This window comes from Pinus tabuliformis, chromosome 4_2, assembly GCF_031772625.1.
Source record: "Pinus tabuliformis cultivar Carrire ecotype Pingquan chromosome 4_2, CPIR1, whole genome shotgun sequence".
Taxonomy (NCBI): Eukaryota; Viridiplantae; Streptophyta; class Pinopsida; order Pinales; family Pinaceae; genus Pinus; species Pinus tabuliformis.
The window spans coordinates 393,137,379-393,209,467 of record NC_142304.1 but is presented as its reverse complement, the minus strand read 5'-3'; positions in this window follow the sequence as shown (position 1 = coordinate 393,209,467).

Below are 72,089 nucleotides of genomic sequence, written 5' to 3'. Positions count from 1 at the left end.
TTTTAGTGCCAAAAATTCCAAAAATGCAAAAAGTGCCCCAATTTTTTTGAAATTTGGGCTGAGTCTCCTCCATCAATCATTGTGTTGGGCCAAGGAAACCTTAGCCAATATCTGAAGTCTATCATGCTCCTTTCGCCTCCTCGATGCCCTTTTCAACTTTGCTTTCAAGCTCCTGATTCTTGCCTTGCAACTTTTGTTTTTCGCCAAGTAATGGTAGGCCATGTTCCTCAATATGTTTTTCTCCTTGTTGGCCTTCTCCAACAATCTCTCTAAGTGGATTTTGTCTCTCTCAATCCAAAACTCCCAATCGGCATTGATCTCTTGCTCAAGTGACGTGAGCTCCACCCTCCTCCTTTGGGCAGCTTGGTGATTTTCCCGAATATTTTGTAACTCCATGATTGCTCGCTGATATTCAAGTTGCTTATTTATCTGCTCCAGGTATTTTATAATCCACTTAGCCCTATCCAAGTTGAGGGACAAGGCCTTGATGTCCGCCTACTGCTCTTGGAAGGTTTCTTGATGAGAAGTAGGTGAGTTGTGATGTGTTTTGACTTTTGCCACCAAGGGAAAGAGTGATATGTGGGACTGTGGAGGGTGGAAACAATGAGGGATTTAGGGTCTGTTGGGGTAGGGTTTAGTTAAGGGAACAAGGAATTAGAGAACAATTTGGGAATTTTTAGTATAGGACTAGGTTTGGGAATTTGTATTTGGGACTTTGGGAAATGGGAATTGGGATATGGGATTAGTAAATTTAGGGATACATGAGTTTAAGGAATAGGGAAATGAGGGAAAATGGAGCAAGGGAGTAGAAAGGTGGACTTGATGGCTAAACAGTCAATAAAAACCCTAGGCAGCAATTACCTTTGAGGAAAAATTGCAAGGAGGTAGGGTTTGAAAAATTTCTCATTAAATCACCATAAACACCAAGGTAACTCATTCATTGGTCATGGGAGAAATGTTAACTTACTTGAACACAAGAAGATTGAGCAAATTTTGCATTTTGGGAGAGTTTGTGAGTGAAATCAGGCTTACAGCTCTATGCACCGTGCCACAAACCCAATGCGCCACGCCTTCTCTATGCGCCGCGCCAGTTTCCCAATGCATATTTCTTTTTTCAGGAGACCTTTGGAGGCCTTCCTGGTGTTCAAATTGGGCACAGAATAGATCGTTGGAAAGGTATTTGAGTATAATTTCCAACCCAACTCGAATTTTTCAATTTGAAGTTCATTTACCCAGTAAAAAATCAAATCTCCCAAGACTGGTAAAAATGTGCAAAATAAGGTTGCCTAAAGGCAGAGTGTTGTTGCAGTCAACTTCTGAAGGTCTTCCACAACTCCAAATTGAGCTCATGATAGCTCATTGGAAATATATTTGTGTCTAGTTATCAATTGACTCATCAAGAAATTCATTTGGCCAACCAAGCTAGGAGAAAAATTGATTTTCCCAAGGTCACTTCAGAGGTGCATCAATTCTTTCGAGGCAACTGTATTTTTGACATTTCTCTAAAACCATGACACCTCTGTAAAAAGTGAAGGAGGTTTTTCTTCCTTGGCCTATTGTGGAAAAAAACCTCCATAAGTGTTCCCAAATTCATATTTCCTTGCTCAGAAACATCATTTTAGTAAAACCTACCCCAATGTGTGGAATAGGGGATTTGTCGAAATGAAGGGAAATGAAGGAGATAAGGGGCTTCTAAATTCTTGAGAAAATTTTTGGAAGTAGGGAGGGATGTTAGGAGGTAGGGGAAAGTGGAATTTCAAATATTTAGTGAGGGTAAGGGGTCCAAAAGGGCTGAACACAGGCCCAACCTAGAAAATTGTCAAGTTGTAGCAAGAAACTAGGGTTTGTGGAAAAATGAGGAATTTGGGGGATCTCAGTGATGGGAAGTGTTTAATAAGGTACATTAAGGATAGGGGAAGGTGTATGAACATCAGGATACAAGTTTTTCTGATGATTTGACCATCCAAGAGAAATTACCTTCAAAACCCTAGGAGAGGGAAATGAACCTTGCCTAGGCACAACTGAAGCATGAACAAGGTGTAAAATGACCCATTGGAACCTAACATGATGATGAAAACCCTATGAATGATGGTACACTCAGCTGAATAGTGACATGGACCGACATTTGGACAACTTTGGAAGGATTAAAAGCAAACCCTAGACCTAATACCTAGTGACCAAATTTTACTTGAAGACTCACTGAAATGACAAAATTTGACCTTGACACCTTAAAATCACTTTGTAAGAGCATGTTTGATCACTGGAGGAAGGCTGCAAAGACTGACACTAACATAACATATGGCGAAGAAGTTGTATTTGAATGGTATGGGTGCCATATTTGGGGGGAATGGATATGGCAGGAGCCCGCCATATCTGGAGGCTTCGCCATAGTCACTTAAGTTATCTGCCAACAATAACTTTGTTCCGCTATTAAATATTATATTAATACGTGGGTTTGGTGTGGGTTTATACATATTAAATATTATATTAATACGTGACCAAAACTATGTAAAATAAAACAAATGCACTCAACCATTTAGCCACAAGTTCATGTGTTGAACATTGTACAATGCCATTTCCTTTTAACGTGTAGGCAATAGTCTTTTTGTCTTATTTTAGCCATTCAAATACCATTTTGAGCACGAAAAGAGTCGAAATAGGGGTTTTGAGGCATTTTGAATGAATTGGTGCCATTATCTTAATGAGATGGAGCTCATATTTTGATGTACAAGCATTTGAGCATTTAAATAAAGAGGCGTCCCCGCTTAAGACTGAGCTGAGAGAGGTAGGCTTGAAGATAGCCAAACTTTGTTATCAACGTGTTGATGTTTGACTCTTGTGGTTTGTTTATTTTGCTGCATATGTCCTTTCAAGTTTCTTATGATGGTTGATAAGGCTATTTTTAATGGTGGTATTTAATTACATGCAAACACTTTTTAAAAGTTAATAAACCAATATCAATTACGATCAGGATTCAGATCAATTGGTATCAGAGCAAGATATTGATAGCTTGGTTTAAGTGTGCATGATCACCAGGAGAAAATCAAGGCATGGTGAAGGAGAACTTGTTCAAGGAGATCCAGAAGTTGGCTCGAGAAGAAGAACAACTCGAGGAGAAGAGAAGACTGAAGAAGGAAGAGGTGATCATCCTTTCGAATTTGATGCAGGCTTTGTGGGTGATTTGATGACCTTGCGAGCCATGGTTGAGGAGATGTACCATGAGTTCAAAAAGGAAAAAGAGGAAGATAAACCCAAAGATGGGGAAGTCGAGGCATCATGTTCCGAAAAGCCTAAATATGAAGGACCATCTGATTCAGGTAAAAACATAGAAACTGATGATGATTAAAAAGATCCTTTCTCTTCTCTATTTGGTGGTCAACCTAAATCATCTTCTCCAAAACCTTTACTTAAATTGGATGTGAAATTCGATTTACCCATGTATAATGGTGAAATCAATGCCGAGAAACTTGATAACTGGAGTAGACAGACGGAGGTGTATTGTAGTGTGCAACATATTTCTGACGATGTGGTCAAGATTCAATTAACATTGCTTCATCTAGAAGGCACAACACTCATATGGTGGAAAAGTAAGCTATAATATGGGACTCAACAGATTGGTAAGATTTTTCCATCATGGAGTGATTTTGTTTATGCACTTAGAAAGAAATTGTACTTGTTGTGATATAAGGAGAAAGCCTTAATAGAATGGCAAAGCCTTAAAGTTAAGAAAGGAAAATCGGTGCAAGAACATATAGATGAATTTCATAGGAAAGCGTTAATGCTTGATATTCCCTTACATACACAAGAAACCCTAATGACATATATAGGAGGCTTACCTTAAGATATTATTTATATTGTATTCATGTTTAGTCCTACTAACTTAGATGAAGTAGTTGTTCAAGCAATTTACATTGAAACAGGAAAAACTATAGTTGGTGTATCATTGGAATCAGCTACCAGAAAAGAGGGCAAAGGAAAGGGAAAAGCCAAGAGGACGAATTTCATTAAGATGGAAGAAGAGAAGCTCTCTTGCAAGCATTGCAAGAATGAAGGGCATGATGAAGAATATTGCTGGAAACTACACCTCGACAAGCAACCAAAGTGGTTTAAAGGAATACAAGGTAAGAAAAAATTTGCAGCAGCAATAACGCCAACAAATTTGGGTTTAGAATCAGGTGATGAGGCTCAAATTGCAGTAGGTTTGGCAGGTAATTTTGATGATGGTAATGATCCTGATAGTTCATGTGATATAGGAAAATGCAAATTATTTCATATAAGGGTCATAATAAAGCATACTAAGATCGACACTTTGTTAGATAGCGGGTCTCAAGCTAATCTAATTTCTGAGAAAGTGGTCAAGCAGTTGGGATTATAAAATAAAAAGCATCGTAGACCTTACACACTAAATGGGATGATCAAAAACCATAATTTTCCAGTAACTAAGCAATGTATCTTACAATTTGCAATTACATCTCAATTTATGGATACGGTCATATGTGATGTAGTGCCGCTAGATGCATGTGGAATGGTCTTAGAAAGTCCTTATTTATATGATCGAAAGGCAATTTTCTACAGGGAACAAAATCAATATCATTTATTTAAAAGGGGAATTTAATATATTGTGCATTCTCATCCTATAAAGGCAACAAAATATTTTCAAACAGTGGAACAGTTAAAGAGGGCAACTTATGTAAGTAAAACTATGTTTGTACCATCAACGACACCTAAGCATAAAACAAATCAGAAATATGTGCTTAAGGAATCTGAAATTGTAAAACAAGTACCATTGCATGATAAGTTGAGTTGTGTTCCAGTTATGAAGAGTCAACAGGGTACAGTTTCATTTATGTCAGTATGTTTAGTGTTGCTATTCATCTTGCTTATTTTCAACAGTGTGTGGGTTATTACAACATACATGGATGTAGATATGGATGGAAAGTGGATCAGTGTGCTTTGCAATTTTTATGTTGTACTAATGTTTGTGTGGATGAGTAACATGTACAAATTCAAAATAGGTTGGCTCAAAGATATTGGGCAGGTGGAGAGACATTTTCCTCACCTTCAAATAGTATAGACAACCTTTTGGTGGTCCAAAATGTCTTAGTGGGGAGGAATGATCATGAATGATCTAAAATGATCATGGACTGATCTAGAGGATCCCAAATATGATCAAAGTTCTGGAAAATGCTCAAAAATCAAATTTGTAAAATTATTTGGAAACCATCTCCATTGCATGGACTTCATTTTTCTCAATCCAACGCAACTTGAACGGTTGAAATCGTACTTCGTATGAACAAGTTATTCAAGGTCAAAATTCAGGTCTAAGCTAGGAAAAAAGTCAGAGTTCAATGAGTCAAAGTCGACACTCAAGGTTCCATAAGTCAACGGTCAATTTAGGGTTCCACACCCATGATTCCAGCAAACATGTGGCATCTCCAAGTTGCAACAAGTGGCGTAATCAGGTTGGTTTATTTTGGACCAATCTTGAGGCGACACATGGCCCTATTAGAGGGCGACACATGGCCTTGTAGAATGGGTCAAAATTTTGTTTGGTTCAACTAGAGAACCTGATGGGATTTGATCCTGCAGCCTGCTCATCAACAATCATGCAACTTTCCATTGAACCACTAGTGCTACTCACAAATATATAGTGAAGAAGTTGTATTTGAATGGTATGGACGCCATATTTAGGAGGAATGGATATGGCGGGAGCTCACCATATCTTGAGGCTCCGCCATATCCACTTAAGTTATCTGCCAAAAATAACTCTGTTCCACTATTAAATATTATCTTAATATGTGGGTTTTGCGTGGGTTAATACGTATTAAATATTATATTAATATGTGACCAAAACTATTGTAAAATCAATATTTTCCATATATGTAACTTAACTACCCTCATATCACTCATAAAATCATGCTTAATGGGGATTAAAGCATAGACCTGAAACTATATAACAAATGTGCTCAACCATTTAACCACAAGTTCATGTGTTGAACATTGTATTGTGCCATTTCCTTTTAACTTGCAGCTGATAGTGTTTTTGGCTTATATTAGCCATTCAGAGACTATTTTGAGCACAGAAAGAGTCAAAATAGGGGTTTTGAGTCCTTCTGAAAGCACTGGTGTCACTATTTTGATGTAAAATAATTTGAGCATTTAAATAAAGAGGCCTCCCCATTTAACACTAGGCCTGGAGACGTAGGCTTGAAGATAGCCGAACTCTGTTATCAACGTGTTGGTGTTTTTGTCTCTTGCGGTTTGTTTATTTTGCTGCAATTTTACTTTGAAGTTTCTTATGACGGTTGATTAAGCTATTTTTAATGGTGGCATTTAATTACATGCAAACACTTTTTAAAATTTAATAAACCAGTATCAATTTCAATCGAGATTCAGATCAATTGGTATCAGAGCGAGTTATTGATAGTTTGGCTTAAGTGTGGATGATCACTAGGAGAAAATCAAGGTGTGGTGAAGGAGAACTTGTTGAAGGAGATCCAAAAGTTGGCTCGAGAAGAAGGACAACTCAAGGAGAAGAGATGGCTGAAGAAGGAAGAGGTGATCATCCTTTCGGATTTGATGCAACCTTTGTGGATGCTTTCATGACCTTGTGAGCCATGGTTGAGGAGATGTACCATGAGTTCAAAAAGGAAAAAGAGGAAGATAAACCCAAATATGGGGAAGTTGAGGCATCACATTCTAAAAAGCCTAAAGATGAAGGACCATCTGATTCAGGTAAAAAGATAGAAACTGATGATGATAAAAAAGATCCTTTCTCTTCTCTTTTTGGTGGTCAACCTGAATCATCTTCTCCAAAACCTTTGCTTAAATTGGATTTAAAATTCAACTTACCCATGTATAATGGTGAAATCAATGCTGAGAAACTTGATAACTGGATTAGACAGATGGAGGTGTATTGTAGTGTGCATCAAATTTTGATGACGTGTTCAAGATTCGATTAGCGTCGCTTCATCTAGAAGGCACAACACTCATCTAGTGGCAAAGTAAGTTACAACATGTGACTCAGCAGATTGGTAAGATTTTTCCACCAAGGAGTGATTTTGTTTCTGCACTTAGAAATCAATTCTACCCTTTGGGATATCAGGAGAATGCCTCAATAGAATGGAAAAGCCTTAAAGTTAAGAAATAACAATCAGTGCAGGAATACACTGATGAATTTCACAAGAAATCATTAATGCTTGATATTCCCTTACATACACAAGAAACTCTAATGAAATATATAGGAGGATTACTTGAATATATTTGTAATATTGTATTCATGTTTAGTCCTACTAACCTGGATGAAGTAGTTGTTCAAGCAACTTACATTGAAGCAGGAAAAACTAGAGTTGGTGTATCATCAAAATCAATGTCTAGAAAAGAGGGCAAAGGCAAGGGAAAAGCCAAGAGGATGAATTTCATTAAGATGGAAGAAGAGAATCTCTCTTGCAAACATTGCAAGAAGGAAGGGCATGACGAAGAATATTGCTAGCAACTACACCTCGACAAGCAACCAAAGTGGTTTAAAGGAATAAAAGGTAAGCAAAAAGTTGCAGTAGCAATAACGCCAAAAAATTTGGGTTCAGAATCAGGGGATGAGGCTCAAATTGTAGTAGGTTTGGAAGGTAAATTTTATTATGGTAATGATCCTAATAGTTCATGTGATATAGAAAAATGAAAATTATTTCATATAAGGGTCATTATAAAGCATACTAAGATCGACACTTTGTTAGATAGTGGGTCTCAAGCTAAACTAATTTTTGAGAAAGTGGTTAAGTAGTTGGGATTATAAAATAAAAAGCATCGTAGACCTTACACACTAAATAGGATGATCAAAAACCATAAATTTCGAGTAACTAAGCAATGTATCTTACAATTTGCAATTACATATCAATTTATGGATAAGGTCGTCTATGATGTAGTGTCGCTAGATGCATGTGGAATGGTCTTAGGAAGTCCTTATTTATATGATCGAAAGGAAATTTTCTACAGGGAACAAAATCAATATCATTTATTTAAAAGGGTAATTTAATATATTGTGCATTCTCATCCTATATAGGCATCAAAATCTTTTAAAATAATGGAACAGTTAAAGAGGGCAACTTATGCAAGTAAAACTATGTTTGTACCATCAATGACACTTAAGCATAAAACAAATCAGAAAAATGTGCTTAAGGAATCTAAAATTGTACAAGAAGTATCATTACATGATAAGTTGAGTTTTGTTCCAGTTATGAAGAGTCAGTAGGATACAATTTCACTTATGTTAGTATGTTTAGTGTTGTTATTCAACGTGTTTCTTTTCAACAGTGTGAGGGTTATAACAACAAACATGGATGCAGATATGGATGGAAAATGGATCAGCGTGCTAGCAATTTTTATGGTGTACTAATGGTTGTGTGGATGAGTAACATGTATAAATTCAAAATAGGTTGGCCCAAAGATACTGGGCAGGTGGAGAGACATTGTCCTTACCTTCAAACAATATAGATAACCTTTTGGTGGTCCAAAAGGTCTTAGTGGGGAGGAATGATAAGGAATGATATGAATGATCCGAAATGATCATGGAGTGATCCAAAGGATCGAAAATATGCTCAAAGTTCCTAAAAATGGTCAAAAATCAAAGTTTTCAAATGCTTTTGAAACCAGATCCATTGCATATATTTCATTTTTTTTAATCCAACACAACTTGAATGATTGAAATATGACTTCGTATGAAGAAGTTATTCAAGGTCAAAGTTCAGGTCCAAGCTAGGCAAAAAGTCAAAGTCAACGCTCAAGATTCTGGCAGTCCACTGTCAACTCAGGGTTCCAAGCTCATGGTTCTTGCTGACATGTGGCATCTCCAAGTTACGACAAGTGGCATAATCTGGTTGGTTTATTTTGGACCGCTGACACACGACCTCTCAAAGTTGCGATAAGTGGCATAATCTGGTTGGTTTTTTTGGGACCACTGACACATGGCATCTCCAAGTTGTGACAGATGGCGTAATTTGGTTATTGGTTAGTTTGTTTTGGACCAATATTGAGGTGACACGTGGCCCTATAAGAGGGAGACATGTTGCCTTGTAGGAAGGGTCCAAAAATTGTTTTGTTCAACTAGTAAACCTTACGGGATTTGATCCCATAACCAACTCACCAACAATCACATAACTTACCATTAGACCATTGGTGCTATTTGTAATATATGGTGGAAAAGTTGTATTTGAATGGTATGGGCACCATATTTGGGGGGAATGGATATGGCGAGAACTTGCGATATCCACTAACGATAACTTTTTTCCACTATTAAATATTATATTAATACGTGGGTTTGGTGTGGGTTAATACATATTAAATATTATATTAATATGTGACCTTTAATACGTGGGTTTGGTGTGGGTTAATACATATTAAATATTATATTAATATGTGACCAAAACTATTGTAAAATCAATATTTTCCATTTATGTAACTTAACCGCCCTCATATCGCTCATGAAATCACGCTTAATGAGGATTGAAGCGTGGACTTGAAGCTATATAACAAACACACTCAACTATTTACCCACAAGTTCATATATTGAACACTGTATAGTGCCATTTCCTTTTAACTTGTAGACGATAGTGTTTTTGGCTTATTTTATCCATTCAGAAACTGTTTTGAGCACATAAAGAGTCGAAATAGGCGTTTTGAGGCCTTTTGAATGCCGTGGTGCCATTAGTTTGATGAGATGGAGATCATATTTTGATGTACAAGCATTTGATAATTTAAATAAAGAGGCCTGCCCACTTAAGACCAGGCTCAGAGACATAGGCTTGAAGATAACCGAACTTTGTTATCAACGTACTGGTGTTTTTGTCTCTTGTGGTTCGTTAATTTTGTTGTAATTTTCCTTTCGTTTCTTATGATGGTTGATTAAGTTATTTTGAATGGTGGTATTTTATTACATGAAAACACTTTTTAAAACTTAATAAACTAGTATCAATTTCGATTGGGATTCAGATCAAGGAAACCCATTTGGGAACTCTTATTTGCATGGAGAATTTTACCAATGATGCATACAAAGAGGCATGCATAGAATATGGTGACTTTAAAGAGGTGTTTAAACAATTATGGGGTCAAATTCATGTAGAAGAAGGTGATGATAATGATGACTATCATTCTATAGAATAATTTACTCTACCAACTAGATAAGATATGCATTCCTATAGGTGAAAAAATGTATCTTATTAGAGAGGTTCACACCTCTAAGGTTGTAGAGAAATTAGGTGTTAGAATCCAACTTTAAAAATGAATTTATATTGGCTCATAATGCAAGAATATGTAGCTTGGTATTATAGAGAATGCATACTTTATTTTATTAGTGAGCCCAAAAATAGAAAGAAAAGTTTAGACTGTTGGCTTGATGGGCCCTGACCCAGGTTCAACATTAATTAGCCAAGCAAATCCCTACACTACTGGCCCTTTTAGCATCAATCCGCGGAGCGTGGACTGATGTCTCACCTGAGGTAGTATGGGGGGATGCAAGAACCAAGTTCCCGCACCCTAAGATAGTTGTGATGTCGTTTTATACCCTAACGCTTCATTCACGCAAACCTATAAGCCCTTTAGGTCTTATCAATGTACTTCTCTTATTCATCTTTGAAACCACCGCAAAAGTCTCTGATCGTCCTTCGCGGTCCCTAAATAGTCAATTCAGATGCTTACACACCTTTGTAATTATCCTTACTTCTGTGTCTACCCCGATTACCTTAAGTATTGGTGAACTTCAACATGCTTTATGATTATCTTCCCGTAAATAGATATTCTTACTTGTGTTCATATGACAAAGTAAAATACATAGATTCGTGCATCAATATAGCATTAAATCTTAAACCCAGTATTCAACATAACATAATCACAACCATTCATAACATAAGTAAAATAACTCATACACAGATATCTCTAGAATAATTCTCTTTATTGATGGTTCAAATCTCCAGTAGAGAATCTAACTTCCCTGTGCACACAGCTGCAAGGGTCTGCGCACTTAGCTGCGGACTTCTACCCTAGGCCTCTATGCACTCAACTGCAGAGCCTCTTCCTACGCTAAGACTCTTCACTCTTAGCTCTCAATCGCCAATTTTTTTTTACTTAGGACTCAACTAAAACTCTGCCTTAGACTCTTCTAAGACTCCCTTTTTATACATTCCCATGGCCTGCGGACCAAGGGTGGATCTCATCAAGCTGACACAAGCTATCTAAACTAAGGGCGGAAACCCTTTTTGACTATTTACATCTTCACGCTCCGCAACCACAAAATGCAAAGACTTTACATTCTTTATACAAAACATGGGCCTTTAGCCCCAAAACTTGGGCTTTTAACCCCAAAATTGACCCCAGGGGACCCATTCCCACTAGCCCCCCAACACAAATCTAGTGACGCGCCTCGAGTCACTCGCCCGGTGTGGAGATCTTGTCATGAAGACCTCCCAGCTCCACCTGTATGATTGCAACCTCGACGTTACACTGTGTCACCGTGTGCTTAGCCTGCTCGACCAACTGCTTCGTCGTTGGTTCTACACTATCTGCCTATATTTTCTGTTGTGTCACCTGCAGACTAGTCAATTCCCCTTCCATGGGGGCAGTGAGTACATAGGCTTCCTCTAGCCAAGGCCCCAATCTAGCCTTCAGTACTGCCTCCTTGCGCTGAGCTGCATCCACCTGTTCCTTTAGTGCCTTCGCTTCTTGCAACTTTTCCAATCTCTACATTATGGCGACTGTGTGCGTCATCACTTTGACCTCATCGTACCTTTACTGCAGCTCCCATGCCTCAGTTTCTAGTTTTTGCAAGTTGGGATATTCCTTTAGATTGGTCACTACTTCGAGCACCTGCTCGAAGAGTGCAGTGCAATCCTTCAGAGTGGTGTCAATAGCTGCAATGACATCTTTTACAGTGGTCACACGCTGCTCTTTGATGTCTAGTGGAGTCAAAGGCTGGGCCCTCAAATCCAGTTCTGTCATCTTAAGGTTTAGTTCAAACTAAACCTTAGCCAGCTCTGTTCGTGCCTCACACACACTTGCAGTGAGCTTACGGATCCTTGCGTCGACTGGCGCATCTTCAGAGATGTTCAACTCTGGAACAGTTCGTCATGCCTCAACCACCACACTTGTTGTGCGCTCAATTTTTTCTATGATCACACCATCCACACAATCTAGTAGGGCGTGAAGGGCTTCACTTGGAAGCACGACCAAGTTTAACCCAACTTGCTTGATGGCGCTGACAGTTGCCCTGTCAGCCTCTGCTTTTGTGGTCAATGCTCCATCTGGCAGCGCGACAGCCCGAGGATCCATTGTATGGACCATCTCTGCTGCGTCTGAGGTTCTCAGCACCAAACTACTAGACCCTGCATTGCCCCTCCCTACAATGGTCTGCACCTGAGTAGCCTGGCTCTGCAGCTCGCGCAAACCCGTTTGAATGGAAACCAAGGCCTGTTTCTGCTGTTGCTCGAACTGTTGCAACAGTTCCGTGGTCGCGTCCCTCACTGTATCACCGATATTGTTCAAATCACCCCCTTTCATGGTGATTGGGTACAGGGACGATTTGCTAGCCTTGGAATTCTTTCGCGGCCCTACTTTCTCCTACTCCCTTGTGTGCTTAACCCGGAATGGAGTAGTCTCCGGGTTCGCTCCTCCCTGCTCTGAGTGCTGCTCCTCCTCGTCTGTCTGTGGAGAAGGTGACTTCTGACTCCTATTAGAGTCATAGTCAACCTCTCCCTCCTCCCCTTCTGCCTGTGTTTTGGCCACACGCTCTACTTTGGCTTTGTCCTCAACTTCCTTCCTCCGTTTTTCGGCCAACTGCTCCATCTTTAACCTAGCCTCTTCCTTCTTCTGCTTCGTTGCAGACTTACTAGTCCCAACTGATAAGTCTGAGGCCTTACGCCACTCTGCAGGCCAAATCTCTAAAATTGCAACAATTGCATCATCCATCTCCAGGTATGGAAGATCATACCATTTCTATGCAAGGTTTTTATGCACTTTGATGGACACACAATGGAAGTTCGCCTTGAAATCCACATACTCGGATAACTGCTCAAAGAAAGTTGGTGAGATCCATAGCTTGCGGTTGATGCAGCATAGATGCTTCATTCCATGAGAATCCAGAATATCTTGCTTTCCTTGACCCTTTGGGAATCCTTCATGGCCCAGAGTGAAGCCAACTTCACTGCTTCTGGAAGCTCCGGTGCAATAGGAGGAAACTGACTGTCCTCCGGTAAGTCCCACATAACCAGTACAATTGACATTGGCAACCATGCATAGTGGAAAGTCTTTCTTTGATCTTGCGCTTCTCTACAGTTCACGAGGAATTCACTGCAGAGGTAGCGTTCCCAGTTAAACTGTACGCCCTCCGCACACTGGGCTGCTAAAGATACCACCAGTGTTGGTACTTCATCTGTTCGACACTTCCTCATAATTTCCTTACCAAAATCTGAGTGGCTACTTTAACCACATGGTCGATTATGCTGGAGATAGAGTAGCCGCACGGCTTCTTGGAAAGTTTGAACTTGTTCTTCATTCATTCAGCGAGGTCGTACTCGCCCGAATTTTCGCCAAATGCCATGGCCAGATTCAAGCCTGAGTGTGGGATCAAGGTGATCTTGTGGATCAACATGTTAGTGATTGGTATTAGATCTCCTAACCACAGGCACCCATCATGCACCAAGCATAACAGCTGCTTGATTACTATCAACGTTATGGGCATGCGGTTGTAATGTAACACCCATAGTAGGTTCAAAGTCTTGCCTTATCCACCCCTTTTATCCACTTTCTTGGCTCCAGCGTGGTCACACCAGAGTCTTTATAGAAGACGCGTTGCATGAATGTATCAGTCGCCAAGTGGGGAAAGTGCTCTATATCTGCTAAATCCCAGTCCTCCAGCTTCAAAAGGGGGATATGCGCCAAGCGCGGTCCTTCAAATGTGATTTTTTCTGGCAGCAACAGGGTGAAAAGTGTGATTTTGTTCTCGTTGATGTCCTTTGGTACCTTTGCCTTGCCTCAGCGTGGAGGGACATATGGTGGCAACTTAGAGATAGCGTCTGCCCCCTCAATGTCAACGTCTTCTGCCCCCATGTCAACGTCTTCTACACCCACACCGATGTCCTCTATGTCCTGGTCAAGTTCCAGTTCTACTACCTTGGCCTTCTCCTATGCATTAGGCTTTTCTTTCTTTTGGTGTTTCCTTGGTGACTCACGCACTGGCTGTGTTTCCTTTTGCTTATCCTTCTTCATCTTGGGTCCTTCTTTGGGCGGCGTCGACCTTGGCCTGGGTGACCTCGGTGATTTAGGTACTTCTACAAGTACCTCTACACTCGCTACATTGGGGGTAGCTCCCTCAGCTGCCATTGCTTCCCCAACACTTGCAGTCTCCACGGGTGCCGAAATAATGCCAGTTAAAAGCTCCTGAGTTTCCTTCAACAATTTATCAAACACTGAACTCGCTACCAAAGCTTCGAAATAATCAAGGTTCATGCGCGCCTGATAGCTCAACACCTCAATTCTAAAAATGCCAAGTTTTTTTCGTTGGTCGGCCATCTATAATTTATAGGCAATTTTGAATTTGAATCCGATCATTCCCCCCAAAATTGGTTCATAAATGTTAGAGTGGCGGCATATTTTCAAAGATCTTTCTCTTAAATTCCGACTTAATTTCCGCCCCCCCACTCCATTTAGCCATTTTCCCACTGTCAAGTCATGAACAGTGACCATAATGGTCACTTTCCAGCTGCCCTGCATGGTCTCTCATTCAATAGCGCAGCTCCCCTCGTGCTTCTGCTAACACTGTGACAATCCTCCATTCCGTGCAGTACCCCAACCATACAAATCTACAACTCAGGCAGTGTAGTTTATAGTCCCGTGCCTCCTTTCAGCTGCTTGGAGCATTAAGACTGTGCTTCCACCATATAGTCATCTGGCTAGATCCCCAATGTATGGCTTCAATCAGCTACCATTCACCCTCCCTGGGAATGGCTCTCCATTCAACTTTACCAACTGAACTGCTCCACCATTGGTAATCTCCTTGATGACATAGGGCCCCAGCCAATGCATCCGAAATTTTCCTGGAAATTTATCAAACTTGTTGTCATATAATAACACTAAATCATTTACCTTGAAGGTGTGCAGTTTGATGTGTCGATCATGCCATGCCTTTTTGCATTCCTTTTGAACTTGCTGATGGAATCCAGCCAGAAACCTATCTTCTTCTAGTTCTGCCAGCTACGCGAGCCTTTCTTCCATGGCTCCATGATCCACCATTCCTGTGAATGCCGCTATATGCAGACTAGGTACAACGTATTCCATTGGCATCATAGCTTTAATGCCATAAACCAGCCCGAAAGACGTTTATCCAGTCAACTTCGTACAAGTTTTTCTGTAAGCCCACAACACCGCGGGTATGTGCACATCCTAGTCATTTCTTTTTGTATTGCAAACCTTCATCAATGCCTTCTCCAGTACCTTATTAAACTCTTCTACCATACCATTAACCTATGGGTGATATGTGGTGCTCTTTTGATGGTAAACCTGGAATTCCTCTATCATTGCGTTGATCGTCTCATTAAGAAAACGTGTATTGCGATCCATCATTAAATTTTTTTGGACAATCAAACCTTGTCAACACGTACTCAAAGATGAATTTTGCTACTTTTGTGCTTTTATAGTCCTTCATAAGCTGTGCCTCCGCCCATCTAGTTAAATACTCAGTCGCGGTGACGATGTACCGCACACCCGTCTTCTTTCCTGGAGGCTGAATTGGTCCCACAAAGTCAATCGCCCACTACTCGAAGGGCTGTAATGATATCTGCGGATTCAATGGCAACTCATCCCTCTACAATGGTTTGCCAGTCCTTTGTCATGCATCGCATGCCCTATAATACACTTTTGAATCCTTATGCAGTGTCGGCCACCACAACCCAACACATATAATCTTTTGTGCTGTTGCTTAACCCGCATAATGTCCTTTCGTGGTTCCTCCATGAGCCTCAGCGAGGATGCTGTTTCATTCAAATTCTGGCACATAACGTCGTAGTATTTCATCTGATCCAATTTTATACAAGTGTCCTGCAATGACATAAAAGTTTGCCTTGGGCACCACCAATTCCTTCTTTTGTTGACTAGTATATCCTTCTGGAGCCGTTCCCATGGTTAGGAAGTGTATAATATCTTTAAAGTGACTTTCTGCGACACACACCACAAAGAGCTACGAGTCAAGTAGTCCTTCTTCCAAATTAGTAGGCTCCTCTCCTGTTTCAATGCGCGACAGATGATCTGGTCCAACATTCAATTGTCCTCATTTCATAATAACTTCAAAATCATATTCTTGAAACAGAATCAACCATCTACATATTCCCCCCCCAACATAGTTTGTTCACCAAGTACTTCAATGCAGAATGGTTTGTATACAACTTAAAGTGTCCACCTATCAAGTAGTGCCTAAACTTCTGGAGCGCGTATACCATAGCCAGACCTTCACGCTTTGTTGTCGAATAATTCTTCTCAGCTTTAGAGAGATTCCTACTTGTGAATGCTATGGGATGATCCAAGTCTCCCTCACCATCTTGTGTCAGTACTTCTCCCAGTGCAATGCATGACGCGTCCACATGCAAATGAAATTCCTTCTTCCAATCTGGGAAGACTAGGATCGACACAGTGACCATTTTCTCTTTGAGCACATCCAAGCTCTTCTGACATTCCTCATTCCAATAGAATGTAGCATCCTTTTTTAATGGTTTCTCCATTGGCGCGGTGATCTAGGCATAACTTTTAAATGAACTTTCTATATTACCCGGTATGCCCCAACGTTGCACGCAGCTGTTTCACACTTCTTCGTGCCTCCAAATTGATTATAACTGTGATCTTCACAGGGTATACTGTTGGGCCTAAGAATTATCCTTAAAATACATCCACTTTCACTCCATTCAACATCCAATTTCTCTCCATTCACACATTTTCTCACCTCTATTCCACTACCATGTCATCACATTAGCTTCACTTTCATCATTAAATGGGTTATGATTGTGTTTTCCAAAACATTATTAATTCTTAGTATTTTTAAGAGAATTTGTGGTTAAAATTTAGAAAATAATATCCATATACTTATACCTAACAAATAGAATGAGTTTGTTGACATGTGTAGATATAAAGGAAGATTGTAAGGCACCCTTATGTGGCACTCTATGTTCAAATTCGAATTTGAGGAGATCATGGACCTCATGGATAAGATCATGGACCTCATGAAGAAGATCATGGACCTCATGAAGAAGATCATGGAGGATAGGGTTATGTGTCACCATTGGTTTAGAGATATGTGGATTTGAAGAGGGAATAGTGGATAATCATTATGAGTTTGTTATCTCATCTTGTTGTATAAATAGGAGTGTTATCTCCTTCATTTGTAATCTTAACTTTTAGAATTTTAGAACCGAGTCCTTCATTTGTAATCTTAGTATCTTATAGGTTGGTAATGAGAAGTTAGATTTGGAGAATCATTGTAATGGTTGTAATTGAAATTTGCAATTCATGATAAATAAAATGGAGCTTCTTTGATCCTCTACATTTGACTTCTCTTTTGGTGTGCTTGTGAATCCTTGGAAGGATCCCCATTGCCTAGAAAGTACACTTTTTGTTTTGGTAAGCTTTTATTTTATGTTTGTGAATCTCATTAGATTAAATTATTAGGTTCATATGTTTGAAATATTAATGAATGACCTTTCGTAAGAAAGTATTAATGTTTCATTAAATGAATCTGATTTGTTATTTAATGTTTGATTTCATTAGTTTAAATTTCTGATTTATATGCTTGAGATATAAACGAATAGTCTCTTGTAAGAGAGCTTTAATATTTCATGAATCAATCAGAATTATGTTTAAAGAGCTTTAATTTCATTAGTTTAAATAGTTGATTAGAAATATTAATAAACAGTCTCCTGTAAGGGAGCTTTAATATTTATTCACCTAGTTTAGTTTAGTTTATCTTTAAGTCCATATATATTGGATGATCCTCAAAGGTTACTTACCCGGATTGATAGTAAATGAAACTCTAATTTGCATCCACATTTTAGTCCAAACATTTTGGTGTCGTTGTCGGGGACGATGATTTGGAGATAGACTTAGGAAGTTATTTTATTGCAATTTCTTTTTATGGACTAACTTGTGAAACCTCGTGAGAATAGGATCTTCATAAAGGAGTTCAAGTTTGAGCTTTTTTATTTTTCATACTTAGTTTGATTTTAAATTCAGTTTTTTAATCAAACTCTCCATTTCTTGCTAATCCATCTGCGGATGAGAAAATTGAAAATGTTGAACAGGTACTTCTTGGAGAGAAAGAACAATATTGAAGATTGGTTTCAAAAGAACCTTGTGCTAACTCCAAGAATAAGACAGGTTACTCACATGCTTGCAAATAATCAGGTAAAAACTTAAATCTAGATGTGAGCATTTTTTATTTTTGAGTCCGTAGATGGTTTCATTGGAAGCATTCTTTTACCTAGGAAATACAAAAATTTCAAGTTAAAGGTAGAATAGAATAGAAAAAATAAAATGAGATCTCGTAAAGTTTTCTTTTAGCCTTGTTTAAAAAAAATAAAAATTCATAAGCATTTATCGTGAATAAATTCACGTGAGCCACTTCATCCATGATATCCTACAAAAATAAAAGAAAAAAAACAAATCAATAGGTTAGTATGCTCTCTTCCTGCGCTTCAAGCGATCAGGAAGATCAGAAAATCTCTTGATTTATTTTCAAAATTAAATAAAAATCTCTTGCTAGGAATTTGCACAAATAACTAAAACTACAATGTTATAAGAAATTGAAACCTTTTTAAAAAAATCGTTTATTTTCGATTTCAAATTTAAAAATGAAATCGGTAGTTTAGTGATTTGATCAATGTGTTAAAACTTCTCTATGTATCGAGCTATTAAAGTGTTTACCTTAAGGAAGGAAATGGCGAATGTTAGGTTAACAAGAAATGGCTATCTGAATACTCTTACACGGAACCAACCCTCCAAGATTCAAATCCTTTTTTTTAGCCCACTTCAATTGGAATTCTGATAAAAACACAGATGAGAAAAGTGAAATGAATGTCCCAATTTAGTACAGTTAGAATAATTCCCCTTATTTCCAGTTTGCGTATGTGGTGATTATTCTCCTTTTGGATTTGTTGGTTGTATGAAAACTTGTTTCCACAGACTATTTAACATTTCTTTATCTAATCGAGAATTCTATAGTGGAGAAAGGGTCATCCAAATACAATAGAGATTTAGTTCCGATCTCCTCATTTGGATGCATGGGATTTGATCTATTTTGGTTAGATTTGACTTTTTGGCCGTAGCTTTGTTCTCCGAGAGTGTAGTGTAATTCTTGTCGACTCCATTCAAACCTCCTAAATTTGGTATCATGCTCAGATTTGAAAACCCCAAGCTTAGGTGCTCAGGATTCATTTGATACCAAGAGGTAGAAATAGGTCCAATCAACGAATCAAGCCTTGAGATTAAATGATTTTCATCAAACGAAACAAAATGCTCCTAGATCTGCCTAACTATATATAGATATATATACTATTACGGACCACCGAGTCTTCCACATTCATTCTGCTGCTTCGAATGAGAAGGTTCCCAAGCAAATCTATCCTATAGGCAATCCAAACGCAACTTCTGTAAAAACGTCAGTTTTAAAAAGCAGTTTCTAATCGAACCAGGGTGAATTTGAAAAAACTGGGACATGGGTTTTTTCTAGAACAGAATTAATTTAATAATGAAAAAATAGTTTCCTCGGATTCCTAACGGTTTGAAAGGAAATCATGGTTCTTAGGGACCCTGTTTTGGTGACTACGTGAATGAAAATGTAGTCGAGGTATGGTTTTCACTGTAACGAAAGATCAAATCACTGTAACGAACAAACATTTTCAAGATTTGCTTTTAATCTCTAAATTCCTGAATAAATTTCACATCTTGACCACTTGGGTAAACTCCAACAGGTTGAATTGAGGCTTCTGTGATCCATATTAAGTTTAAGAGAAATTCTTCGGCGTAAATCACAAGATAAATCATTTGTCGATGCGTTTCGAACCAACTAGTGTGATTCATCGTCAGGACAAGTTTTCATTTGCATGATAAACATTTGCATTCCTGGCTATCGCATGAAGCCTCAATTTTTGGACACGTCAAAGGTTCACATTCATATCGGCAACATAGTCCACAATGCTAACAGGATTCTTTCTCTTATCGAAAGACACAAGATCTAAGCTCTAACACCTAGGGTTTGATCACTATCACATTTCACATTGAGCTTAAACTCCACTAAACAATAATGGCACTCAGAATCGCCATTACAATTGTCGCAATCAAGGGAGAATCACATTTCCAAGTACCCAAACTTCCTTCTCTGCTCTGCAACAACAAAAAATGTAATAACATCGTGTCAACTACCTCATCTAGAAGGGACAAAAGTGATGGCACGAATCTATCTAACCTACAGCAACAATATTCCAATTTGAGCAAATTGATGATTACATACAAATTTTGTGGCACGATTTGAGCAATTTGATGATTTGATGATTGCATGTAGATATTGTGAACCTATGAATTAGAGAAGATATCGATTCAAACAGGGGGTCGACACAGCAAAGGGGTATCTCTAGAAAGGAATCCGAGGTAAGTGATTTGCTGCGTTGTTAACATTCTGCTGAGAATTATGAGCATGAAGAGTTTTTCCCATAAATGCGAGCCAAGAATTGCAAGGATCGTTTTGCAGGACATTCACCATTTGAGGAGCTCAACCAACATTTCAGTTTGACTATGCTCAAATGATATTGGTATTATCACGTTTCTTCTGCACTATTATTTTTGTCCACCCGTTTCAATGGCTATCCCCGTGGCCTCCATGTTTCTTCATCATTCTTCAACGTTGAACAAACCGCGCTTTTTCACATGCTTCAACATTTCAACATTTGACACATTTTGATTATTTCACACGTTTTGACTTTTCATTTTTAAACATGGCAAAATTCGTTTTTTTTATATTGCATCATGTATGTATTGTTTTGATGTTACATTGTTTTTTTTTTTTAATTTTATGTATTCATATTTTGATGTCAATTTGTTTTAATATCGTTTCTTTTAATGTTTTTATAATATATGTTTTGTTTGTTTGTTTTTTTTAATTGAGTGTTTGATTTTTAATATTATTTGTTTTATTTGTTTATAAATTCTATTTTTTTGTCGTCTGTATGTTTTGTTTTGCTTTTAATGTATATATTTTTGTTATATGTTATAATTATTATTATTATAATTTTTTTGTGTTATGTTTTTTTTAGTATGTATTTTAATGTTATGTTTTTATATATGTTTTAATTTTGATGTTATGTTTTAATGTTATGTTTATGATATGTGTTATGATTAATGTGTTTCATGTTTTCTTTATTTCACTTTTTAATTTTGTAAATATTTTATTAGTTTTATTGTTTTTCAGAAAATTGACATGGAAAATTATTGAAAAAATTGATGTGAAATTTATTGCGTGATTGAAGCAAACTGAAAAAATCTTTATGAAATTTTATGGTTCAAACAAAAAAATGGAGGAAATTGTTTATCTGTGCATATCGTCAGTTCTATCATCCATGTAAAAAATTACAAGCTTGAGAGGTCGAAATTTGTTTACTTTTCTGGGTTTACACTTGGAAGCAAATTAGGAGGATTCATCTACAATGCCAAGCTTTTACATGCACATTCCATGAATCATCGGACACAAACAAGGAGTTGGTTTATTTATTATGGTTATTTTTTTATACTAAACATAGATTGTTATTAGCATCATGAATTGGACTAAAATTATGCTTTTGATATTCCATAATCTGTTTCATTTTGGCATATAATTTTTGCGTAAGAATCAGGAAGGGAATGACCATATCTTCTTGAACAAACTTATGTTCTTTATGCCAAGATTTTTTTAGCAAGTTTCAGATGATCAATTGATCAATAAGGAGATTAAATTGTGTTGGGTTGTGTTATATTCTTTCCACGACTAGCCCACGTAGTTAACCGGGGGGTTAGAGGAGGGGGCAGAGTCCCCCTTCATTGCGCTGATTGTGTAGCGGGGGGGGTCACAGGGGGTTTGAGGCATACCTGTAACTCGACTTTATGGGGTCTGGGGTAGCGCCCCAGAAAATTTTGGTTTTGGACCCTATGTTAGGTTGGGCAGACCCACCTATGGTTTTGTGCATGATTTTCGCGCATGTTTTTTGGACGCAATGGTTTTTCGGTCCATGGTATTGGATGCGATGGTTTTCGGTCCATGGTATTGGACACGATGGTTTTCGGTCCATGGTATTGGATGCTTCGGCATGTATAAATATGTATTATAACATTGAAAGGAACATAATGAAAAATCAAGCTAGCAGTCCCGGTTTTGGGATCCAGGGGAAAATCTCTATGTATATGTGTTTTATGTGTTATGCTCTCACATTATTCATTTTATGTGTTTTAGAATTTGTATGCAGGTAATTTCTGTATGGGGTTAAAACCTACATTTGTTAGCAGAGCTGTTTTGGCTTCAAGGGGGATGCCTTTGTTGCTCAGGGGTTTCGCTCGGGCCTGTGGTAGACCCTGTTCAGTGGGAGATCTGTGAGATCGATTTTGGTGGTGAAAGAAAATGGTGAGCAGTGGAAAGATAGAGATCGAGAAATTTAATGGTCAGAGTTTTGAGTTGTGGAAACTCAAGATGGAGGATTTGTTGGTGGATAAAGATCAGTGGATCACATTTGAATGCATTTAATACTGTATTAAGCCAGTTAGCATTTGTTGATATTAAAATTTCAAATGAAGATAAGTGCATTAGTTTGTTGTGTTCTCTACCTGATTCGTGGGATAGTCTGGTTATTGCAATAGGTAGCAATGCAACTGCCTTGCAATTTGATGAAATAGTCTCATCCTTGCTGATGGAGGAGATGAGACAAAAAAGTATGGATAGCCAGAATGGTGATGCCTTGTTTGTACGAGGATGGTCCCGGAACAGAAACAAAAATAAGTCATCGAGTGGGAGATATAAATCTAGAGGGAGATCTAAATCTCCAGGAAAACCTATAAAGGTGGTGTGTTGGAAATGCGGAAAGGAAGGGTAGTACAAAAGGGATTGTAAATCTAAAGCTCCTGACAAAGGAAAGGAATCTGATGATGCTCCTTCTGTAGAGGTGAAAACCACCTCAGATGAAGGTGGGGATGTGTACTTGGCTTCTTCAAGTACACATGTATATCATGAGGCATGGTTGATTGACTCAGGTGCATCCTTTCACTTCACTCCCCATAGAGAGTGGTTTTGCGAGTATGAGAAATATGATGGCGGTGATGTCTTCTTGGGGGATGACAGGAAGGCTAGAATAATTGGTCGTGGAAAAGTAAAGTTGAAGCTGCAAGGTGGAAGGGTTAAAACACTTTCGGGTGTTTTGCATATTCCTGCATTGGCCAGGAATCTAATTTCTGTAAGCAAGATGGATGATGCAGGTGTAAAAACAGTGTTCGAGAATGATACTTGCAAAATGGTTTAGGGAGCATTGGTATTGATGTGGGGAGTTTGAATTGGAACTCTGTACAAGCTGCAAGGTAGCATTGTTATTGATGGGTTCAATAGTTCTATGGTTCCTGAAAGTGGAGTAGAAAATCTAGTGGTCTTTGGAGAGAAGACCATGTTGTGGCATCAAAGGCTTGGACATATTAGAAAGAAGGGCCTTCGAATACTTCATGGTAAAGGTATGGTAGAAGGTATGAGTAATAGCTCTCTGGATTTTGATTTCTGTGAAAATTGTGTATATGGGAAGCAGAATCAGGTGAGTTTCCCCTCTGGTAGTAAGAGGGTAAAATAGATATTAGAACTTGTGCACAGTGATGTGTTTGGACCTGTGAAGGTTCCATCACTAGGTAAGTTTGTGTACTATGTATCATTTATAGATGACTTTTCAAGGAATACATGGATATATTTGCTTAAGAAGAAATCTGAAGTATTTGACAGGTTTAAAGAATTTAAGTCTCTCGTGGAAAATCAGACAGAAAAGAAGATAAAGGTGCTAAGGATAGATAATGGTGAAGAGTTTTGCAGCAAGGAATTTGAAGAATTCTGTAAGAAGTGTGGTATAGCACGACAGAAGACTACTCCATATACACCTCAGCAACATGGAGTTGCAGAAAGAATGAATAAGATGTTGATGGAAAGGGCAAGAAGCATGCTTAGTGGTGTCGGGTTAGGACATGAATTTTGGGCAGAGGCGGTGGATACTGCATGTTACTTGGTCAATAGGTCACCTTCATTAGCGTTGGAGGATAAGACTCCACAAGAGGTATGGACTGGTAAGAAACCGTCTCTTTCACATCTGAGGGTATTTGGATGTGATGCATATGTACATGTTCCAAAGGAGAAACGAACCAAGTTGGATAGTAAATCTGAAAAGTGCATCTTTATTGGGTATAAGGATGGTTTAAAGGGTTATAAGCTTTGGAACCCAGTCACACGAAAGGTTGTGTATAGCCGAGATGTGGTGTTTAGAGAGGTAAAAGATGTTATTAAACATGAAGTCCAACCAAAGGAACCCGAGAAGATAGAGTTTGAGCTTAAGGAGGAAGAATCAGATTCTATAGCAGAGAAGGAATCAGAAGATGAAGAGCCACAAACTCCGGCTGTGAGAAGATCAGTTTGAGAAAGAAGGCAACCAGAAAGGTATAGTCCATCTGCTTTCTATTCAAATTTTGATTTGTCTGTTACTAATGATTATCTCAGAACTGTGAAGGAAGCAGTGTGTTCAGAGGATGGAAAACTCTAGAAAGAGGCCATGGTTGATGAAATGGCATCTTTGCACAAAATTGAGACTTAGGATCTGGTGGAGTTGTCGGTTGGAAGGAAACCCATTGGCAGCAAATGGGTGTTCAAGAAGAAGACAAATGCAGAAGGAAAGGTGGAGAAATACAAAGCTCGGTTGGTAGCAAAAGGTTATTCCCAAGTGTCGGGAATTGATTTTGGTGATATTTTTTCTCCTGTTGCCAAGGTAACTTCTATTAGATTACTTTTATCTGTTGCTGCTGCTTTTGATTTTGAGGTAGAATAGATGGATGTGAAGACAACATTTCTTCATGGGGATCTAGAAGAGGAAATATACATGAAGCAACCTGAAGGCTTTGCGGTGAAGGATAAGAAAGAACTGGTATGCAAGTTAAAGAAGTCTTTGTATGGGTTAAAATAGTCACCAAGGATGTGGTATCAGAAATTTGATACATTTATATGGGGACTTGGCTTCACCAGAAGCAAAGAAGATCATTGTGTGTATTTTAAATTAATTGGTGACCATGTTATTTATCCGATCTTGTATGTGGATGATATGTTACTGGTTGGAAATGACAAAGAAATTATCCAGGATTTGAAGACCCATTTGTCCTCCAAATTCGACATGAAAGATCTTGGTATTACAAACTATATTTTGGGCATGGAAATTAAAAGAGATCGGACAAAGAGGAAGCTCTGGTTAAACCAGAGGAAGTATGTTGAGACAATATTGCAAAGGTTTACTATGCAGGATAGTAAACCAGTGAAGGTTCCTATTCTTGCAGGTGTGAGGTTATCTGCTGAACAGTGTCCCAAGACACAAGAAGAGGATGAGGACATGTCCCGTGTTCCATATGCAAGTGCATTCGGTAGCCTGATGTATGAAATGGTCTGTACTAGACCAAACATTGCACATGCAGTGGGAGTATTGAGCAGGTTTATGTCAAAACCAGGGAAGGAGCACTGGACAACAGTGAAGTGAGTTTTCCGGTATTTGCGTGGCACTAGTGATTATGGTTTGTGCTACCAAGGAAGACTAGGATTGGAAAGAATGTTGGATATTCGTGGCTTTGTTGATGTAGACTGGGCTGGAGATCTAGATCAGAGAAGATCTACAAGTGGGTATGTGTTTAACCTATTTGGAGGTGAATTCAGTTGGATGAGTAAGAAACAATCTATAGTGGCACTATCAACTACAGAGGCAGAATACATGGCAGCCACTCATGCAAGCAAGGAAGAAGTTTGGTTGCAAAGATTGTGTTCAAGTATGGGGTTAGTACAGGAAGCTATAAGGATAGACTGTGACAGCCAAAGTGAAATTTTCTTGCCAAAGAACCCTGCATATCATTCAAAGACAAAGCACATTGATGTTTAGTGTCACTTTCTGAGGGATATGATAGAAGACAAAAAGGTGTTGCTAGTAAAGGTGGACACTTTGAAGAATACTGCAGATGCATTGACAAAATCTGTGAGCTCTGAGAAGTTATCTTGGTGTAGAGAGACAATGGGTGTTTCAGGGCTGGAAAAATGACTAAGCTCTCTTCTGGACCCCTGTGGAAAGAAAACAACAAGTGGGAGAATTTTTGGTTGTGTTATATGCTTTCCACGAATAGCCCACATAGTTAACCAGGGGGTTAGAGGAGGGGGCGGAGCCCCCCTTCATTGCGTTGATTGTGTAGCGGGGGGGGGTCACAGGGGGCTTGAGGCATACCCCTAATACCATGGACCCTATGTTAGGTTGGGCGGACCCACCTATGGTTTTGTGCATGATTTTCGCACATGTTTTTTGGACACGATGGTTTTTCGGTCCATGGTATTGGATGCGATGGTTTTCGGTCCATGGTATAGGACACAATGGTTTTCAGTCCACGGTATTGGATGCTTCGGCATGTATAAATATGTATTATAACATTGAAAGGAACATAATGAAAAATCAAGCTGGTAGTGCTGGTTTTTGGATCCAGGGGAAAATCTCTGTGTATATGTGTTTTATGTGTTATGCTCTCTCATTGTTCGTTTTATGTGTTGTAGAATTCGTATGCAAGTAATTTCTGTACGGGGTTAAAACCTACAAATTGTGACGAAAATTGGTCTTCAAAAGACTATTTTCATGAGAAATTATAAAGAATAAGACCATGATAAGAAGAACGACATATCTAGAAAATTACAAGTTCCTGTAACTTCCTATAAGGGTTTAATGGTTTGATATGTTACATGGCATATTAGCAAATTCAAACACTAGAGGGTTGATCCTACATGTCCAAGGATGGTGAAATACCTATCCACACTTGAATTCAACATCTACAGGTGGTTGGTCAGTGGTCAATGCTGGTCAAACTCGGCTATTTTAGTAGAAAGTCTAGAATTAAGAAGCAGATTTGCTATTTTTGAGATTTTGCATGCACTAATTCACTTTTTCCCAGAAAGAGTCATTATCCAATCCTCACAATCCACATACATTTCATTACATTTTTATCAATCTTAACCCACCAATAAAGGCAACGAATCTCATTTACAAGCTTTTTGTTCCACGTAACATAATCATTGTCAATTTCCATTTCACTACCCTTGAAAATAAAACCTTGCTTCCATACACCATTGAGTCCATAGTCCTTGAGTCTAAACATTATTCTAAAAACACCTTGAAGCTTGCATGCCTTTAGGGAAAGCTATCATGCCGATAAACAAGGGAATACATAAATGTCCCTCATTCGTCGGATCTTCTAAGTATTCGACAACAACAAATTCATTCATACTTAGAAAGATGTATTAGGGGCACCTTGACTCTCGTCCACATCAAAGATGGGAGCTCTCGTTTTGACCCATGGCATCCAATAATGGCCACTAAGTTAACAATTTCTTGTTATGTTTGACACCAAAAAATTTATTCACATGACAAGAATTGTGCCAAAGAGCATTGAAGACTTGAAGACCAATCATTTTGTAGTAGAGGAAGCAGATTTACTTTCATTACTTTTCAGTTTTTGATGTAAATGACTTGAGGACAAGTCAATAAATAAGGCTGGGGGGAAAGTGTAAATTCTAAATTTTGTATACCTTCCAAGCCTTATACGTTTTTAGCCACATTCATCAGCAGATTTTGAACATTCAATAGAAGATCTAGCAGCAGATGCAACAACAATAAAAGATTCACTTTTTCGATTTCATCCACCTTTTTCACAGCCAAGTGAAGAAGACTATGATTAGAATTTTGCATCCATGCATGCACAACTCTCATCCATTTTTGAAAGGGTAAGTTGAGGTATGATATTTTCTAACTTTTAACCATTTAATTCCTTGAAAGCTAGAATGATAATTTTTGGAAAAAACTTCCTTTCCTCATTTCACAAAATTGCCAAAGCCATCAGTTTGTGGGGGGGATACATTTACATTCATACTTTGTCACCTTCATATTTTCCATATTCATATATCACATCCTAAAACCCACATACTTTCAAAATATATTCATTATTACATCATCATGAGCATAAAAATGGCTTTGTAAAAAGTATTTAAAAGTTAATTGGATGACAACACAATCATGGTTGTTACACAAGAACCAACCATGATGCATTCCAACAAAATACTTTGCAATAAAAATCAAATTATAATTATGCAAAGTTCATACATTAAAATTGAATGCAACAAACAAAATATGGTTGAAGCACAAGAACCAACCAAGTTGCAATTCATCAAAAACACTTTGCAAAAGTTAAGTAAATGATATAATGCAAAGTTTAAGCCAAAGCTCAAGTATCAAAAAGTAATGTAATAGATTGCATGAGGACATGCAATACCTTCAGTTTGGGGGTATGTTGGGCCTAAGAATTATCCTTAAAATACATCCACTTTCACTCCATCCAACATTCACTTTCTCTCCATTCACACATTTTCTCACCTCTATTCCAGCACCATGTCATCACATTAGCTTCACTTTCATCATTACTTGGGTTATCATTGTGTTTCCAAAACATTATTAATTCTTAGTATTTTTAAGAGAATTTGTGGTTAAACTTTAGAAAATAATATCCATATACTTATACCTAACAAATATAATGAGTTTGTTGACATGTGTAGGTACAAAGGAAGCTTCTAAGGCACCCTTATGTGGCACTCTATGTTCAAATTCGAATTTGAGAATATCATAGACCGCATAGATAAGATCATGGACCTCATGAAGAAGATCATGGAGGATAGGGTTATGTGTCACCACTGGTTGAGAGATATATGGATTTGAAGAGGGAATAGTGGATCATCATTATGAGTTTGTTATCTCATCTTGTTGTATAAATAGGAGTGTTATCTCCTTCATTTGTAATCTTAATTTTTAGAATTTTAGAACCTAGTCCTTCATTTGTAATCTTAGTATCTTATAGGTTGGTAATGAGAAGTTAGATTTGGAGAATCATTGTAATGGTTGTAATTGAAATTTGCAATTGATGATGAATAGAACGGAGCTTCTTTGATCCTCTAGATTTGACTTCTCTTTTGGTGTGCTTGTGAATCCTTGGAAGGATCCCCATTGCCTAGCAAGTACACTTTTTGTTTTGGTAAGATTTTATTTTATGTTTATGAATTTCATTAGATTAAATTATTAGGTTCATATGTTTGAAATATTAATGAATGACCTTTCGTAAGAAAGTATTAATGTTTCATTCATTGAATCTAATTTGTTATTTAATGTTTGATTTCATTAGTTTAAGTTTCTGATTTATATGCTTGAGATATAAACGAATAGTCTCTTGTAAGAGAGCTTTAATATTTCATGCAATCAATCAGAATTATGTTTAAAGAGCTTTAATTTCATTAATTTCATTAGTTTAAATAGTTGATTAGAAATATTAATGAATAGTCTCCTATAAGGGAACTTTAATATTTTTTCACCTAGTTTAAAGTTTATCTCTAAGTCCATATATATGGGATGGCCCTCAAAGGTTACTTACCTGGATTGATAGTAAATGAAACTCTAATTTGCATCCGCATTTTAGACAAAACATATAACATAAATACTTGTCTGCATACCACGTGACCTAGCAAGATCCCAAAAGGGAAATAAAACAAACATTTCTTCAGATTGAGTGCGATTTGGTACCTCCAGCATGTATCGAGCATCAAGCACAGACTTGCTACATGGTACTTTACCAGTCCAAACATTGTCTAATCATAAAATTATACCTCCAGAAATTTGTGAATGAAATCTTTGAACGCCGCGATGACTATGCGCGAGATGATCGCCGATGAATTCTTCAGCCCAAAAGGCATCATAGTATACTAGAAGCATCCCCATTCAGTCACGAAGGTCTTCTTACTTTTATCCTCCGGCGCGAACTTGATCTGATGGTACCCTGAGAACCCATCAATAAATGAATATGCTTCTTGGCCGCCAACATTATCTAGCACCTCATCGGTGAATGGAGTTGGGAAGGGATCGTGCACACAGGTGTCATTCAACTTCCTGAGATTTATGCATATCCGTATCTCATCCTTCTATTTTTTGTCCTGAACTACGATTGGGCTTACCAAATTAGACTCTTCGACTGGTTCAATGATGCCTGATACAAACATTTTATCCAACTCCAAGTGGACCCTTTCTTTATACTTCGGATTGAGGTAGTAAGGTCTTTGCTTGACTGGCTTCACATCCAGTTTTAGAGTGATCTTCATGACACCTAATTCTCTTATTATCCCTTTCAGATCTGAAAAATTCGTGGGGAACAGATCCTGATATTCACGGAGTAATTTGGTGACCTTATCTACTGTCACGTCGTCCCAGTAGTCCCCAATATTTGCAAACTTTGGCTTTGCCTCCGTGCCAATGTTCACCTGTCTAGTTTTGAGTGGCTCAATTAGGCCTTGATTCTCTAGTTGTGGTCCTTCAAATTTGTGGTGACCTTTAGTCTTTGGAATATTAATCTTCCTCGGGTCTTTGTCTTCTTCTTCCACTGTTACAATGTAGCACTCCAGCGCGTGGCTTAGCTAGGTAGTCCAATCAAGATGAATCAAATCTAGAGGATCCTGTGGTATCCTAAAGATCATCGCCTTAACCTCCTACAATGTTTCATTGATACATTCAAACCCATCCTCAAAGCTAAATGTCATAAAAAATCCTTGGTGCAAAACATCACATTGTTCAGTGCCATGGCGGAGTTCTGTCTCCAAGTACCAATTCATCGATATAACATCCAAGGTATGACAAAACAGATGTTCCCACTCCGTCTGAGGCTTCACTCCATATGTTATGAAACCAGCTCAAGAAAAGATAGAAAAGATAGATCAACGCCTTAGACTTCAGCCTCTTCGAGGGGGAAACCTCCTTTACATTACATAAATGAACAATTCTTGGATGATTCAAATGACAAAACCTCCTTTCTATATATAGGAGTCTAAGGAGTCACAATATAATCCAGCCGACCTAACAATAATAATATAAAGCCACAGAAATAACAATAGAGGGATTCTATGGGGCACGGTAATAACAATATGGGGGCAATAGGGGCACAACAATATTAATAAGGGGTATAACTACAATAGAAATGGGGTAATCACTAGTACTATAGGGACCCAACATGCCCCTCTCCTTCAAAAAAGTGTTGTCCTCAACGCTTGAGTAGTTCTAGATACTTCTGCATAAAATTCTCATCCTCCCACGTGGAATCTTCAGCGGATAAGTTCTTCCACTTGATAAGATACTCTGAAATTGATCGATTTCATAGCTGTCGAGTTCTTGTTTCTGTGACTGCTTCCGGTTCCAATATAATTTTTCCTTCCTCGTCAAGTTCTGGCAATATTGTTTGAACTGGGAGCTTGTCTCCTATAACCTTCTTTAAACATGAAACATGGAAAACTGGGTGCAATCGAGAAGCTGCAGGAAGCTCCAATTTGTATGCCATAGTACCAATCTTTTGCAACACCTTGTACGGACCATAATACTTTGGTGATAATTTGTTATCCTTCTTAGCTTGCTTGAGGGACATTTGCTTATATGGTTGTAGCCGTAGGAATACCCAATCCCCTACATCAAAACTTCTTTCACTGCAATGTTGATCTGCCTGTTGTTTCATTCTATTCTGTGCCAACACGAGGTTATCCTTTAAGAGTTGGAGGACTTGTTGTTGATGTTCGATGTGATGTTCCACTGCCTGAACCTTAGAATTTTCTCTTAAATATGATGTGATGGATGGTGTTTGATACCCATAAAGTGCCATAAATGGGGTCATTTTTGTTGCTGTATGGAAGGAAGTGTTATACCACCATTCAACCAGAGGCAACCATTTGACCCATTGTGTCTGTTTATCAGATACAAAGCAACGAAGATATCCTTCCAAACATTTGTTTACTATCTCAGTTTGCCCATCAGATTGAGGATGATAAGATGAGCTATGAGCTAACTAATTACCAAGACAAGAAAATAATTCTGTCCAAAAATTTCCAGTGAAAATGGGATCTCTGTCACTTACAATAATCTTTGGGTTTCCATGTAGCTTTTGAATTGTTTCCATAAATGCAGTAGAAACTGTACTGGCTTTAAATGGATGTGATAATGCACAAAAGTTTGCATACTTGGTAAGTCTATCAACTACCACCATGATGACACTCTTTCCCTCAGACTTGGGTAAACCTGTGATAAAATCCATTGAAACCTCCTCCCAACGTTGGCTTGGAATGGATAAAGGTTGTAATAGACCCGGTGTCTTAATTGTTTCAACTTTATTTTGTTGGCAAACCAAACATTCCGCCACAAACTTTTGAATATCTTATTTAAGGCCATCCCAAAAAAATTCCTTCTTAACACTGTGGTAAGTTTTTAAAAATCCTGAGTGCCCTCCTAAGGGGGAAGTGTGCAATTCCATAAGAATCTTTTGTTTTAGCTGGGAATTCTTACAGAGGTATAAGCGATCTTTGTACCATAACGAATCATTTTGCCAGCTAAATGTATCAGACGTACTGGAATCTTGTTGTAACTTTCGAATAAGTGCCCACACTTCTTCATCATTCTTCCATTCCTCCCTTGCTTCGTTTATCCAATCTGGTTGGATAATAGAAATGGTGCACAACAATGCTTCCACATCCTCATCCTTTCTTGAGAGTGCATCTGCCACCACATTTTGCTTCCCTTTTTTGTAGATGATTTCAAAGTCATAACCCAACATCTTTGTGACCCACTTTTGTTTCTCTTCAGAGGATAATCTTTGTTCTAAAAAGTATTTAAGGCTATCATGATCCGTTTTTACCTTGAAGTGTCTTCCCATTAGGTAGGGTCGCCATTTCTTAAGTGCATGGAGTATTGCCAACATTTCCTTCTCATAAATAGCTTTGCTTAAAAACTTTCCCTTGATTGGACGACTTTCAAAAGCAATGGGTCTTTCATCTTGCATTAGAACAGCACCAATTCCATTTCCTGAAGCATCACATTCCACAATAAAGGTTTTTTTGAAGTCCGGTGTAGCTAAGACCGATGCTTGGCACATTGCCTCTTTAAGATGTTCAAAGGCCTTTGTTGCTTCTGGAGTCCATGAAAATGCATCTTTCTTCAATAATGTTGTTAGAGGTGCTGCTATTCTCCCATAATTCTTAACAAACTTGCGATAATACCCTGTCAACCCAAGAAATCCTCGCAGATGCCTTATGGATGTGGGGATTTTCCATTCCTTAATGGCTTTAATTTTGCTAGGGTCTACCTTAACTCCTTCATGAGATACAATATGACCCAGATATTCCACCTCCTGGACTCCAAAGAAACATTTGGATCTTTTTGCATATAATTGTTTCTCCTCCAATAGTTGTAGCACCCTGTCAACATGTTTAACATGATCCTTCCAAGACTTGCTGTAGATTAGTATATCATCAAAAAATACTAACACAAATTTTCTAAGGAATGGTTTGAAAATTGAATTCATCAAACCTTGAAATGTTGAAGGTGCATTGGTAAGGCCAAAAGGCATGACCAAAAATTCATAATGACCCTCATGAGTTCTAAATGCTGTTTTCGGAATGTCTTCAGTCTTCATTCTGATTTGATGATATCCCGAACGAAGATCCAACTTGGTGAAGTAAATTGATCCATGCAATTCATCCAGTAATTCATCAATGACAGGAATGGGGAACTTATCTTTAATAGTGAGCTTGTTGATCTCCCTATAATCTGGACACATGCGCCATGATCCATCCTTCTTGTGCACCAATACTACTGGAGCAAAGAAAGAACTTTGACTCGGTTGAATTATACCAGCCTCTAGCATTTCTGCAACAATACGTTCAATTTCACTCTTTTGGATATAGGGATATTTGTACGGCCTGATGTTTGGAGGAACACTTCCTGGAATCAGATGAATGGCATGATCATGATCACGCATAGGTGGGAGACCTTTGGGAGTCTCAAATACCTTGGAATGATTGTACAGGACTTTTTGGAGATTTGGAGAAATAGATGATTCCGATGTGGAAACATCTAGTGAACATAATTGTGCAATTACACCTCTTTGCTCCTTTTTTAGAAGCTTTGTCATACCATTAGAGCTAATTATCTTTCCTGGTTTCCTTGCAATACCCCTTAATTCCACTTCCTTTCCTTCCGTAGAAAATTTGATGAAAAGTTCTTGAAAATTAAAAGCTATTGTACCCAAGGATTGTAGCCATTAGACTCCTAGTACAAAATCAGCACCTCCCATTGGAATGGAAAGCATTGGGCTAGTCAATACATATTCTCCCATGGATAGTTTGATATTATGGCACTTTCCAGAGCAATTTATTGTTCCTCCATTTGCAATCATCACTTGACACTCTGGTGATGGATATAGGAAGCAATTCAATTCTTTTGCTACCTTACAATGAATAAAATTGTGGGTGCTTCCTGAATCAATCAACACCATTACCTTTTTCTTCTTGATTTGTCCTTGTATTTTGATGGTTTGAGGAGTGGTAATTCCTGCCAATGCATTACAAGATATGGTCGGATTTATTTGTTCTTCATCTATGCTTTGTTCCTGGAGTATATCCTCTTCTTTTAACTTTTCTTGCTCCTTTTCTTCTTCCTCTTCGCAATCTATGTAGAATAACTTCTTCTCAGCACACTTATGACCTTTAGTGTACTTGCTATCACAACTGTAGCAAAGCCCTTTTGCTCTTTTTTCTTCCAATTGTTGTGGTGTCAACCTTATAGGTTGTGGAAGACTAGGGGCAACAACACTTCCGTCTTTATAGTTGTGAGTGGTATGCTTCCTGGTTGCCATAATTTTGCTTTCCATTTTTTTTGCTAACCTGAATGCCTTCTCTAATGAATCAGGTTCCCAAAGGCGAACATCATGTTGGATATTATCCTTTAAAGACCCTATGAACACATCAATCCTATGCTCCTCTGGAATATCTTTGGCCCTTATGTTCAATTTTTGGAACTCCTCAATGTGCTCCATTATTGAACCCTTTTGTTTGAGACTTATCAGTTGGCTAAAAAAAGTGTTGCTTTTTGTATCCTCATAATGTGCTATCAATTCTTCCGTAAAAATTGCCCAAGTGACAAATTGTTTATCACAGCAAAGCCATTGATACCATACAAATTGATTTGGTTCCAAATATAAAGTTTCCATACGTACCTTTTGTGTGTTTTGCACATTATTGAGATCGAAGAATTGCTCCATCTGTAATATCCATGTGGCGGGATCCTTGCCATAAAACTTCCTCATATCGATTTTTGGAACATGGTGAGTCTCTGATCCAACATTAGAGTCTATGGAATCATGATTAACATTTCTTTTGTTCTCATCATGAGTTTCCTTTAGTACCCTTTCACCCTTAGTGACCATTTCTTGTAGCAACTTATTCATATTTATCTTCAATTCTTCCATCTTATCATCCATGCCATCAATTTTAGCATCCATGCCATTCACCTTAGCTTCCATGCCATCCATCTTAGCTTCTACACCTCTCTTGAAACCATCCATCTTAGCTTCTACATCTTTCCTTAAACCATCCATTTTAGATTCTGTTTCTTTTTGTGCAAGTGACACACGTTGCACTTGTTCTTGTAATTTTGATATATCATATAGCATTTCTTCTTCTTCTTCATGAGTCATGCTAGAGCTTTCAGGTTCCTTACTAGGTGTTTGCATTTTCTTTCTTTTAGCTACCTATACCGATAGGTTTCATATTTCATGATTGGCAAGGAAAGGTCCAAATATGCTCTGCTTTGATGATGCAAAGATCCCATGTTTCCAAGAGAAGACAAGCTGTGCATATAGCTTGATATAGACTCAATTTTGATGGATGGTCCAACTGCCTAATCTGGATCATGCCATGTTTTAAATTTTCAGTTGTAGAATAGAGAAAGAAGTCTGTCCAAACTGTTTAATCTTGGCAGACAAGTAGCTTAGGTAGAGAAGTAAGGCTCCCAACTGCTTAATCTGGGACCTTGGAAGCAATAAGGGTAGCGGTAGATAGAAAATCAAAAGGAAAAAGCCAGAGAAAAGAAAAGGCAAATAAGGGCCTGCAAGTCTAAGTGCACCCTCCAAGAAGAAACAAAAAATGCTAGGCAAATAGATGGGTAGGCAGATGGGGTTGCAGAAGTGTCATTCCTTACAATTGAAGGTGTGCTAACCTATTTCACAAAGCAAAATCAATGGATTGAGAATGTCCTTCTTCTCTATCAGGTTGCAGCAAAGCAAAGAAGCATGTCTAACTTCCCAATTTTCCCCTTTTCCATTCATTACTAACAACCCCTCATCAGTTGAGATTTATGGAAGAATTGGTGGTTTTATGGTGGTTCTTAGTCCTTTAAAAGCCACATTTCTTGTCTAAAACTCTTTTCATTCTGATCTACTCCCTAAGCTAAGTTATTTTCAATAAACTTAGCAATATCACCCCTCATCCACTCTTTCACCCACATTAATTTCTAACTTCTATTATATAATTCCCCTATGTTACCCCTTCCCCTACTATTATAACACCATGGTGTATAAACCCCCAAGCATTGTATAAATATCCCTCCCCTTGGCATTATAGCCAATAAGTCCTCTGTCAGGAATCAAATGGACATCTGGTCAGTTTGAGAAACCTAAACCTAACCCCCTTCCCCATTCTGAATCCATTTTGACCCATTACACCTCCATTTGCTAAGAAAAACATATGAAAAACCTTTTTTTTACCCATAACCCGCTTCATTTGCAAAAAGCGCCCAAAAACCCACTTTGCCTTTTTATCCAAAGTATCGGCGCGGTAATATTTTTTGCTATTTTACATTGAAAAACCATATAAACCCGCTGAAACCCAAAGTCCTGCTGGGCACGCTGTTCAAAAGAAAATATTATTTTATTACCTCCCCGCTGCCGTATCGTCCGCACTATTCGGCGACCCGTCAACCGTCCGATTGGGCGCCTTTGATCGGACGGCCATTATGCATATCGGGTTGGGCCCGACGTCTGAAGATTAGCGCCCGAGAAACTGTCAGAGGGTGACGTCAGGCCTTTGCCACGCGTCGCCCTCACAATTTCTCAGGTTGCCCTCTGACAAAACCCTGACCGTATCTAAGGCGGTCCGAGAAAAACCATTACCGCTTATCATTTGCCGCCGGTTCTGTCATGCCTGCGTCATCACCACGTCGGACCCACGTCAGTGCCACCCCGCCGTTGCGTCAGCACTCTGGTCCACCCCTGCGCTGATATGTCTGCCACCTCATTACCCCGTGGACCAATCATAGCTTGCCACCTCACCCGGTGACGTCATGCTGACGTCATCCGACCTTCACCCCACCTAATGACGTCATGCTGACGTCATCTCAAAAACGCGCCAATATGCCAAAAATCCATATTTTAGCCAAAAATGCGTGTTTTTTCTCACTTTTGCCAAAACAACTATTGATTTTCCTGCATGCTTTTTACGACCAATTTAGTGCCAACCTGCACAGTTCGACTCTCAAACCGTGGGCGCCTTCGTCGTACCTGCATTCGCAACTGTTATCGACAATTCGCAAGGTATTTCTCAAAATTGTTCCCTGCACCTGGTTTTTTCCATGTTTCTGTAAGCAAACTGTTTAAGAGAGTATAAAACACCAAAATCACCATCAAGCATCCAGTGACCTGCACTCATTTCCGACTAGCGAGGCAATAAACCTTCTGCCAAGCCTGCATTTGACAAAATTGACCTGAATTCACAGGTAGTTCGCGCAGTCGTGAACTAGAAACCTCCATTACATAAATTCACCATAGAAATACTCTAGTCAGTCCTGCTACTGTTTTAATCAATCCTATAAACGGTATTTCAATTGTTGTTTGCTCAATTCACCCTCTGTTCCATACAATTCATATTTACATTGTAAAGAAACTCCTCTGCGTTGTTCTGCTCACTCAAAACAGTTTACATACAATTCAGAAGCCTTACTAGCCATGGAAACACCAATAGCCCTGAATATCCAGCCTCTGAATGCCCCTCAAAGGGAGTTAGAATGGAAAGCCCTGGGAGATGTAGATTATCAAATGATAGACTGGTTCCCAATGGGTTCCAAGTTCAATATTCACATGCTAAATGAATTGAAAGCCCAACACCTTGGTGGAGCTGATATTTTAGGGATTTGGGACTCAAATTTGCCCATTTACAACCTCCCTCAAGTCAATGCCCTTCCAGACTTGATCCACAAGTGCCAGGAATGCTATGATCCATGCCAAAGAGCTGTTCTCAGTCCTACAGGCTCAATCTTGTTCCATATCACCCCAAAAACTATAAATGAGATGCTGCATTTCCATACTGCAAGGCCATTGACTCCTCTCTCCATGCTGGACTTAGTGAAGAAGGGGAGTAATTTGTCAAGTGACCAGATCATAAAAATTAATCAGTTATTCATATAGCCAAGCTCTGAAACCATGAGAACTCCTCCTATTGGATATCACTACCTGAATGACTTGGGCAGAATGCTGGTGGATTTGATCAGCTACGTTCTGGGGTACAGGGGAATTGAGGATGTTGATGACACTATAATGGCAATGCTGTCCATATTTTCTCCTGGAAAGCCTCCAGCTGTGCACTATGACTATGCCACCTATATTGCAGAAAAGATCCATGAACAGCTAATGAATTTACAGAGGGAGAGGGTGTTCAGATACATCTCATACATCTACCACCTGTTCTTGTTTTATCAACCAGACAGTTTCTCCATTCCCCTCAAGAAACTTAATGCCCAGGGAAATCCAAGGTCAGTTGTGTTTTGGACTTCAGTTTTCCATAATATTTCTCAATCACCATACACATACTGTGAATTTATAGACCTGTTCATTCACCCAGCTATGACATTGATGTATGGTGTCCCTCCTCCAAGGTTAACCGATGACATGCAGAGAGTTCTCCATCTCTCCAAATCCTACAGCATTGGTGATTGGTATTTTTACCAACATCACACAGTAATCAGAGTATATGGCTGTGAGTTGGACCCTTATAGGCTGCCAAGGTATGTCCCTATGAGACTTTTTGCCCTAGAATACTTCAGGCAGTTTGGAAATGCAGACTGCTTCCATTTCCAAAGTAGGAATAAGAAGGTGCAGCTGAAGGTAAGGAACCAGCTAGGCCCCTTTTTATACAACAAAAGAGAGGAGGGATGGAAGGAGGCAGATATGATCCTAGAGGGCCTCAAATTGCAAACCAGTTTCAAATGGACACCTTATGACCCTAATCATTTTATCTCCCTCAGAAGGATAAAATACAAATTGGGTAACTATTCACATGTAAGGCTGCCTCATGTTGAAAAGTATGCAAATTCTTTGAGCTGGAAAGAGGGCACTCTAGAAGAGCCAATTACTAGAGAGCAGATGCTAGAAAGAGAGGCTAGGAATATGCAAAAAGAGGCTGACTTGGAAACTTGTGGACAGGTTTCCTTATCATATCAAAGGCAACTTGGAGCAGCTACCTCTTCTTCAACAACACATCAGCAAGCTGCCATGGACACTCAACAGACATCCAGCGAAGGCAAAGAAAAGCAGGTGGAACAAGAGCAACCACCTCCCATGACTGAAGACCAAACAGAAAAAGAGGTGGAACAGCAAGAAAATGTGCAGCAGCAGGAAGTACATCAACAACAGCAGGTAGAACAACAACAACAACAGGAATTACAGCAAGAAGAAGGGCAGCATGACAAAGAGCAGCCCCCACAGCAAGAAGGGGCAGTTGAGACCCCAATTTTCCCTGAACAGCAGGCCCAAAACACGGTGCCTCCTAGGCAAGAAACATCAGCTGAAGCATCAATCCTCCAAACTCCACAAAAGGAGGATATAAGCAGGAAAAGGGACAGAGAGACTCCCTTAACCACATCAATAAGTCATGGTGAGAAAATACAGAGACTGAATCCTTTCTCTGAGGAGGAAATGCCAATAGGGCAGTCTCTGGGCATGGGCCCACCCAGTAGAGAAGCATCTGCTAGCTCCTTCCAGCAGGGACAAGACAGAACAATAGGAGGAGAAGTCAGCTCCTCAAGCCACCAAAGAGAAGCTGAAGGAGGAATCAAACAGCAGTTCATAGACATAAAGAGGAGGAATGAGCCAATAAAGATACAACTATACAATCATTTGTTGAAAATGGCTCCCACTAACCAGCAAAGACTGATGTCTGCGTATGATGTTAGTGAAGGCAAAATGATCATGAGTCATTTTTTGCCAGTTGTAGCACAGCCCCAGTCTCCTGCAGATTATATAAGGACCAATCTTGAGGTCCTTTCTAAGGACATCCACCCTATGGACAAAATTGAATTACACAAACAAACGGGTGAGATGGTGTATGCCTCCTTGGCAGACAAAACATTGGATAATTATAGGCTAGAGAATAGCCTTCATAATACAGCTGCCCAACTTGAGTTGGAAAGGGCATCCTCTCAAGCTAAGGACAACAAAATTAGGTCCTTAGAAGATATAATCATAGAAATTGGGCATGATCCCAAGGATATCAAGGGTATACAAGAGATATTGAAGTTGAGGGACGCAGACATGGCAACTTTGAGGAGAAAGATCAAAATTCCAGCCACAATTCACCCTCAAACAGATGAAATTGTCCAGCAGAGGCATGATCAAGATGCCACAGCTTTGCTGGTGTCTCTATATAAGCAGCTAATCCAGACTCAAGAAAAGCTGGGAGAATCAGAGGCTGCACAGGCAGCATTACAGGCAGCTTTGAAGCAAAAAGAAGAAGGTCAGACCTCCCAGCCTCCTCCTGAAATAATAAACCTTGAGGAAACTGCTCCAACTACTGTTCCTCCTCCTCAACAAACAGAACAGACAACACCATCCACCTCAGCACCACCAGCAACAACAAAGCATGCCCCAAGCCTGGACATGCAAAAGCTGAGAAATGAGATTCAGGCCTTGGAAGCACAAATGACAGAACTAAATGAGGCCAAAGAGAAACTAGCCAAAGTCAATGAAAGATATGACAAGTCCAAGCAGACTGTGGCAGAAAAGGGCAGGGAAATAAAAGCCCTCAAAGACAGGATAAAGGAGCTAGAAAAGGAGCTCCAACTGGATAAAGTGGTGGCCGAGATCAAGATAGTGCTATGGGCTAATATTGGCCAGTCTATTACTGACCAATGGCAGTATATTGACACAATCCATGAGCAGTTGGAGCTCATTACAAAAGCACAAAAGGAAATTCAGAGATCAAGGGCAGCTCTAGGCAATATGCCTGAAATTGCCACCAGGATGGTCAATGTTCTCAACAATAGAACAAGTGCTCAGTTAGCAACTATGGGAATTCCTAACAGGACTGAGACTATTATGTTGATAAAAAGGGTCCTTACACTAAGAAGCTTAGTGCAGACATTAGAGAGAAGGACCCAAGACATGCAGACCGAGGTGAACAGATTTATGGACAAATTTGTGGTATTACAGAACAGAGGTCTCCCTGGCTTACTGAACAGTGCAGGAAAACTGCTTACCCATGAGCAGTATGCCAAGAGAGTCAATACATTTGCCACAAGTCAGATCACTGAAAGGCCCAGCACCTCAGAGGAAACAGGGCCAGCTACAGGACAAAGTCTCTACAACAGAGTAGAGAATTTATTCTTTATAATGAATGAAATAAATCACCTATTTGAAGTGCCTCCTAACTTCTATAATTACACAGAGGCAGATGAGACTATGGATGCAATTCTTAGGCATCAACTACCCACACAGGAATGGTGGACAAAGGCAATACAGATGATCCTGTAGACTAGGAAGCCATTCTTCAAGTTTTTCATTAAAAATACAAGGTGGCATGCACAGGAAAAGCTAATAAAATCAGCATGCATAAAAGGTGAAAGCTGAGCCAACTCAGCAGAACTTTTCGGCCAGCATGTCAAGATGGACAGCTACAGGTGACAGGGCTGAAAAGTTACAACAGAGCATCCACCAAAGCGCATTTTCCAGCATTTAAAGAAGATCATTCCAACCGACTCAGTGGCCTCCAAAGGCCAAAATATCTTCTGACTGATAGAAATTAACATTTATGATGTATTAAAGGCAGCAATAAATTTTTATCTGCTGTTCTGAACAAAGTTGGTGAAACATTTATTTCTCAGATGACTCAACGCCTTAGATATTTTGTATTACTATTTGTATATATTTGCCCCTCGCATAAGCTTGCAGGGGTTGTTGTTGATTTCTTTTGGAGAAGTTCCGATGCTGTAATTTTGGCAGAGTTTAATAACAGAAGTAATGGAATTTCCGAAGTTCTGAGTTGTTGAATGCGTTCATGGTGTTTTGTTGAAATTTGCAGGATCCCTGTGCATCTCGTATACAATAAGTTTTCTGTAACTCTCTTCGTTCTGTGTTTCAATCTTTTACAACCCATAAATGTTTCTAAGTTCTTAGTATTTAGCAGCAAAGAAAAAGAATAGCCTTCAGGATTTATTCATGGAATACCCTGGGCTCAATCTATGTTGTTAATGAATGTTTTCCTCAGTTATAATCTTGATAAGTGTAATTCTTAAATGCTACACTTTCAGAATATATCTTTCACAGTGACCTTTGTTTCAGGAATTCAATTTTGCTCCTGAGCAATATATTTCACTTTCACAGCATTAGATTAATGGAGAATTCTTAATTGCTTACATCATCATACATCATCACTTAAGCCTTAAATTTTGTTTGTTGAGATACCCAATAGGCCCTGCAGTCTGAACATTCCCAATGAAGCATTTCAAACATTTCACAGCTCTAGACTCCATTGCCCAATGAAATACAACTGTCCAAACATTACATCTTAGGTATTGAAAGATATCCTTCAACCAAAACATAAACAAAAACCTGAGCATAATAGCTAGCCTAAAACACTATCATAACAGAGACAAATCATAAAGAGAGAGCCCTCTCTGATTACAGTTTGGCTAGAAACTGTAATCCAAAGATTGGTTAGTGGTTACCCCGGCCGTATTCCCTTGGGAGTCATAGGGAACAACCTGGGTGTTAACATAATTGGCGACTCCACTGGGGAGCAAGCATACTTTTCAAACTGTTGTCTGTCCATAGACAGTGGTTCTAAAAAGGCTTAATCAGGCCCTTAAACAATCCTAAAATATCTTAGAAAATACTCAAAAATAAGTTCTGAAGCTGGCTCCTAAAAGGGAAAGCAGGTACACTAGGTCAAACCCTTACCCAAATCCACCAGCTGTGTTTGAGAATCCTAATATAATCCCTAGAATAATTAGGAAGCAGCAAAGGCAGGAAAATCCTAGTGATTCGACTCCTGAGACAGCCCACCCTGAGCCAGTTCCAACCCCAATCAAAGTTCTATTTAGGTCTACCCCTGTTTCCCCCAGTTCACCATCTACATCTCAAAGCCCTCCTTGCACATCTTCACCCACTGCACATATCCTCTTGAACAACACTCTAGGTGCTGCTACACCTGTTACCCCTGGGGTACACATCGTTCCTTTTATCCCAGTTGCTCCTGTAAATCCCCCAAACCTTGTGAATATGGCTAACAGATATGCACCCTTGCAAATACCAGCTAATGCTGCAGCTCTACCCCAAGACTACCAAACCAAAATCTCATATTTTGACTCCACTGGCCCTTTGACAACTATTCAACATGCCAAAAGGATGCAAGACCATTTTGAGACCTATGAAATAGATGATGACAGTGTGAGAATGAGGATGTTTGTTCAAAGCCTAACTGGGGATGTAAGAACTTGGTTTAGATCCCTGAATGCAAATTCCATCACAACTCCTGATGAGCTGTATCAAGCCTTTACTAACAGATGGGAGAAAAAGAAAGATCCTCTGCACATACTTGGGGAATATGACACTATCAAAAGAGGTCCCCAAGAGACTGTTTTGGAGTATTGTGCAAGATTTAACAATGTATATAACGCAATCCCGCAAAATTTAAGACCTCCCCCTGATTTGGCCTTGTACAAATTTCCTGATGGTTTTGACCCTGATATGGCCTATCAGTTGAAGGAGAGAGACCCTCAAACCCTTGCAGAGGCCCAAAAGGTTGCTGTCACAGTGGAAGCTAACCTGATTGCCAAAAGAAACAGAGCAAGGTTGGAAAAGAGAACCACTTTCAAAGAGGAACCCTCAGCCTTTGATCAAAAACTGGATGCAATACTCACTGGTATGAAGAGATTGGGGGATAGAGTGGAATCGGTTGAGAGAAAATCATCATGGGAAGCACCAAAAAACAACCCTCCTAGGAATCCAAATTTTAGAAGAACTCAAAACCCAAACGTTGGCAAGGCTAGTGCTGACCAAGACATAAGACCCCCTTTCCAAGAAAACTATGTTGAAACTTCCACATCAAGTGAACCCAATGAAGATTCTCAGATTAATTTAATGGGTCCAGATGGTGAAAGTCAAGTCTTTTTGACACAAGAAGACCATGAGGATGAGGTAATCAAGCTGTTCCCGATCAAATCAGGTGAGTCATTTGACTTCAAGCAAGGCTATGACACAACTGTTTATGAAGTCCATAAGCAATACAAGCTAAGGAGCAGAACTGTAAATGTGACACAGCCTGAAAAGATAAAAGATAATCAGCAACCCAAAAGAGCCATAGTTACAGAGCCAAATGACCCAACAGATTCACTTACAAAAGAAGTAACCATTGAAGAAGTCACTGAACCAGCTTTTTCAAAACAGCAGCCCATGGATGCATCATCCTTGCACCCTAACCCAATTATCACCCCTCAAGAGATGAGCAAGAAGGGAAAGCCTCAAAATCAGGATAAGAATCAAGAAGAAGAGTTAGTGAACAAGGAAAGAAATGTTATCCACAACCAAAAGACCAAATCCGAAAAACCCTTTGACCTAGAAACTGAGATTAGTAAATTGAAGATAGCAATTCCTCTCTCAGAATTGGCCAAACACAGCATCTACAAACAACAAATCAGGAAATCTCTCCAACTTACTAGCAACAAAGATGATGTTAATGTGTTGGATGATACCCCAGAGCTACTTTTTGGCCCAGAGGTAGATGGAAAGACAACAGGTGTAGGCATTTTACCTTTCTATGTCAGCCTGCATGTGCATGACAAGATATTACATAATGCAATGTTTGACTCGGGTGCCTCTCACAACCTAATGCCCAAATCAGTCATGGAAAGACTAAACCTGGATATTACAAGACCATACAAGGACCTGTTCTCCTTTGATTCAAGCCAATTCAAGTGCTTAGGCCTAATAAAAGATCTATGTGTGTCTCTTGTTCAGTACCCAAACAAAACAATTCTAATGGATGTTGTAGTTGCTGACATCCCACCCAAGTATGGGATGCTGTTATCAAGGTCATGGGGGGCTAAACTTCAAGGTTCCCTGCAATTAGATATGTCATATGCCACCATCGCTATTTTTGGGCAACCAAAGAGATTATACAGAGAAACATTAATGAAATACATGGTCAGCAGTGAAGAAAAGCCCCAAAACTTTCCCATATATGTTGTCCATTCAGACATAGACTCATACATTCTCTTCAATGATAATACAACTCTCTCAGATAATGAGATTGAACCCAAGACACTCATACAAGAGGAAGACACCAATGAGCAAAATGTTACCCAAGAAACAATGACTAAGAAAACATTAAACACAGCTGCTGTTCAAGAAAGCGAACAGGTGCCATCAAGTGAGCAAACTGCCCTAGAAAACCAACCAGATGGCAAACCACAGCTTCAACTTACAATTCCAGCACACAAGGAGGTCATTAAGTCCTCCCTGGAACCAGAGATCCTATGGTTCCTTGAATTTGATGGGTCAGTCAACAAATTAGGGGCAGGAGCTGGAGTTTGGATACATAATAAACAAGACAGTCATGCAGAAGGCCGAGCCTATAGACTGAATTTCAAGTGTACTAATAATATGGCAGAATATGAAGCCCTTTTACTAGGCCTCAAGCTAGTAAAGTTCTTACAAGCCACAAAAGTCTCAATTATGGGGGATTCAGATTTAGTCATCCAACAAGTGAAGGGAAATTTTGTCACCAATGACAAGAGACTGAGGTCTTATAGGTCTGTTGTGGCTGAAACACTAAGCTTCTTCACTGAATTTCAAATTACTAAGATTCCCAGAACCCATAACTTGCATGCCCACAGTTTAGCCACATTTGCAAGTACCTGTAAGCTACCTTTTGAGCCCCACCACTGTTTTACAGCTGAGGTAAAACACAGACCTTCTGTTCCAAACAATGTCAAAGACTGGCAGGTATTTGAAGATGATGCACAAATAAACAACTTCTTGACCTTGCAACAAGAATTTGCAGGACTAAATATTGACACTGAAAGAGCAAGTCAATCACAAATACTTGAAAGAGCAAGTCAATCACAAATACAGTTTGAACAAACTAACCACCCAATGTCACCCAAAACAGCAAAACAAATGCTAAATCCAACTATTTTCAACAAGGAGAACATACAACAAATTCAACAAACCAATCATGAGGAAGCAGCTGTTGTCAGGGAAAATTTTAAGAACCCCCCCTAAATTTATAAATATAATAAATGGGCGAATCTCCATGGTATATAGGAAAAATGGAAGGCGATTTTATCAATAATATAATATGTATATATAATTTTTTGGCGAATCTCTCACGAGGCATGGCGAATATTTTACTCAATTATAAAATCTTGTAAGATCTTGGCGAGTCTTTCACTAAATAATAAAACTTTGTAAAGTCCTAGTGAATCTTAGCATAGGCTACATGCTGGTTTAATTCCCCCATTTAAATAGGCTACATTCCAGGTGAATACCATGGGTCAATACCATGTGTCATTTTGGTGAATACCATGGGTCAATACCATGTGCCATTTTTATTTTTATTAATTCTAATATTAGGGTTAATAATCGCGTTTTGCATGGTATTAATAACAATCTAGTCCATGGTATTTGTCCCATAGTATTTTGGCCATAGGTTTCACCTAAATATAACCCATTTTTTGAGTGTTCGTAAATATAAGGTGACTTATGGAGTAAATATAAAAAAATGTTTTATTTGTTTACAATACCTCTCGTTTATTTATATTTTTATTAATTTACCATACCTCTTTTACAAATATAGTATTTGGCCCATAGGATTCACTTAAATAAAACCTCTTTCTTCTTTCTTAAGCCTTCATAAATAGAACGAGGGTTATGGACTAAATATAAAAAGAGGTTTTATTTATTTATGATACGTCTAGTTTATTTATATTTTTATTTATTTACCATACCGTTTGAGTAAGTATAAAAAGACGTTTTATTTATTTACCATACCTCCACTTTACTTATATTTTTATTTGTTTACACCGTTACATGTATATAAGGTGACTTATGGAGTAAATATAAAAAATGTTTTATTTATTTACCATACCTCTCATTTATTTATATTTTTATTAATTTACCATACCTCTTTTATAAATATGGTATTTGGTCCATAGGATTCACTTAAATAAAACCTATTCTTGAAAATGGGCGAATGGAAGGTTGTAAGTCCTAATTTCAAGGGCTAAATTTACCTTTTTTACCCTCTCCCTTAAAATAAGGTGGGATATTTGAGGTGATTTGTAAAAATTTACTATGATACAAAATATTCGCCCACTAAAAATTTAAAACCCCTTAATTTCGCCAAAGGGCGAACATTCGTCCCTAAAATTATCCTTGGCTGTTGTAGAGGATGAAATCATAGAGCTGAGAGACAATTTTCTCCCAACAGGCCTAACTCCATTAGAAGACATCTTTGACTCAAATGACATCCCTAGAAAACCAAAAATGCAGCCCCTAAATGCAGCCATTGAAGAGTGCAACATTGGCACGGTTGATAAGCCCAAGATAATAAAGCTATCTGCATCTCTGCATCCTGATCAAAAACCCAAATACATTGACCTTTTCAAAGAGTTCCAGGATGTCTTTGCATGGGGTTATGAGGATTTAAAATCCTATGACACCTCTGTTATCCAGCATACTATCCCTCTCAAGCCTAATCAGAAGCCATTCAAACAAAAATTGAGAAGGATTAATCCCATGCTCCTCCCTTCAATTGAAAAGGAATTAAAAAAAATGTTTAAAGTAGGCATCATAGCACCAATCAGGTTTTCTGATTGGATTTCAAATTTGGTCCCTACAAGAAAGAAAACTGGTGAAATAAGGCTTTGTGTAGATCTAAGAAATCTGAATCAAGTATCCCTCAAGGACAATTACCCCTTGCCCAAGATGGACCACATTCTTCAACGAGTGGTAGGGGCCTCAAGGATTTCATTACTTGATGGATTCTCGGGTTTTAACCAAATCTTAGTACACCCTGATGATCAAGACAAAACTGCATTTACAACCCCATGGGGAACTTTCAAATATGTAAAAATGCCTTTTGGATTGAAAAATGCAGGGGCAACATTTCAAAGAGCAATGGATATTGCTTTTGCCAAGGAGATTCATGACTTTCTTGTCATTTACTTAGATGGCCTCACACCTTTCTCAAAATCGGATCAAGAACATTTGAAACATCTAAGGCAGATCTTCTTAACATGCAGGAAATATGGAATTTCCTTAAATCCCAAGAAGTCTCTGTTTGGTTTGGAAGAAGGCAAGTTATTGGGACATATCATTTCAAAAGATGGCATTAGAATTGACCCAGATAGGATACAAGCTATCCTACAAATGCCCCACCCAAGAAATATAAAGGAATTACAAGCCTTTTTGGGTAAAATCAACTTCCTGAGGAGATTTATCCCAAATCTGGCTGAATTGATCAGATTACTGAATAACATGCTAAAGAAGGATTCAAAAGTGAAATGGACTGTGGAAGAAAATCAAGCCTTTGAAGGTATAAAATTGGCCCTTACTCAGACTCCAGTCCTAACAAATCCTCAATTTGAAAAAGAATTCATCATTTTCTCCTTTGCCTCTCAACATACTATTGCTGCTGTTTTATTACAGAAAGATGACCAAGGAAATGAAAAGCCCATTGCTTTCTTTAGCAGAGCTCTTAGGGATGCACCTCTGAAATACCAAATCATGGAAAAACAAGCTTATGCTTTGGTTAAAGCCATTAAGGACTTTAGGATTTACATCCTCTATTCACATGTTATAGCTTATGTACCAAGTCCCATTGTTAAAGACATTCTCACCCAAGAAAATTTAGAGGGCAGAAGAGGAAAGTGGATTGCCAATATTTTGGAATTTGATATTGAGATAAAACCTACAAAACTAATAAAAGGGCAAGGTTTGGCCAAACTAATGACAGAAGCAAACTTCCAAGCCTTAGACATCAACCAGCTGGACAGTGAATCGGAGCTGGCGACTCCAAAGATCAATGTAGCCTTTGAACAATCCCCTTGGTACTCTGATATATGTTATGTATTACAAAACCTGTGTGCTCCCCCAGGATTGTCCAGAACTAAATGTAGGTTCCTAAAAATGAAAGCTTCTAAATTCTGTGTTATGGATGGAAATTTATTTTGGAAAAACCACGAAGGCATATTGTTAAGCTGCTTAATTGAGAATGAGACTAACAATATCATAAAAGAATTTCATGCAGGTGACTGTGGTGGACACTTGTATTGGAAGTCCACTGTGGATAAAATACTGAGGGCTGGTTACTACTGGCCCACCATGTTCTCTGATGTTAAAAAGTTCACCACCTCATGTCATAAATGTCAAGTGTTTGAGGGAAAGAGACAGTTACTGCCACTTCCCTTAAGGCCTATTGCAACAGAGAGACCTTTTCAACAGTGGGGCTTGGATTTCATAGGGGAAATTCATCCCTCATCTTCAGGCCAACATAGATGGATCTTAACAGCCACAGACTACTTCACTAAGTGGATTGAAGCTGCTCCATGCAGACAGGCAAATGATTCAACAATCATTCAATTTTTGGAGAGTAATATATTGGCTAGGTTTGGCTGCCCTGACAAAATAATAACAGACAATGCTGCTGCTTTCAGATCTAAGAAGATGGTGAATTTCTGCCACAAATTTCACATTACCTTGGGCCATTCTACTGCATACTATCCCCAAGGAAATGGCCTTGCTGAATCATCAAATAAAAGCCTGGTGAACATCATAAAAAAGGTGCTGGAAGAGAACAAAAAGAATTGGCATAAGAAGCTTGTGAATGCCCTATGGGCAGATAGACTAACAACCAAGAGATCAATTGGGACCAGCCCATATGAGTTAGTCTATGGACTAGAAGCTAAATTCCCTTCATCACTAGGGATTCCTGTCCTGAAACTTCTTCAAGAAAGTCAAGCTGAACCAAACGATATGCAGAGAAGGATAAATCAAATAATATGTTTGCAGCAAACTAGAGATTAAGTGTATAGCAGAGTTCAAGTTTTACAAGAAAAGCTAAAGAAAGCTTTTGACAGAAGAACTAAGGCAGAAGATTTCAACATTGGTGACAAAGTCCTCAAGTGGGATTCAAGAAGGGAAGATAAAGGAAAACATGGAAAATTTGATTCCCTTTGGAGAGGACCATTTTCTGTCCAAGCAGTACAAGGAAACAACACTTATTTCCTTAAAAGTCTTAATGAAACTGATTTGGATGAAGGTCCTGTGAATGGCAGGATGCTGAAGCACTATTTTGACTACCACCCATAAGTGCAGCCTGAGTTTCCATTGTACATATTCAAGTGTATATATTAATCTCTGTAAGATGTAAAAATGCAGTTTCTCAAGTTTATTAACTATCAACAAAAAGCAAATAGGATCGGAGATCTACCAAGATGGGAAGAGCACAATTTTGGCATTTTAAGGCAGCATACTGCAAGTATTGGTGAAAGCAGTCAAAGGCCAAGGCATTCTGACCTGCTGTTCTTGGTCTTTCTAATGATAAACCATCCCCATGTGGAGCCACTGTTAGCTACCTATACCAATAGGTTTCATATTTCATGATTGGCAAGGAAAGGTCCAAATATGCTCTGCTTTGATGATGCAAAGATCCCATATTTTCAAGAGAAGACAAGCTGTGCATATAGCTTGATATAGACTCAATTTTGATGGATGGTCCAATTGCCTAATTTGGATCACGCCATGTTTTAAATTTTCAGTTGTAGAATAGAGAAAGAAGTCTGTCCAAACTGTTTAATCTTGGCAGACAAGTAGCTTAGGTAGAGAAGTAAGGCTCCCAACTGCTTAATCTGGGACCTTGGAAGTAATAAGGGTAGCAGTAGATAGAAAATCAAAAGGAAAAAGCCAGAGAAAAGAAAAGGCAAATAAGGGTCTGCAAGTCTAAGTGCACCCTCCAAGAAGAAACAAAAAATGCTAGGCAAATAGATGGGTAGGCAGATGGGGTTGCAGAAGTGTCATTCCTTACAATTGAAGGTGTGCTAACCTATTTCACAAAGCAAAATCAATGGATTGAGAATGTCCTTCTTCTCTATCAGGTTGCAGCAAAGCAAAGAAGCATGTCTAACTTCCCAATTTTCCCCTTTTCCATTCATTACTAACAATCCCTCATCAGTTGAGATTTATGGAAGAATTGGTGGTTTTATGGTGGTTCTTAGTCCTTTAAAAGCCACATTTCTTGTCTAAAACTCTTTTCATTCTGATCTACTCCCTAAACTAAGTTATTTTCAAATAAACTTAGCAATATCACCCCTCATCCACTCTTTCACCCACATTAATTTCTAACTTCTATTATATAATTCCCCTATGTTACCCCTTCCCCTACTATTATAACACCATGGTGTATAAACCCCCAAGCATTGTATAAATATCCCTCCCCTTGGCATTATAGCCAATAAGTCCTCTGTCAGGAATCAAATGGACATCTGGTCAGTTTGAGAAACCTAAACCTAACCCCCTTCCCCCTTCTGAATCCATTTTGACCCATTACACCTCCATTTGCTAAGAAAAACATATGAAAAACCTTTTTTTTACCCATAACCCGCTTCATTTGCAAAAAGCGCCCAAAAACCCACTTTGCCTTTTTATCCAAAGTATCGACGCGGTAATATTTTTTGCTATTTTACATTGAAAAACCATATAAACCCGTTGAAACCCAAAGTCCCGCTGGGCACGCTGTTCAAAAGAAAATATTATTTTATTACCTCCCCGCTGCCATATCGTCCGCACTGTTCGGCGACCCGTCAACCGTCCGATCGGGCGCCTTTGATCGGACGGCCATTATGCATATCGGGTTGGGCCCGACATCCGAAGATTATCACCCGAGAAACTGTCAGAGGGTGACGTCAGGCCTTTGCCACGCGTCGCCCTCACAATTTCTCGGGTTGCCCTTTGACAAAACCCTGACCGTATCTAAGGTGGTCCGAGAAAAACCATTACCGCTTATCATTTACCGCCGGTTCTGTCATGCCTGCGTCATCACCACGTCGGACCCATGTCAGTGCCACCCCGCCGTTGCGTCAGCACTCTGGTCCACCCCTGCGCTGATATGTCTGCCACCTCATTACCCCGTGGACCAATCACAGCTTGCCACCTCACCCGGTGACGTCATGCTGACGTCATCCGACCTTCACCCCACCTAATGACGTCATGCTGACGTCATCTCAAAAACGCGCCAATATGCCAAAAATCCATATTTTAGCCAAAAATGCGTGTTTTTTCTCACTTTTGCCAAAACAACTATTGATTTTCCTGCATGATTTTTACGACCAATTTAGTGCCAACCTGCACAGTTCGACTCTCAAACCATGGGCGCCTCCGTCGTACCTACATTCGCAACTGTTATCGACAATTCGCAAGGTATTTCTCAAAATTGTTCCCTGCACCTGGTTTTATCCATGTTTCTGTAAGAAAACTGTTTAAGAGAGTATAAAACACCAAAATCACCATCAAGCATCCAGTGACCTGCACTCATTTCCAACTAGCGAGGCAATAAACCTTCTGCCAAGCCTGCATTTGACAAAATTGACCTGAATTCACAGGTAGTTCGCGTAGTCGTGAACTAGAAACCTCCATTACATAAATTCACCATAGAAATACTCTAGTCAGTCCTGCTACTGTTTTAATCAATCCTATAAACGGTATTTCAATTACTGTTTGCTCAATTCACCCTCTGTTCCATACAATTCATATTTACATTGTAAAGAAACTCCTCTGTGTTGTTCTGCTCACTCAAAACAGTTTACATACAATTCAGAAGCCTTACTAGCCATGGAAACACCAATAGCCCTGAATATCCAGCCTCTGAATGCCCCTCAAAGGGAGTTAGAAAGGAAAGCCCTGGGAGATGTAGATTATCAGATGATAGACTGGTTCCCAATGGGTTCCAAGTTCAATATTCACATGCTAAATGAATTGAGAGCCCAACACCTTGGTGGAGCTGATATTTTAGGGATTTGGGACTCAAATTTGCCCATTTACAACCTCCCTCAAGTCAATGCCCTTCCAGACTTGATCCACAAGTGCCAGGAATGCTATGATCCATGCCAAAGAGCTGTTCTCAGTCCTACAGGCTCAATCTTGTTCCATATCACCCCAGAAACTATAAATGAGATGCTTCATTTCCATACTGCAAGGCCATTGACTCCTCTCTCCATGCTGGACTTGGTGAAGAAGGGGAGTAATTTGTCAAGTGACCAGATCATAAAAATTAATCAGTTATTCATACAGCCAAGCTCTGAAACCATGAGAACTCCTCCTATTGGATATTACTACCTGAATGACTTGGGCAGAATGCTGGTGGATTTGATCAGCTACGTTCTGGGGTACAGGGGAATTGAGGATGTTGATGACACTATAATGGCAATGCTGTCCATATTTTCTCCTGGAAAGCCTCCAGCTGTGCACTATGACTATGCCACCTATATTGCAGAAAAGATCCATGAACAGCTAATGAATTTACAGAGGGAGAGGGTGTTCAGATGCACCTCATACATCTACCACCTGTTCTTGTTTTATCAACCAGACAGTTTCTCCATTCCCCTCAAGAAACTTAATGCCCAGGGAAATCCAAGGTCAGTTGTGTTTTGGACTTCAGTTTTCCATAATATTTCTCAATCACCATACACATACTGTGAATTTATAGACCTGTTCATTCACCCAGCTATGAGATTGCTGTATGGTGTCCCTCCTCCAAGGTTAACTGATGACATGCAGAGAGTTCTCCATCTCTCCAAATCCTACAGCATTGGTGATTGGTATTTTTACCAACATCACACAGTAATCAGAGTATATGGCTGTGAGTTGGACCCTTATAGGCTGCCAAGGTATGTCCCTATGAGACTTTTTTCCCTAGAATACTTCAGGCAGTTTGGAAATGCAGACTGCTTCCATTTCCAAAGTAGGAATAAGAAGGTGCAGCTGAAGGTAAGGAACCAGCTAGGCCCCTTTTTATACAACAAAATAGAGGAGGGATGGAAGGAGGCAGATATGATCCTAGAGGGCCTCAAATTGCAAACCAGTTTCAAATGGACACCTTATGACCCTAATCATTTTATCTCCCTCAGAAGGATAAAATACAAATTGGGTAACTATTCACATGTAAGGCTACCTCATGTTGAAAAGTATGCAAATTCTTTGAGCTGGAAAGAGGGCACTCTAGAAGAGCCAATTACTAGAGAGCAGATGCTAGAAAGAGAGGCTAGGAATATGCAAAAAGAGGCTGACTTGGAAACTTGTGGACAGGTTTCCTTATCATATCAAAGGCAACTTGGAGCAGCTGCCGCTTCTTCAACAACACATCAGCAAGCTGCCATGGACACTCAACAGACATCCAACAAAGGCAAAGAAAAGCAGGTGGAACAAGAGCAACCACCTCCCATGACTGAAGACCAAACAGAAAAAGAGGTGGAACAACAAGAAAAAGTGCAGCAGCAGGAAGTACATCAACAACAGCAGGTAGAACAACAACAACAATAGGAATTACAGCAAGAAGAAGGGCAGCATGACAAAGAGCAGCCCCCACAACAAGAAGGGGCAGTTGAGACCCCAATTTTCACTGAACAGCAGGCCCAAAACATGGTGCCTCCTAGGCAAGAAACATCAGCTGAAGCATCAATCCTCCAAACTCCACAAAAGGAGGATATAAGCAGGAAAAGGGACAGAGAGACTCCCTTAACCACATCAATAAGTCATGGTGAGAAAAGACAGAGACTGAATCCTTTCTCTGAGGAGGAAATGCCAATAGGGCAGTCTCTGGGCATGGGCCCACCCAGTAGAGAAGCATCTGCTAGCTCCTTCCAGCAGGGACAAGACAGAACAATAGGAGGAGAAGTCAGCTCCTCAAGCCACCAAAGAGAAGCTGAAGGAGGAATCAAACAACAGTTCATAGACATAAAGAGGAGGAATGAGCCAATAAAGATACAACTATACAATCATTTGTTGAAAATGGCTCCCACTAACCAGCAAAGACTGATGTCTGCGTATGATGTTAGTGAAGGCAAAATGATCATGAGTCATTTTTTGCCAGCTGTAGCACAGCCCCAGTCTCTTGCAGATTATATAAGGACCAATCTTGAGGTCCTTGCCAAGGACATCCACCCTATGGACAAAATTGAATTACACAAACAAACGGGTGAGATGGTGTATGCCTCCTTGGCAGACAAAACATTGGATAATTATAGGCTAGAGAATAGCCTTCATAATACAGCTGCCCAACTTGAGTTGGAAAGGGCATCCTCTCAAGCTAAGGACAACAAAATTAGGTCCTTAGAAGATATAATCATAGAAATTGGGCATGATCCCAAGGATATCAAGGGTATACAAGAGATATTGAAGTTGAGGGACGCAGACATGGCAGCTTTGAGGAGAAAGATCAAAATTCCAGCCACAATTCACCCTCAAACAGATGAAATTGTCCAGCAGAGGCATGATCAAGATGCCACAGCTTTGCTGGTGTCTCTATATAAGCAGCTAATCCAGACTCAAGAAAAGCTGGGAGAATTAGAGGCTGCACAGGTAGCTTTGAAGCAAAAAGAAGAAGGTCAGACCTCCCAGCCTCCTCCTGAAATAATAAACCTTGAGGAAACTGCTCCAACTACTGTTCCTCCTCCTCAACAAACAGGACAGACAGCACCATCCACCTCAGCACCACCAGCAACAACAGAGCAGGCCCCAAGCCTGGACATGCAAAAGCTGAGAAATGAGATTCAGGCCTTGGAAGCACAAATGACAGAACTAAATGAGGCCAGAGAGAAACTAGCCAAAGTCAATGAAAGATATGACAAGTCCAAGCAGACTGTGGCAGAAAAGGGCAGGGAAATAAAAGCCCTCAAAGACAGGATAAAGGAGCTAGAAAAGGAGCTCCAACTGGATAAAGTGGTGGCCGAGATCAAGACAGTGCTATGGGCTAATATTGGCCAGTCTATTACTGACCAATGGCAGTATATTGACACAATCCATGAGCAGTTGGAGCTCATTACAAAAGCACAAAAGGAAATTCAGAGATCAAGGGCAGCTCTAGGCAATATGCCTGAAATTTCCACCAGGATGGTCAATGTGCTCAACAATAGAACAAGTGCTCAGTTAGCAACTATGGGAATTCCTAACAGGACTAAGACTATTATGTTGATAAAAAGGGTCCTTACACTAAGAAGCTTAGTGCAGACATTAGAGAGAAGGACCCAAGACATGCAGACCGAGGTGAACAGATTTATGGACAAATTTGTGGTATTACAGAACAGAGGTCTCCCTGGCTTACTGAACAGTGCAGGAAAACTGCTTACCCATGAGCAGTATGCCAAGAGAGTCAATACATTTGCCACAAGTCAGATCACTGAAAGGCCCAGCACCTCAGAGGAAACAGGGCCAGCTACAGTACAAAGTCTCTACAACAGAGTAGAGAATTTATTCTTTATAATGAATGAAATAAATCACCTATTTGAAGTGCCTCCTAACTTCTATAAATACACAGAGGCAGATGAGACTATGGATGCAATTCTTAGGCATCAACTACCCGCACAGGAATGGTGGACAAAGGCAATACAGATGATCCTGTAGACCAGGAAGCCATTCTTCAAGTTTTTCATTAAAAATACAAGGTGGCATGCACAGGAAAAGCTAATAAAATCAGCATGCATAAAAGGTGAAAGCTGAGCCAACTCAGCAGAACTTTTCGGCCAGCATGTCAAGATGGACAGCTACAGGTGACAGGGCCGAAAAGTTACAGCAAAGCATCCACCAAAGCGCATTTTCCAGCATTTAAAGCAGATCATTCCAACCGACTCAGTGGCTTCCAAAGGCCAAAATATCTTCTGACTGATAGAAATGAACATTTATGATGTATTAAAGGCAGCAATAACTTTTTATCTGCTGTTCTGAACAAAGTTGGTGAAACATTTATTTCTCAGATGACTCAACGCCTTAGATATTTTGTATTACCGTTTGTATATATTTGCCCCTCGCATAAGCTTGCAGGGGTTGTTGTTGATTTCTTTTGGAGAAGTTTTGATGCTGTAATTTTGGTAGAGTTTAATAACAAAAGTAATGGAATTTCCGAAGTTCTGAGTTGTTGAATGCGTTCATGGTGTTTTTTTGAAATTTGCAGGATCCCTGTGCATCTCGTATACAATAAGTTTTCTGTAACTCTCTTCGTTCTGTGTTTCAATCTTTTACAACCCATAAATGTTTCTAAGTTCTTAGTATTTAGCAGCAAAGAAAAAGAATAGCCTTCAGGATTTATTCATGGAATACCCTGGGCTCAATCTATGTTGTTAATGAATGTTTTCCTCAGTTATAATCTTGATAAGTGTAATTCTTAAATGCTACACTTTCAGAATATATCTTTCACAGTGACCTTTGTTTCAGGAATTCAATTTTGCTCCTGAGCAATATATTTCACTTTCACAACATTAGATTAATGGAGAATTCTTAATTGCTTACATCATCATACATCATCACTTAAGCCTTAAATTTTGTTTGTTGAGATACCCAATAGGCCCTGCAGTCTGAACATTCCCAATGAAGCATTTCAAACATTTCACAGCTCTAGACTCCATTGCCCAATGAAATACAACTGTCCAAACATTACATCTTAGGTATTGAAAGACATCCTTCAACCAAAACATAAACAAAAACCTGAGCATAATAGCTAGCCTAAAACACTATCATAACAGAGACAAATCATAAAGAGAGAGCCCTCTCTGATTACAGTTTGGCTAGAAACTGTAATCCAAAGATTGGTTAGTGGTTACCTTGGCTGTATTCCCTTGGGAGTCATAGGGAACAACCTGGGTGTTAACACTTTCCTCGGGGCATCAGTTACCGATAATAATTCTCTATTATGCCCTTTGAATTCCTTCAAAATAAATTTTCAAACCAAGTTTAAGCAAAAATTTAAGAAAATTTACACACCTTTTTTCACTTTGTAGGAGCTCGATATTGCCTCTGATGTATCTCTGTACTTTTCGATCACCTAGTTTTGAATTTGTGACTTGTAGTAGCCCTCTGTGTCCTCTTTCCAATGCCACAAGTCTGACCCAAATTGGATTCTCCAAGGAATAGTTATGCGAAATCTCCCACAGTGACTTGATTATAGACTAGTTCAGTAGAGTGAACTTGTACGACGTGCCACGAGTCATTGTTTTGACCTTTGGATCTTAACAATGCATACAAGAAGCTATAGTCCGTCCTCTTTCAGTACCTTCTTACAAAATTTCAATCCGATCCCCAGAGAGAAAGTTATGATGATTTTCCCTAGGTCACCTGTTTTTAATGTAATTCAGGAGTTTGCAAAAAGACAAACTTCCTCAGATCTTATCTCCGCAAATATCGTGCGAAAAGTTCTGAAATTCGGACCCAAGGTTCAGCGTGATTTCTTCTCAAATGGGTTTTTTCTACAACTTCTGAAACGTCACAAAAAAAAAGTTATAGCGAAAATGCCACTATGCCCTGTTTGGAGCAGCGAAACCCTAGAATCCAAAGCTCTGATACCAAATGTTATGAAACTAGCTCAAGAAAAGATAGAAAAGATAGATCAACGCCTTAGAATTCAGCCTCTTCGAGCGGGAAACCTCCTTTAAATTACATAAATGAACAATTCTTGGATGATTCAAATGACAAAACCTCGTTTCTATATATAGGAGTCTAAGGAGTCACAATATAATCCAGCCGACCTAACAATAATAATATAAAGCCACAGAAATAACAATAGAGAGATTCTATGGGGCACAGTAATAACAATATGGGGGCAATAGGGGCACAAAAATATTAATAAGGGGTATAACTACAATAGAAATGGGGTAATCACTAGTATTATAGGGACCTAACACCATACACTTTAGTCCATTTTGCCAAATGGTTGTGTGGGTCATTCCTCCCATCATACGTTTCTGTTAGCCGCACTTGTGGGTGACCAAACCATACTCTCATCATTTTTTTGTATACGTGCCAATCATCAAAACTGTCCTTGTGTGTGCCCCACCATCTCAGAAGCATAGCGCGCGACACCAAGTTTATGGCCTAGAAGTGATGCTTCTCTGGCACTTCTCTCTCAAATGCATCCAAAAAGTGATCAACATCAGTTAAACCATCATAGTAAGGCAGATTTCTTACCTCTGATGATACGCAATGCAAAAAATTGGTCATCATATTACATCACAATGTAGATACTTCATGCAGTCCATTTTTCTAGTGCTCCTATTCTTCGTCTAAATCTGATGTGCAGGAACTTTCACGGTCCCTTGCAATATGTCCATCTACTATCGGATTCACCCAATCCTGATTGCGTGCTGTTATCTTGTAAATCTAGTCCAAATCATCATCACTTTCATAATCATGGACCGGTTCAGTATAGCGCAGTCCTTCTGTAAGGTCCAGGGGCACTACTACGCGGAGTGATTTCTTCTTAAATATCATCTTCCGCTTCTTCAAATTGATTACCCCATTCATGTCAGTGGCCCAATTGATCCCAAGGAGTGCAGCGTATGGATTGTTGTCATCCACAATCTCTATCACTTCAAAATCAGATAGTGTGTTCACGCCCTCAATATCAACTGTTACCGCCTGCAACCTCCCCATTGGGATGATTTTTTGCTGATTCACCATCCTTAATTGAATCGGAGACCACTGTAGTGCAAGTCTCCCCATTCTCTCCCATGTCTTTTTCGGCAAAACATTTGCGTCCAACCCCAAATCTAAAATAACTTGATCCATCTCATATTCTCATATCCATGCAGTAAGCCTCATCTCATGCCCCATTCTTGTCTTATGCTTGCCAATATTTCTGACTACGCGTGGTCCGTCAGTAGCGTTTTCCTTCCCAATGCACCTATTGATAAAATCCAGTAGTCCTTTCACAGCCTTGCTATCACGCAGCAGTTTCATGCAGGTCTCCAAGAACGTGGTAATCATGGACGAGTCCATTTCTGCAGCCGGCTTCTCCTGACTCCCTGAGGTAGAGGCCTCGGTGAAGGTTTTCTTTGCTTCCATAAACCTTTCTTTCGCGCGTTCTATAACAAACCCTATCTCCTTTTCTGGTGCCTTGCGGATCCACTCATCTTCTTTAGGCTGCCTCCTCTTATCTTCACCAGTCGTTGCTTCGCTCCACAGTACAATATTTACCTTAGGATCCTCCTCACGAGGCTCAGCCCTCATCATCTGTAGGTTCTACGTCAGATGTTGAGGTTGCGCCACTTTTTCACATATATTAGCTAACAATATAGGGAAATCCTCCGTTGCATGGTCAAACTGAGTACAATAGTGGCATAACAGACACATCGGATTTAGGTAGTCTCACACGTAGTGTCCTGGTCCCCCAAAGTTGTACCAAATAACTTGCCCTCGACCTCTACCAAGTCCTCCTCCACCTTGGGCTCGTCTGTGCCCCTGATATTCACATCACACTCCTCTAGCACCTTCGTCTATAGGTCGGGTTTCTTATTGCACCCTGTATGCAGGTGTTCTATCCATCATCAATTCAAAACTATGACAATTGCTCTCATCATGACCCACTAATTGATAGAAGTTGCAGAAGAGCTGTTGCAGTGTTTGTACGAATTTCTGCAGCAAATGGCAATTGTCTGTTGCATGTTTTCCAGCTACCTGACAGATAACACACCATAACGCGGGCCCTGTACTTGGCCCTGCTGGAGCTTCAGCCCTCAGAGGCATTGGCCCCCCTGCTGCAACATAATTTGCAAAAATTGGACAATGATCTTTGTAGTGCCCCTGGCTTTTGCACTTCAAGCACCAAACTTCTTCACGCACCTCGGGCCGAGCTATTCTATCTTTCTTCAGACTCTACATTTCTAGGCAAAGGTTCTGCAACTGCGCATGAATCTACTGAACCCCCAGATTAGCATCTTGCATCGGTGTCTCATGCAATCTCATCACGATTTCCAGAGCTTCCACCTAGGTCCCAATATTTTGTTGTGATAGCACAACCCTTAGATGAGGCAGGAGTGAAGCCACAAACCATTTGCGGTGCTGCCCATCAGTTAGATTCATGTTAGCCTCATGGATCGTACACTTCAATCTCTGATCTAGATCCTAGGGTGTCTCACCAGGCTTCATCATGATCTCTTTGAATCCCACAATTGATTGCACCTCAGACTTAGGTCTACTGAATTCCTTGTTCTGCAGTCTAGATATCTGCCAACCTGGACATCAGATTATCAGTGCAGTACTTAATGTACCACATTAGTGTTGGAAATAATACTGAGAGGGGGGGGGGTGAATCAGTATTATTCAAGTCAATAATATTTTCTTTTCATACTCAAATTTGTGTACGCTACTTCCATGTGGGTAACCCGCGTGTACACGCAACTATGCTTAAGGAAACAAGCGTATATCCAACAAACTAATGATTCGGTTAATTCATCATATGTTGATCTTTTAATATGTGCATCAATACTTTATTAGACATTAAACAGTAACCATATGCAGTTAATAACAGAGTAAACCATCACACACATGAACACCAAGATTTAAGGTGGAAATCCAATGTGGGTGAAAACCACCTGCTGCTGTCATCTCTGTCTTCTTTTAATAATAAGAAAATCTATTTAGAACATTGTACTGGTGCAGACTCACACTAGTACGCAGGCTTCTACCTGCAGAAGGCTACAACCTTCTCTCGTTCTCCATCTTCTACTGGAAGGTAGCTACAATCCCCTGGCTCTTGTACTAGCCGACATATTTACTAGTGCATAGGCGCCGACCTACAAAAGGCTACGACCTTCTTTCTTCCTCCAGGGACCACGTTTCATAAATTTTTAGACTGGATACTCCTGGAACACAACATCATAATCTGAAGGCCACATTTCATCTAATTTTCATACTGGACCCATCAACAACATTGAAGCTCAAATCAATCACCACTGCAATATAACTATCAACTATATCTGCATCAACCAATCACTGAGACTCAATCATTAGTTTCTGAATCAACCAAACTCAATCAATCATCGACAACCTCTAAACCTCTGACACAACTAAATCAACCATTCATTCATACTTAATCAGCTTCAACCAATCAACATGAACAAAAAGATTACTGTAACCAGTACATAGATATGAACCCAGAACAATGCATCATTATTCAAAACCAGTTGTAACCTCAAAACCATGCATCAGAGTGTATACGCAACTTGGAAGAGCCGAACGAGCGTGTATACACAACTTCATCAAAGCGAACCAGCGTATAGATCTGCAAATACTTACTTATGACTTCGCTGCACTTCCCGACTTCAGACATACCCAGATCATCACATATAAAGGATAATACATGCGTTAGCAACTAGATCTAGCCCTTCAGATCACATAATGATAAGTCATTATGATCCTGATCCATTATTAGATATCATCCATCGTCACTGAAGAAAATCACAATCAATCAATCTGAAGACTGTTACTAGAATGCAATCACCAGAACATAAAGCAAAAATCCAGAACTCTGCATCAACAACGAGAACCAGTTGCAACTTCAAGAATCATAGTTCGCAAGGTATACGCTACTTTGATGTGTCGAACCTACGTGTATATGCGCTTTTACCAAAGTCAACCAGCGTATACATCTGTAAATATTCATTCATAATTTTGCAGCTATTCCAGACTTCAGTTATAACAAAATCATAATATTTATAGAATAACTCATACATCAGTATAAAAATCTAGAATAAACATGATCAAACCATGTAAAGATTATTCATTCTAGGCCTTAATATCCCGATCCATCATTAGATATTGTCCTCCATCAACTGCAAAGGCTTCTCCTTGGTTCAGATCAAGCAGAGCATCATGAACCCATAACCTGCATACTGGATCTCACACTTCATCATATATTCGAAATGCTTGTGTAATTTTGCCTAATGATGTTCTCCTCCTTATATAGTTTTAGGCCTTTCTCAATACCATGGACCAAAACCACTTAGGACCAATACCTTGGACCAAATACTTAGGGTCAATACCTTGGACCAGATACCTTGGACCAATACCATGGATCAAAATACCATGGACCAAATACTTCAGACCAAAAACTTCAGACCAAAAACTTAGTTTTCCAAGGTATACGCACTTTTCCTTCTGTGAAAGTGCATGTGTGTGCTATATGCTTCTTTTGTTCTGTTAACCTACGTATATAAGCAGCTTGGTCATGGTGAACCTGCGTATACCTCTTTTTCTTCATTCTGTGAAGATTGATCTGTAATTCTTTTTTGTTTACCTGCTATACTTTCATCTGAGTGAGTTGCCTTCTGAATTGATTCCTTGAAGCTGCCCTGCATTTCATCACATCTGTAAACACTACTATCATGCATTCTGTCACATCCGATATCTCTTTTGTAGATTCATCCAGTTACCATATAAAGTGAGTTGTTCTGCTACAAGTGGGTTGCCATCAAGTACAACACGTACATCATAATGCCAATAGTTAGCGTGCGATCCTGCAAAGCACTAACTAATGTTGCTTTCTTCATTTGATCATCCATGATACCCTGAGCCTCCCATATAGCCTTCGCAATGAACCAAAATTGGTCTGGATCTTCATTCCCCATGCCTTTGAACACAAGTAGCTTTACGGAGTTCACCATATTGAATGGTGGCAGAGGTGGCAGTGGTGTAAGCGAAGGCATATGTAACGGAGGTGAATATGGAGGCAGTGTGGGTGGATGGGGTATTTGCAGGAACCCTTGCTTTATCAACTGAACAACGCTCTGCAGAGATGCCTGTGCTTCTTCCTCGTTGTCACTCAAAGGGGGTTCAATTAGTGGGATATATTTAGGGCTTGTTCTTCCTTTGTTCCTAAATGTCCTTCCACTTCGTGTAACCCCAAACATCAAGGTAGCTACATAAACCTCTTTTCACGCAAGAGCATCTTAATCCAAGTATTTAATGATTTTAAATACTTACCTCGCGGCCCTTGAAGAAGCGGCACTCTGCTTCGCTGTAACTGACCATGGTACCGACCACGAACTTTGTCACGAACCCTCCTATGATACGATCGAGCCAATGATCGACAACGCGCGCGATCTTATCTTCAGAGGCTTCTAATCTCCACACTAACTCCAGGGTCCAAACTATTAGACCGTCAAGCCTCCACCTTCCTTGGCCATCTGCCAATTTCGTGATCCACTCGTACAACTCAACCGAGAAGGAACAGAAGAATATCTCCTATATTTCTGTGTATATGTATTTGTCCAACCACTATTTTTTCATCAATCACGGATTCCTATTCTCTTGTGTCGTGAATTCGTGGATCTTTCTATCCAACCAGTCTTCGATCTCCTTCTTAGTTGGATTCCAATGATGTGACATCACACATCTCATTATGCAGATCCTGGTCCTGACAATGGAACCATTTTTTGGCTTGATGGGCCCTGACCCAAGTTCAGTGTTAATTAACCAAGAAAATCCCTACACTACTGGCCCTTTCGGCATCAATTTGTGGAGCGCAGACTAAAGTCTCACCCGAAGTAGTATGGGGGATGCAGGAACCAAGTTTTCGCACCCTAATATAGTTGTGATGTCGTTTTATACCCTAACCCTTCCTTTGCGAAGACCTATAAGCCCTCTAGGGCTTATCAATGTACTCTTATTCATCTTTGAAACCTCCATGGAAGTATCCTATTGTCCTTTGCGGACCCTAAATATTCAATTTAGACGCTTACGTGCCTTTTTAATTATCCTTACTTCTGTGTCTACCCCAATTAGCTTAAGTGTTGGTTAACTTCAACATGCATTATGATTATCTTCGCGTAAACAAATATTCTTACTTGTGTTCATATGACAAATTAAAATACAAAGATTCACACATCAATATAGCATTAAATCATAAACCCAGTATTCAACATAACATAATCACAACCATTCATAATAGAAGTAAAATAACTCATACACAGATATCTCCAGAATAATTCTCTTTATTGATGGTTCAGATCTCTAATACAAAATTTAACTTCCCTGCGCACACAACTATAGGGGTTTGCGCACTCAGTTGCGGACTTCTACCCTAGGCCTCTACGCACTCAGCTAGAGAGCCTCTTCCTATGCTAAGAATCTTCTCTCTTAGCTCTCAATCACCCAAAAACTTACTTAGGACTCAACTAAAAATCTGCCTTAGACTCTTCTAAGATTCCCTTTTTATACATTCCCATGGCGGCCCCATGGACCAAGGGCAGATCTCATCAAGCCGACACAAGCTATCTAAACTAAGGGCGGAAACCCTTTTTGACTATTTACATCTTCACGCTCCGCGACCATAAAATGTGGAGACTCTACATTCTTTATACAAAACTTGGGACTTTAGCCCCAAAAATTAGGCTTTTAACCCCAAAATTTACACCCGGGGACCCATTCCCAACATAGACCATCCCTTACTTGTAACCACTCAACCTTGGGAAAGCCTTTCATTGGAATTTTTGGGTGGTTTTCCAACAACTGAGAAGGAACATGGCTATTTATTTGTGGTAGTTGAAAAGTTCAACATGATTTGTATTCTTATGCTTTGTAAAATTGGCATCAAAGGATAAGAAGTGGTTAACATGTTGTTCAAATAAGTCTTGGTTAACTTTGGGATATCAAGGCACATCATCTCAAATAAGGATACTATATTTGAAAGTGCCTTTTGAAATAAACTTAAAGAAGATATGGACACCAATTTTAGGAGATATACAACTTTTCATTTATATAAAAATAGGGAGACAAAAGATGTTAATAGGACATTAGTCCATATTTTAAGGGCTTACAACTAAAAGCATCAAAATACCTAGGATGAAAATATGATCTACATTCAACGCTCTTATAAAAATGTAGTCCACACTTCTATACATAAGTCCTCTCTTGAAACTTTTTTTAGGTATTTTCCAGTTTCACCCTTAGATGTTCTATATGGAAAACAAAGAGAAATGAGGGAAGATGTCATAGGAGAAGCATTCAAAATAGAGAAATTTATTGAAAATATTAGGTAGACTCATTTGGAAGTACATGAGACATTGAATAAGTTATAAGAAAGGTACAATGCCCAACATGATTGAGACATAATTGATAAAATATTCAAGGTGGATGATATATTTTGATTATTTATTTAAAATAATAAAGGCTACATAATATTGGTAATAAGATCAAGGATCTACAATATGGTGACTTTGACCTATTGGAGAATGTGGGTGATAATGCCTATAGACTTATTTTATTCCCGTATAAGTGCTTTTATTCAATAATAAATGTGGAAAAATCTAAAATTCTCTCAGCCTTCTGTGTTGATTTTGGAAATTAAGGAAGAGGTCATATGGACCATAGATAACGTAACACTAGAAGATTAGGTGGGATTAACAGATGAAAATGTTTTGTAGAAGTTTATATTTACTAGAAAAGGGTATCATGGCCTTTTGAAAATAGCATTTTTAAAGACAACTTCTAGGAAAGGAAAAAGTGTAGTCTAGGGAGAAGGTAGAGGAAACTTTTCCTCACCTCATTTAGTAAAATATGTTGGGAACCAAAATCCTCCATAAATGGATAGATATTATTTGGAATGGGTCATTATATAATTTCTCATCCATATTAGCACTTTTTGGGTGGAAAAATTCAAGGAATTGGTTTGCAAGGATCATTTTAATGGTAGGTCCCATTTTGGAGATTTGGTTCCAAAACCATCCAAAGCTTGAGGCATCAAATGACACATTTTGGGACAATTTTTTTTAGCATAATTGGTACACTATTTTACATATTGAGATCTTTCCAATGGTGTGAAAATCACCTTAATTAGAGTTTGCATGTGGATTTTGTGCCCCTGGCAAGTTGACCTATCTTACTGACCACCATGGTACCAATTGGATGCCATGTTAGCCTCCATTACTTACACATGTAGGGATAGTCATGTGTGTACTTTCAATAATATTCTATAGACTCCAAGCCCTAACATTGGTTGAGGGTTTAGGCATGCAGAAACCCTAACACTATATGGCTATCATACTATGTTAAATATTGGGCCACTAAGAAGAAAGGATGTTTGTTTGTTTTAGAATTGCATTTGTTCCATAGTTGAGAAAAAAACCTAGGTGTGGGATTTTAGAAAATAACAAAAGAGGTGGATGAAATGGTGGTATAAAATGGTGTATCTAATAAAAATAAGGGTTTTGTTTATTTGAAAGGTTTATTACGGGGGAGGGTGGTTTCAACAAAAGGAATTTGGGAGTTATTTATTAACATCTACTAAAACTAGAGATGTTATTTAATATCTCATAAATGAAAGTTCTATGTCATAGGTTGACTAAGTGGAGGTACTATGGTAAAACCCTAGCCTTGAATGGATTTAGGCACCTTTGTCACATGGCCACCTTGTTGTGAACATACCAACACAAATGGACAAAAGAAAATGATGATTGGTAGAAGAGTTGATTTTACGTGCCCTCAAAAAGCGTTAAGGCACATAATAGACATTTTGGGTGTCCCTGATCAAATTGGGTGCACCAAATATCTTGGAAACTTGAATTAGTTGGACATAACAATAAATTATTAGACAGGGAATTCCTAAAAGAAGGTAGAACAACTGATATTATCTAGAGGCATGCACTAAACATGATGGATAAAGTGGCCAAGAAGAACTAACTATATTATAAATTCCTTAGCACACACAAATGGCTGCACTTAGTTGGTTAGGAATACTTAGTTGGGTGAACTTGGATTGATTGACATTTGCTGGGCACACTTGGATTCACCTTTCTAGGTGTTTTTTCACACACCTTATCGAATGCAGTTTTGGGCAAACTTGGACATGGATGCACCTTTTGAAGAGTAGGAAAAGAACTAATGATGCAACACCATTGCAAGTAAATTGCAATGAATGAGTCATAATGGCACCATTGAATTAAATATGGGGGCACTTGGATCCAATTTAGAAATCAAGGAACTTGCTAGTGAAAGGAAAGTCTCATATCAAAAGGTGGATGCCTCAAACGTGCTACGAAATTCAATAAGTTTTTTTTTAGGTGAATTAATACTTTATATTACTTAGAAAATAGATTTACTTGAATTTCAAAAGTGACCATTGAGGATAAAAAACTCCTCATCATGCTACCACTAATGACTAGAGAACCAAAAGACTCCCATAACCAAAATACATTCAGATCAAGGTTGGAGATGGCCTGTATCTTTGCCTACCCATCCTATACATAGATACCAACTAATTACTTGTGGATGTGTGGCTCCTATATATTTCAAAAAAAAAAATCTCACCAAATTTTCAACATAATAAGCCTTACAGAAAAACAACAACCAATACATAGAAAAAAAATTGAGACTGAAGTGTCGCATCTGTCCAATTCCATACACCAGATATTCTCAAAAGGAGTAATAAGTTCCCTAAGAAATGGGCCCAAAACAACAATAGACACTTAGAAAAAAAGTGTAGTTATTCGTCCAACCATTTCCAAACAACAAATATTTCAAAAGAAACAAACAGTTCCCAAAAAAGCAGGCTAGAGTCACCACAAAAACTGCAACTCCATGACGATCCTATGTCAACACAACTAGAAGACAAAAAAATTGATAACGAGTACCTTGCATAAATAAGACAAGAACCACCAGGAAACCACCATACTGCACCACCCACCATCCAAACTCATTTATCATTTTATAAATACGAAATATTTGTTGGTACCCTTGCATTGGACAAGGAGGATCCATCAGGTCCCAACAATCTGAATCATAGGAAATATGGCTCTTCACATGTGCCAGTTAGGAGTCCATATTATCCAAGAAAAATCTTTGATTCCTTAGCATCCTCTTGATATATTCCAGGGATGCAAAGATATTATATTTATTCACTTTCTTATCCCTCAATATCAGGCCCAAAAAGCTCTTCATTTTCCAATGAAGAGCCATAGAGTTTAGGTACTTCTTCCTCATTCCCTTGGTGTGCCCAAGGTTAGGAACCCTGGCTAAAATGTCCTCCAAAAGTAATAATCTGAAAGAGATTGTCTTCCCTCTCCTTCTTGGGTCTCGATCTTACGAATTTCCGTATGGGTATCAGGAAAAACTACATTGAAGTATGTGGGCATCGAGTCATGGAAAATAGTCTCGTTCCTCGTTGCCCTGGATGAGAAATTCCACCTTCACCCCTTATACTCCTCATTATTTGTCTTGACGGAACCACAAAGACTCAAGAGGTAGATTTAACTTCACTACAATGACTGCCTCTACCTCCAAAATAAAAATGTGACAAACTTGACCCACCTCCTACCATATCAGGATACTAGCAGACCAAATCATCACAAAAACACCAAACTTGTGACCCAACCTTTGCAGAGGACCCACCAGTTAGGACAGAGGATGAACCTTCCTTGTCTATGACCCTTTCACCATTAGACATTAAACAAACTAAAAACAACACCAAGACTACTGTTGGAGAGGTAAATCCCCTCTACGGATAGAGGCGATCCCTACTAGCCCAGAATGGGTCTAGCAACAATCAATCAATGCTACTATGTAAGTTCCTAATTGCAAATGAAAGATAGGCAATGAAAACCTACTTGGATTCCAACGCTATTGTTTGATGAAGAGACGTCGTTCTCGCTCCTTCGCTTTGGCCGGTCACGATCTTCCACGATCCCCGCAGATAGATACCTGCACACACGAAGAGAAATACAAACACGAGTGTGAAATCTAATAAATGCAATTATACATCAGTCAGAAAGGATGTAATTCACATTAACCATTACAAAGACAAATGAGAATGGAACCATAATAGTAGTCATCTATTTATTAATCAATAACAGAGAAAGGTACAACCAAAGTTCTGACACTGAGTCCTTCTCAAGAGGGTCCAGCCAGCAATTCTCTTAAGCATTCACCCTTGGAGGTAGATCTCCCAAGACAAAAACTCTCTCTCACACAAGCAATACTCACAACCTTCCTTAAGCTCTCTAGCAAATCCACACTTATCACACCAACTACCTACTAGCAGCAGCACTCTAAGCACTATGAATTCCACACTATCCAAAACTAGCTGCTCATGGCCATGGTAGAGGCTTAAATAGGAGAAGGAGTCTCCATGAATGGTGGGAGGATGAGCTTATCTCCAAGGAAGGTGGCTGAAATGACGAACATACATGCCATAGAAAGGAGGGCGACATTCACAAGGCCAACAACCAGGTCTGGAGTCATCTGGAAGGCTGGCTGTTAGAACAAACTCGCCCAAACTGGATCAGCGCGGGTGTATAACTGAACTGGAGCGCTGAAATCGCATCTGAATAACAGAGAAAGTGGTGTAAGCGCGACTCAATACAAACATAGGATGCGCTGGCTCATGAAATTCGACCAGCGCGGAAAACCCGTGTGCTTCCGCGCTGGCAGCGCATTCGTTGCACTATGAGGCGCCAGTCAGCGCGGTTATTTTAATAACAGTTGCGATGATGGAATAAACTTTGGAAAAGAGGGTCATTTGGCCAGTTTAGAGAGCATGAGCATGATGGATTTGATTTCATGACACAGTAGGGAGACTGACAGAGAGACAGTGACAAATTACTGTGTAACAGATGCCCCCTAAAGCATGAAGCCCGAGAGAGTGGGAGGGGTGAAATGCTTTACAAAACTCGCTGAACTGGAACACCCCCAGGAAGAATCTGCATATATGTACAACTAATATCTCGATTACATGTAGTCCAGGCATGGGCGCAGCCATCCAAAAGACATATGAAGAAGGTTTGTGGTATGGATGCAGCCACCTAGATGAAGAGACCATGATGATAAAAAGGTATGGTCGCAGCCATCCCAAAAGACTCAGGTATGGGCGCAACCATCCATCAATGAGTCATGTAATAATAATCCACAAAATCGCAACCTGGTTTGCAAAAGACAAAAACCAGGGTCTTGCGCTACATCCCCACCCGAACAAAGTACAAGTCCAAGCATGTGAATACATGAGCTGAAGTCGAACATGCATGAACATCGTCTGATTACTAGCCAATAATGAAAACTGTTAACAGATGCGAGAGGTACCACCAATAATGACAATGGCCCTCAAGGTACTTATAGGTACAATCCGCGGCGTGTGAATCAATGAGCTGGTGTCAAACACCCGCAGAATCATTCGATCGGAGGCCAATGATGAAAACTTCGCATCGAACACGAAGAACCTGCCATTGAGGCATGCAGGCTCTAAGGCACCCGAAAGGAGTCTCTAGGTCACTTTCCTGGATAATGAGCTGAAGTCGACAGGAAGTAACCTTGATCGAAGGTGGGCCATAATGTTTCCCACATCATCGACACAAGACAAAGAAGGATAGAATATTTTGTGTGAGACATCAGAGGGAGGTTGTAAGTTTGCAGAGGTCAACTTCTCTTGAACATATCGGCGGCACGACAGTGGATTTGGCAGTATCTGACATCAAATGATCTGAGGTCATGGTGACAAGGCAATGAGCAGATGAGAGGTCAAATAGGATAACCCAAACCCATGGAGGTCAGTGTAAAACAAGATGAGAAATCCCCACCCAGACACGAATGCAGACTAGTGCCATGTTCAA